The sequence below is a fragment of the Phyllobates terribilis genome, unplaced genomic scaffold (genome assembly GCF_046119375.1).
Source record: "Phyllobates terribilis strain yellow unplaced genomic scaffold, ASM4611937v1 Scaffold_2__4_contigs__length_985480577, whole genome shotgun sequence".
Lineage (NCBI taxonomy): Eukaryota > Metazoa > Chordata > Amphibia > Anura > Dendrobatidae > Phyllobates > Phyllobates terribilis.
The window spans coordinates 663,096,769-663,168,857 of record NW_027362762.1 but is presented as its reverse complement, the minus strand read 5'-3'; the positions used below and the strand labels follow the sequence as shown (position 1 = coordinate 663,168,857).

The 72,089-nt window shown below is 45.2% G+C and overlaps 1 protein-coding gene across 1 annotated transcript; it reads right to left on the bottom strand.

The window, feature by feature from the left end:
- Positions 1-18,178: 18,178 nt before the first annotated feature.
- LOC141223482 (glutathione S-transferase Mu 4-like) lies at positions 18,179-40,624 on the bottom strand. Its single transcript, XM_073666828.1, has 8 exons — positions 40,468-40,624; positions 40,307-40,382; positions 27,265-27,329; positions 25,044-25,125; positions 22,783-22,883; positions 21,806-21,901; positions 21,564-21,674; positions 18,179-18,587 (listed from the first exon to the last, which is right to left on the bottom strand). Exons 1-8 carry the CDS (start codon positions 40,498-40,500, stop codon positions 18,498-18,500), a joined length of 654 nt encoding a protein of 217 aa, XP_073522929.1. The 5' UTR covers positions 40,501-40,624; the 3' UTR covers positions 18,179-18,497.
- Between the last annotated feature and the right edge of the window lie 31,465 nt (positions 40,625-72,089).

Here is a 72,089-nt window from a genome sequence, read left to right as displayed (position 1 = left end):
AGAACGCAGCATTTACGCTACGTGTGAACACGACCTCAGCATTACAGTTTTATTGCATTTTTATGGATTTAATAAAGAAAAATATAAATTACGCCATTTTTTTTACATCCTTTACCGATCCCTGTAAATAATCTGATCGCTGTGTTGTGCGGGTCGTTACGATTACAGGAACACTAAATATGTCCTAGTTTTTTGCTGATATGTGATGTTTATTATTTAAAAATAAACACATTAAAAATAACTTTTTTTTTCATTATAAAGTGTATTTCATTATTATTTTTTTTAGCAATTTTATAAGATGAAAAAATCTCTTAGGGTATGTGCCCATGATCTGGAGCCGCTGCGTGTTTATGCACATTAAGGCTCCCATCTATCTGTAATATGCAGGTTGTGAGTTCAAGACTGAGCAGACACTAAAAAAAAAATTTTTTTTAAATGCTTCTTATTATTTTTTAATACTTTTCGCCTACATTACCACGATCAGGAACAGCAGCACTTTGGACGCAGTGTATTCTCGCTGCGTCCAAAGCGTTGCGTTCTAATCACGCAGGTAAATCCGCATGTGTTCACTGAACCATGTGGAGTTACTGCATCCAATATGATTCTATTGTGGAAATTTTATAGTGGAAACCAGCGTCACTGCAACAGAAACTGACGTGCTGCGGCTTGTAAATCCGCACCGCTGGCGAGTTTACGCAGCGTCAAACAGAAGCACAGTGGGCGTGGGATTTCTATAAATCCATCCACTGTGCTTCTAATGTAGAACGCAGTGTTTTGGATGCAGCGCAGGTGAGCGGCTATAGCCTTATAGGAACAAGATAAATATTTTTCTTCACCTCAGTATACAGGCACCATAAAAATACATTGTTATATATACAATGTATTTATATGGAGCTGTATACTCTGCTACTGGACTCATTGCAATGTAGAGTCAAGATAACCAAATTCTCCTATTTTTACCATTATGGGCTGTAGCTCAGTGGTTAGAGCACACAGCCTGTGAGCACTAGGAAGCATGGTGTAACAATGTGATTTGTGACTTTGAGTCCTGGGTGAGACTGATATTAGGAGTGAGAGGATGTGAATGTATAATTTAATTAATTAATTAATTTATGCACTAAGAGATGATCGTGCCCACCCCGTCCTGAGGAGGAGCGATGGAGAGAGGTGAGGCAAGTATAGATCCCGGGAAAACAGCTGAGCCGTGATTGGAATCGGGACTGTCCCACGGCAACCGGGACGGTTGGGAGCTATGCATAATGGAACTGTATGCAGAACATTCTTTATTGGGAACCGATCATGTCCCCAAAACACTATTAAACTACAGATAGAGTTAATCTGCAGATTAATAGTGTTCCAAAACTGTGTGACCACTGTACTGAAAGCACAGCTGCTGGGTGAAAATGAACTTTATTCCTCTGGCTTTCAGTCAGAGGCGTTTTGTCACGGCTTCAGTCAACGCTCAGTATGCAGTGGCCAGCGGCTATAAGCACACCTTAGTATGTTGGCTAACAGCCGTCTCTGCAGCATATCATTGCAGAGACAACTGTCCATGTACCAGGGTGTGCAAACAGCCACTGCTCACTGTATACTGAGTGCTTCCTGAAGTCGCTCCTGCATGCCTCTGTAAGGGGGAAGACCGGGGTGTAAGTATTTTCAGAGGAACTGCTGGGGCCATGCCTCGGGTTGCAGGGGGAAGACAGACTGCGAGCACAGGAGTCAGGTGACTGGGAAGCTGGGGGCATGTCCAGAGTGAGAGCTGGGAGGTCAGGTGACCGGGGAACTGGTGGCGTGGCTACAGAGAGGAAGAGATGAGGACGTTTGCGCGGAAAAGTGGAGCGGGGTCCTGCTGAGCAGAGCAGAGCAGTGTGAGAGGGTCCAGGCTCCTGGCTACAGTACTTGGAGCAAGATCCGAGTGCAGTGGACCGGAGGAGTCAAGCCGACTCGAGGGAGAAGAGACGCAGGGTCCGTGGAGCCGAGCACGTGAGGTGCCATGTTATGGATTAGGGGCTCAGCTGGTAAAACCGGAGACCACCTACTGCCGCCAGAAGATGGAACATTGTTTGGGCGGGGACGCCTGAAGAAATCAACGCCGGCATCAGCTGGCAACTGCCTTGTGAGGAGCAAGAGTCAGCTAAGTGAAAAAACTATTCGACTCTCCTGTGAACTGTCAGTAATAGACTTTTACCTGCTACTTCCCTTGTTTTCCCCCTGTTACTGCCTGCGTGGAGGTTGACCCTGTTATCATAAACCCCCCCTGTTTATTAACCCCGTATTGGCTGCTCTGTGTTTCTGTGTCACTGCATCTAAAGTACCCGTGTTACACCTCTATGACTGAAATCCAGAGGAATAAAATTAATTTCCTGCACAGATTTGCAACGTTGTTAACCTGCAGATTAACCACATATCTGCAGGTTAATAGCATTTGGGAACATGACAGGTTCCCTTTAGGGCACAGTCAGACAACTGTAATAATCGGATTGAGATTAGAATGCAATGCACTGCCTGGCCGGCGGGTCTCCCGACCCGAATGTGACAGCTTCACAGAAATATATGAAACCATCAGGCTCAGGTCAGGTAACCTGCTAGCCAGTCCATGAATTGCATCTCAATCTGGGTCAGATTTATACAGTCCCAATAGTGAAAAGAATAAGGTTTTGGCGCTCAAAGAATAATGTAGATAGTCAAATAGTTGCAATTTCAAACCAAATTTCTTTTAATGGTTCTCCAGTGAGTAATCGCCCAACGTTTCAACCCTTCCGGGGTTTTCATCAAGGGCTTCAAACAAAGTAATACAAAAACATGTAAGCAAAAAGACAGAAATGTTGGTATTAGTACTGGTTCCATTCACATTCTAGTAACTGGAAAGACATTAGTATATGTGCAATTTGACACTTGAAGGTGTATTTTATCCACCATAGTATTGAAAAAACTGAAAAAGAATCGTGATTGTGTCTAAGATTTCCCAGAAAATTATTGGAACAATATTGAAAAAGTGCTATATCCTTCATTAAGGAACAGTAACAATGACCTCATGGGACGTATGTCTAAGAAATATAAATTTCATATAGCATCTCAAATGAAGACAGTAAAATGATGAGAAAACTAGAGACAGAAAAGAGGGGGAGAAGGGGGGGAGGAGGGGGATTGGAAAAAGGAGAAAGTTGTATCAAAAAGCATAAATACCCTGGACTTGTTGAATATCGACCATAAAAGATAAATAATCCTCGAGATAAGTCTCAGGCAGCTCAAACTGTTACTAAAGATGAACATAAATGAGACCCGTATTAAAAACAAAAATAGATGTAAAGCTAAAGGTGGATTAAATATGAATTTGCATACCAATTGATTGGGGATCATGTAGGTGACCAAGAAAAGGGGGGATTATTTCTGGTATTGTTGCCAGGGATTGTAGAGGGAAATGTGCTGCCAATCTGTAAATAGACCAAATTTGAGAAGACAAATAATTGTCCAATAAACATGTTCCCCACGAGAGCACAACCCTCCAGGTGCGAGAATCCTACCTGTGTCCTGCACGAGGTGACCGTAGTGTGTTGTTTGTCAGGTGGTCTGGCATGAAATAGCCAGCGCTATGCTTCCTGTTTCCTGTGCCTTGGAACGCAAGTTCCGGTTTCGTGGAACGCACCACCGCGCATGCGCGGGATGTGTACTTCCGGATTGAATGTGACTGTGGAACGCAAGCTGTGCGTTCCACTTCATAGTGCGCAGTCAGACGATTTATACGGTCGTCTGACTGCGCCCTTAAATATAATAATTATCAGTTGTGTACCATAACTGTAAAAGAAACAATTCTGAAAATATATTACAGGGAACTAATTTGTATTCAATTCCTTATATAAAATAATGTGTCATTTATTAACACAAAAAAAATTGTATGCTCTGGAATTTCACAATTTCTTCCCCATGTGTCAAGTCAGGAGAACTCCTGAAAGCTCTTTCGAGTAGAGGAAGCAATGTACAAGAGCCTGGAGCTGCTGGGATGCCAGATTATTAGTGATGAGGGAGTATGCATCATTAACCCTTTTGGCGTGCTCGGCGTTTCATTCATTGTCATGGCTGTTAGCCTGGCTAACAGGCTATCTCAGCATGTGTCACAGCTGTCTAACAGCTGTGACACTTGCAGGCGAGGCGACAATGAATTAAACGCCGAGCACGCCAAAATACTAGGCGAGCACCCGAGTGTGCTCGCCGAAAGGGTTAATGAGGCATACTTGCTCATCACTACAGATTATACTCTAGATATCCCCCAAAAAAGGAGCTGGAATATAAGTTGGTATGCATGAAAAATAGGAGCATGTTCACACCGGCCATTAATTTTTTTCGGATAAGTTTCAGGTTTCCGCATTTAGTGCAGGTAAGGGTGTGGCTTTGAGCTGGACATGATGTTTATGTAGCTTCCCATTTGCTGAGTATTCATTTGGGACCCGGTCCTGCCCTGCCATTGCTCACATTGATGTCACTTTTACATATGGTAAGGTTTTAATACTAGAGGTTAGGACCATCCCAGTTGTGGTACCTCTTGACGCCGGTGGGATGGCTTTTACACTTTTTTTGATCAAACATGGTGATTACTAAGTACCCTATGTTATTTATATGCACTATTGCTTTTGCTTATTTACTTACAGCAGGGTATATGTTCATTTTGTTTTTGTCTTGAGTTTTGTCTAGATATCCCAACAGTTTCAGAATGCACCAATGTATTTCCATTGACTATAAAAACCCAATGCAAGATTCCCCTAGAGGTTTTACTGACAAACTGGGGGGTTGTATGAAATAGAAACAAGCTGCTTCCGAAAATCCATGACTTAATTTTCTATCATTGACTCAATGTTCTTTTTCGGAATTAGCACCTGCAAAACACTAATACAGTAATCAAGAGAAGGTGACACTTATAGCATGCTTCTGAATATAAAATGCTCAGCTCAAGTTTGAAAATAAAATACTGGAGGTCTCTCTTCAAATATAAAAAAAAACCGCAAGCAAAAGATATTGAGCAAACACTGGAATCTGTCCCAGACTAAAGCACCTTGATATGATAAACAAAAGTTCAAGGTTTACATTTAATAAACTAGAAGTCAACTACCCCAGAATTCATGCTTGCATACATGTAGCGCAGAATAGTATTATCTGCTTCAGCATTACCCATAGACTTTAAATGTTCGGGCGGTCGAGTTTTGTACTCTGCAGTGACATTCTAAAACATCACTGCATAGTAGAGGAGCTACTCATAAATATCTGACACCCAGAGTCCTCAGAGAAGGCACAGACGGCTTATTACAGTATGTGCCTTCTCCATCACTGTACACACCGTGCTTAACCCCTTTAAAGCCCATGATGTATTAATACGCGTCTGTGCCCTGGGCTTTAAGACCCATATTAATACGTCATGGCGCGCCTGTGTGCGCGTGCAATCGCCGCCGGGTGTCAGCTGATTGTCACAGCTGACACCTGGTACTATGTGCAGGGAGCGGTCCCGCACCGCTCCCGGCACATTAACCCCCGCAATGCAGCGATCAAAGTCGATCGCAGCATTGTGGTGGCTAAAGGGAGGTGATCGCAATACTCACCTCCTCTTCCGGCCTCCAGCGCTGTCTGCCGCGGCCTCCCGGATGTCGCCATGACGACCCGATGTCGTCATGACAACATCCGGGTCACCAGACAGCAGGAAGATTTTTTGGTCATGTGCAGTGCATGACCAAACTATCTTCTCCCTGTCCAGCGCTGACAGCCTGCATAGCACAGGTATGGTTCTCCATTCCTGTGCTATGCAGGCAATCAGAATAAAAAAAGTGAAAGCCCCATAGTGGGACAAAGTATAAAAATAAAAAAACTGTCAAAAAGTGAAAAAAATCTAAAACAAATTGTAAAAATATTTAAAAAAAATAATCCACCAAAAATAAAAATATAATGTACCCATCAATAAATATTATGAAAAAAAAAAAAACAATAAAAGTACACATATTTGGTATCGCCGCGTCCGGAACGACCTGACCTATAAAATTGTCCCACTGTTTAACCCCTTCAGTGAACACGGTAAAAAAAAAAAAAAAATCCGAAGCAAAAAACAATGCTTTATCATCATACTGCCAAACAAAAAATGGAATAACACGCGATCAAAAAGAAGAATATAAATAAAAATGGTACCGCTGAAACGTCATCTTGTCCCGCAAAAAACAAGCCGCCATAAAGCTCCATCATCCGAAAAATCAAAAAGTTATAGCTCTCAGAATAAAGCGATGCAAAAAAATAATTTTTTCTATAAAATAGCTTTTATTGTGTAAAAGCGCCAAAACATAGAAAAACAATATAAATGTGGTACCGCTGTAAACGTACTGACCCGAAGAATAAAGCTACCTTATCAATTCCTGAATTGTTGTTTTTGTTCATTCTGCCTCCCAAAAATCGAAATAGAAAGCGATCAAAAAATCTCACGTGCCTGAAAACGGCACCAATAAAAAAGTCAACTCATCCCGCAAAAAACAAGCCGTCACATGACTCTGTTGGCCAGAATATGGAAAAATGATAGCTCTCAAAATATGGCGATGCAAAAACTAGATTTTACAAAAAAATGCGTCTTTTAGTGTGTGACAGCTGTCAGTCATTAAAACCCGATATGATTCTGGTATCTCTGTAGTCGCACCAACTTATACCGCACTAGAAACGGCGTAAAAAATAAACGCTAGGGCTGGGGTTGGGGATAGGGTTGTGCTAGGGTTAGTGTTGTTTTTTTTTTTTTCAAAAGTAAAAAAAAAAAAAAAAAGACGACGATATGGCAACCAGTGTTGAGCGCAAGTGCTCGTTATTTGAGTTTGCATCGGGTGCTTGGGTATGCACTGAGTATCGTGGGTGCTCGAGTCTCCGCCCCATATGCTTCGCGGCCAAAAAAACCTCACCGGGATTGCCTGCCATGCAGGAGCGATCCCCGCATGTTTTTTTTGGGTGTCTAACAACCGTGGAACATGCGGGCAGGGACTCTAGCATGTCACTCGAGCACCCGTGATACATGGTGCGTACCTGATGCAAACTCAAGTAGCGAGCACTTGTGCTCAAGACTAATGACAACTTATTCAATATGATGACCTAATGTCATCAAATTCTGTGTCGTACCTCTGGGTTCACTATACCCCTTGATAAAATCCTTGAGGGGTGTAGTTTCCAAAATGGGGTCACTTGTGGGGGGGGGGGGTGTTTCCACTATTTAGGCACATCAGGGGCTCTCCAAATGCGACATGGCGTCCGCTCTCGATTCCAGCCGATTTTGCGTTCAAAAAGTCACACAGTGCTCCTTCCCTTCCGAACTCTGCCGTGCACCCAAACACTGTATTTTCCCCACATATGGGGTATTGGCGTACTCAGGAGAAATTGCACAAAAGTTTTTGGGGTCCATTTTCTCCTCTTACCCTTGTGAAATTAAAAAAATTGGGGCTAAAACATTTTTGTGGAAAAAGTTAGATTTTTTTTATTTTCACGGCTCCATGTTATACACTTCTGTAAAGGACTTGGGAGTTCAAGGTGCTCACCACACATCTAGATAAGTTCCCTGAGGGGTCTAGTTTCCAAAATGGTGTCACTTGTGGGGGGTTTCCACTGTTTAGGCACATCAGGGGCACATCCGCTAATTATTCAAGCAAATTTTACAATCAAAAAATCAAATGGCGCTCCTTCCCTTCCGAACCCTGCTGTGCGCCCAAACAGTGCTTTTCCTCCACATATGGGGTATCTGCTTACTCAGGAGAAATTGCACAACAAACTGCATGGTGCAATTTCTCCTGTTTCCCTTAAAAATATGCAAAAGTGGGGGCTGAAAAAAAACTTTTGGGGAAAAATGTGAACATTTTATTTTTACGGCTCAATGTTATAAACTTCTGTGAAGCATCTGGGGATTCAAGGTGCTCACCAGTATACTGTATGTTCTCTCTGTATGCTTGAGGCTTGTTTGTTTTTTCTTTGAGCTCATATACTTTCGGGAAGCTAGCTTCTATACAATATACAGGGAAAATACAGCAACAGGATTGATGAGGACTTGTATAGGTATAGAAGCCAAAACATCAAGTTATTAGCTTTATCATCAGTTTTTTTGTTCCTGGAGTATGATACACAACAAACTAGCTCCCTCCCTCCTCCCCTCTTCATAAACGGAAGCATTTAGTAAGCTGTACCCTAAGAAAAGCCTGAGATTGGAAATTCAAAGTAAAGCTGTCTAATAACATATTTTACAAACTTTATATATGTGTCATCTGTACTATTGATTTATGCAAAGTTTGTTTTATTTCTATCTAAAATTATACAGTGGAGAAAGTATGTATTTGATACACTGTCGATTCCCTCCTACAAAGAATGGAGAGGTCTGAAATGTTTAATCATAGGTACACTTCAACTGAGAGAAACAGAATCTACAGGAAACATCTGACCTCTGTAATTGCAAACAAAGGTTTCTGTACCAAATATTAAGTTCTGTTTTTCTATTGTATCAAATACGTATTTCATGCAATAAAATGCATATTATTTAAATCATACAATGTGATTTTCTGGATTTTTTTTAGTCTGTCTCTCACAGGTGAAGTGTACAATTGCAGACCTCTCCATTCTTTGTAGGTGGGAAAACTTGCAAAGTTGTCAGTGTATCAAATACTTATTTTCCCCACTGTACACAGTTCCCTGTTCTTGCTGGAATTATAATATACATTATTTTATAGGACAAAATTATTTTGAGAGTGAATTTATATAATTACAATATGTCTAAGAAGCTCCCCATGAAGTCAGCTGTATTTGAGCATATCACAGTGACTCAAGATGAAAAATATTTTGGGTGTCAATGTATGACAAGTGACCCAGAGGAAAACAAGTGCTGTGATGCCAAAATCAGTGCATACCCAGGCAGTGATAAAAATGCTCCTACAAGAGCTTCCAATCTAAAAAGACATTTACAATTACAACGCTTCCACCCAAAAGTTTTCAAAGCTGTGACTGAGAAAGATAACAGCAGCACCAAGAAACCCGCGCCCAGCACTTCCCGCCAGGCAAAGGAGGAGGAAAGAGCATCTCAAACATCATTAACAAGATATTTTGTAAGTGACAAAGTTACTTTAACAATGACAGCAGATATGTTTAAAAGACAGCTCATACAGCTTGTGAAGGACGGTGTACCATTATCATTATTTGCACGACCAGCTTTTACAGCTCTTAATGGAGAAATGGCCCGCAAACTTGGTGTTTCTCTGGAAAGAGAAAGTATTAGAAAATTAGTGATTGAAGAAGCCCTTAAACAAAAGGAAGATCTTAAAAAGACTCTCAAAAGACTCTTCATGTTTCTTAAAATGGATGCCTGCACACGTCAGAGTGAACTATTTTGCAATCAATGTTTGATACGTTTGTGACAACAAAGAAATTGTTACCAAGACACTGGCAGTAAAAGATACTAAAGCTCATGACACCAGCCAGCTTCTCCAGGCCTTAGTGGAAAAAGTTCTGCAAGATTACGAACTCAAAAAAAAACAAACAGGTTCTTGCTATTGTAACGGACAATGCTTCAAACATGATAAGTGCAATTAAGCTGATGAATGAGAGTAATGAACAACAGCTAGAAGAAAATTTAGGATTCAGTATGTTTGAGATGGAAGGCCACAGTGCTGTTCATGTAACTGAGGAACAAACAGATTACATAAGAAGAACAGCAAATTTATACTTTAGAAATAGATGATCTTGTTGAAGCTACTTCAAAACACTTTCCTATTCATCACATGCGCTGTGTTGTGCACACGCTGCAGCTGGCAATAAGAGATAGTCTGCAAGAGGGACATGCTGGAAATCTGATTGGAAAAGTGAGGAAATTGGTTATTGCCACCAGAACCCCTAAAATTGATTCCATCTTGAAGAGACGTGCTGGGAAAGGGGCAATTGTCGATCAAGCCACTCAGTGGGGTAGCACTTATTTAATGATTGAGCGATTGCTTGAACTAAAATCGTTTCTTATAGATAAGGCGAACCCTCAGGTAACCCTAAATGAAGGTCAATGGACACAGGTGGCTGAATAGAAGGAATTGCTTAATCACCCATTTACCGTGACTAAAAAATTACAAGCTGAGGATTTAACTCCTGGCATTTTCATAAGGGAGTGGAAGAACTTGCTATTTTGCCTGTTCCAAAGAGGAGGTTTAATCGCAGATGGCATTTCTGCTTCAATGAAACGGAGAGAGACACAGTTATTGGAAAATAACATTTTTCTGGCAGCTGTTTATGTGGACCCAAGTGATCGTATACTGCTTGATGATCAACAGCTTACTAAAGGAAACACCAAGGTTACTTACCGGTAGCCGGTTTTTCCTGAGCCCATGACAGCACACCTTGAGAGAGAGGATCCGCCCCACCAAGGACAGGAAACCGTCTGAAATAAAAGGGCGGTACCTCTCCCTCGCTTCAGTTGTTTACAGAGCATTGAGAGGACCTCCCTAAACAGGTTAGGCACATAACCAACACCACAATATACATATACACACCACCCCAAACAGTGCACACCAGGGTGTGAGAAACATAGAAAAAATAAGGGGGGGAAACTACGGGTGCTGTCATGGGCTCAGGAAAAACCGGCTACCGGTAAGTAACCTTGGTGTTTTCCCCTCCCCCATGACAGCACACCTTGAGAGAATTTTGGAGAATTTATGAGCACCCTAGGGAGGGACCACCGCCTGAAGTACCCTTCTCCCAAAGGTGAGATCAGAAGAGGATAGATCCAACCGATAGTGCTTAAAGAAGGTGGATGGTGTAGACCAAGTAGCAGCCCTACATATCTGCTCGATCGAGACGTCTGCTCTCTCTGCCCAGGAGGTTGCAACGGCTCTGGTGGAATGAGCCCTCAGATTGTCCGGGGCTGGAACCCCTGTGGACGTATAGGCTAAGCAAATGGCCTCCCTGAGCCACCTAGAGATGGTACCCTTGGACACCCCGTGACCTTTCCTACACCCTTGAAAGGCCAGGAACAGAGAACCGTCTTTCCTCCACAGACTAGTCATATGAATGTACTGTAGCAGGGACCTCCTAACATCTAGGTTATGGAACCTGACTTCCCCTGAGTTCTTGGGATTGCTGCAGAACGAGGGTAGCACAATCTCCTGACTACGGTGAAATCTAGATACCACCTTGGGAAGGTATGCTGGATCTGGCCGCAAGGTGACCCTATCCTCAAAGATTTGTGTGTAAGGAGGATTAACCGAAAGGGCCTGCAGATCACCCACCCTACGGGCTGACGTTAAGGCCACTAGGAGGATGGTCTTAAGGGTGAGAATTTTTGGAGAAACCTTGTGTAGAGGTTCAAATGGTTCACTAGTAAGAGCGTTCAAGACTAAGTTCAGGTCCCAAGGAGGAACACCCAAGGATCTAACCGGTCCTGCTCTGGCACAGGACTTGATAAACCTCGAGATCCACCTATTCCCAGCCAGATTACAATTGTAGAGTGCTCCCAAAGCTGAAACTTGAACCTTAAGGGTCCCTGTAGCTAGACCCAGGTCCCGCCCCTTTTGCAGAAATTCCAGGATCCCTCTGATCGGAGGTTTGCTCGATAGCGGGATATCTATAAACTCTAGGAATTTACCCCAAACCCTGCTATAAATCTTAGTTGTAATTGGTTTTCTGCTCCCCAATAAAGTAGAAACTAAGCCTGGTGAAAACCCCTTGCTACTCAATAGCGACCTCTCAAATTCCATGCCGAAAGATGGAACCCCCTGGCCTGGGCATGGAATACTGGTCCCTGCATGAGAAGGTCCGGCCTCTCTAGTAGAATCCAGGGATCTGACACCGACATTAGCCGAAACAGAGAGAACCAAGGCCTCTTGGGCCAAAAAGGGGCTATCAAAATCACCCTGGCGCCTTCCTCCCGGATCTTCCTCACCACTACTGGAATCATCACTAATGGCGGAAAGGCATAGGCCTTCCTGAACCCCCAAGGAATCTGGAGGGCATCTACGGCATGGGGATTTTCTGCCGGATTTAGGGAGCAAAATCTCTGCACCTTTCTGTTTGCCCTTGTGGCGAACAGGTCTATGTCTGGCTGCCCACATAACTGGACAATCTGATGGAAGACCTCCGGGTTCAACCCCCACTCCCCCTGTCTTAGGGTATGGCGGCTTAGAAAATCTGCTTTCACGTTTTCTATCCCCTTTATGTGAAGGGCGCTGAGGGATAGGAGGTTTCGCTCTGCTAGACCAAGGATCCTGTCTGCCACCACCATCAGAGGGCGTGACCTTGTCCCTCCTTGGTGATTCACATAGGCTACTGCTGTCCGGTTGTCAGACCTGACCTGGACATGGTGATTTTGGATGTGAGGGAGGAAGCCCCTGAGGGATCTTTCTACAGCCCAAAGCTCCTTTAAGTTTGAGGATGCTCCCCCCTCGTGGTAAGCCCAGTGACCCTGTATTGCGAGTTCTGCCAGATGACCCCCCCATCCGGAACTGCTTGCGTCGGTCGTAATTACCCGATCTACTGGTCTGGACCATTGAACGCCTGCGGTTAGATTTCCCCTGACTGTCCACCACGAAAGGGAATCTACTACTTGTGGGGAGAGAGAGAGCCTGCCTTCTAAATGCCCGTTGCAGGACGTCTGTGCTGACAGGACCTCCCACTGAAGCCGCCTCATATGCCCCTGGGCCCACATTACTGCTGGGAGACAGGCCGTCATAGAACCCAGGAGGGACATTGCCTCTCTCAGAGACATCTCTGGAGCTTGAATGGCCTTCGAGACTAATGCAATCAACCTGCAGATTTTGTCCTCTGGGAGGAAGCAGGTTTGGCGACGAGAGTCTAGGATTAGACCCAGAAAGGTCTGAGTCCTGGAGGGGGTTAGTCTTGATTTTTGGAAATTTACTAACCACCCCAGCTGATGCAACACTTCCGTGACCACTAGGAGCTGACTGGAGCAGTGGGCTTCTGTTTTCCCTATTATCAAGAAGTCGTCTAAATATGGCATGATCACTACATTCTTGATCCGTAGGAAGGCTGTCACTTCTGCTATTAGTTTCGTAAATATTCTCGGGGCAATGGAGAGGCCAAAGGGTAGGGCAGCAAACTGAAAACGCCTCAGCTTCCCCTGAATAAACAGGGCTACTCTCAGATACTTCTGATACTCCGGATGGATTGGGACGTGATAATATGCGTCCTTCAAGTCTATTACAGCCATAAAGCAGTTGCGATGTAAGAGCTTCACTGCCGAGCTTACTGACTCCATCTTGAAAGTCTGGTTTTCTACTACTTGGTTCAGACTCCTGAGGTTGATGATGGTCCTTAAGGACCCGTTTGGTTTTTTTATCATGAATAGTGGGGAATAGAACCCCCTCCCTCTCTGTGTTGCTGGTACTTCGAGAAGGACCTGCTTTCCTACTAACTCTAACACTTCTGTTTCCAGGGCTAATTGTTCTTCCTGGACCTTTCGTAGGGGGGTAACCACAAAGGTCCGCCAGGGGGTCTGGCTGAACCGGATCTTCAGGCCCCCACTGATAATTTTCAGAATCCAGGGGTTTGCTGTTATCGCATCCCAAGCTGGAAGAAAGTGGGAAAGCCTTCCACCCACTTCCAGCCTGGCGTCATTGGGAGGATCTCTTCGAACTCGAGGATGGTCCTCCAAACATGTAGCCCGATTCTTTTTTGGACTTGGCTTCCCATTTCTTTTTGTCTCCCGGAGGACGACCCCGGTTAAAATTTTCTTCTCCGAAAACTAAATCTTCTTGGTTCCCCCGAAAATCCCGGGAACCCTTTGGTTTTATCGCCTGCTTTTTCCAACAGGTCTTCTAACTTTTGGCCAAACAGGAGTCTACCATCACATGGGAGGGAGCACAGTTTCTGTTTCGAAGGTAGGTCGCCTGGGCAACCTTTGAGCCACAAGGCCCGCCTGGCTGCATTGGATAGTCCCGCTGCCCTAGCTGACAGTCTGACCGAGTCAGCTGAAGAGTCGGCCAGGAAGGCCGATGCTGTTTGTATTAGAGGTAGCTCTGCAAGTATTGCCTGTCTGGAGACCTTTTTATCTTTAAGCTGGTCTTCCAGCTGTTGGAGCCACACCATCAAGGACCTCGCCACACAGGTGCTAGCCACCGCTGGTTTTAGGCCACCTGCCGCCGCCTCCCACGTGTGGCGCCCCTAACCAGTTTGTCTGTATTCTCAATGGGGAAGCAGGGTCTACCGCCCCCCGATGAGGAAGAGGACGATGAATCCCACTGCTCCTCGGACTGGGAGGAATCAGAGACGGGGGAAACCTCTCTACGGGGCCTTTTCTTCCCTCTAAGGAACCCTTTCAGGGATCCCTGAACTTCTGCATGTACTATGGACTTTAAATCTGCAGCAAAATCCCGGGAATTCTCAGCTATGGTTTTGGTCACACAGCCCTGGCAAAGTGGTTTCTGCCACTCTACTGAGAGAGAAGCTTGGCAAAGGGCACACATTCTATGCTTTTGCTTGGCACTACTCTTCTTAGGCTCCTAAAAAAAGGAAGCACATAAGAGACTTCCCGTTATTAACCAGTGACATTCACGAAGCTCACTCACCCTCGGAGGTCACAAACGGGTACCGGATTCGGAGGCTGTCGCGGAACCGATGATTCCATTCTGGATGGTCCCGAGGCACTCGAAGCCTTACTCCTGCGGCTGCCACTACGATTACTCGAGCAGCTGTCTGTATACGATGCATCCCTCTGCTTTTTCTGTTGCTGAGGTGGGGGGGCAAGCTGCTGCTGCTCCTGGCTATCTGGATCAGCCATGTCTCAGAAGCGCACCACGCTTCCAGGATAGCTCCCCCCCCTTAAATATAGGGCCATCCAGCCTCCTCCGGTCTGTGGGCCCTCCCCCTTCCTCAGGCCGGAGCTCCGTTGAAAAAAAAAAAAATAAAAATAAAAAACCGGCCTGGGACGCTCCGATGGGCGCCGCCATCTTGGATCGGTGCCGCCTCCTAACGTCACCCAGCGCGCCGCTCCCAGCGTGCCCTGCGCCGTGACGTCAGGCGCGTCACACCCGGAAGCGTTCCACACTGCAGGGGGAGGACGGCGCCGCGGTCTCCGGGAGGACAAAGCCTGCCTCACCGCGTGCGCCCCGCTCGGCGCAGAGACCCCAGGGGAAGCTGCGGACGGCGCTTCTGGGATACTGAACCCGGTGCACAGGCCAGTGCCCGCTCTTCCACACCGGGACAGCCCCAGGTAAGTCTTCTTTCTTCCAGACAGGTTCCCCATCAAGGACAGGAAACCAACTGAAGCGAGGGAGAGGTATCGCCCTTTTATTTCAGACGGTTTCCTGTCCTTGGTGGGGCGGATCCTCTCTCTCAAGGTGTGCTGTCATGGGGGAGGGGAAAAAGCAGCTTTGACTGAGGTAGCAGTTAGGATGAGCGGCCTACAGGAGGACTGCCAGGCGCAAGAGGACTTGGGTCCTGACAGTGCTACTGCTGCCATATCTTCATCCTCATCAGATGAGGAGTTTGACTTTGACAAGTATTTGGATGACATGGAGCAGGCAAAGCGTTGCCGCAAGGAAAAAGATTTCACTCCGTCTCCTATAGCAAGCAGATTGACCATATTTCAGCAAAATGTTTCACCTGCTCTCGAAAAAATAGAAAAATTCAACCGTTCATCAAAACTGACTGTGCATGAGGCAATTCCTTTATACCCAGAAATTGTTAGAGATGTTGCCCATGTGGTTACGGCTTTGCCTCCAACCCAAGTTAGTGTAGAAAGGTTGTTCTCTAGCCTTAAAATTATTAGGTCAGATTTGAGGTCATCTATGAAGGAGGATCTTATGGAGGCAATTCTATTTCTTACAACAAATTCATAGACTGCACAAATGTTATTTAGTATGTTTTTGTTGAAAACTGTTTTTCTGCCACTTACATAGTGTATGTATGTATATATTATACATACACAGTACAGACCAAAAGTTTGGACACACCTTCTCATTTATAGATTTTTCTGTATTTTCATGACTTTGAAAATTGTACATTCACAATGAAGGCATCAAAACTATGAATTAACATATATACTTAACAAAAAAGTGTGAAACAACTGAAAATATGTCTTATATTCTAAGTTCTTCAAAGTAGCCACCTTTGGGTTTGATGACTGCTTTGCACACTCTTGGCATTCTCTTGATGAGCTTCAAGAGGTAGTCACCGGAAATGGTTTTCACTTCACAGGTGTGCCCTGTCAGGTTTAATAAGTGGGATTTCTTGCCTTATAAATGGGGTTGGGACCATCAGATGTGTTGTGCAGAAGTCAGGTGGATACACAGCTGATAGTCCTACTGAATAGACTGTTAGAATTTGTATTATGGCAAGAAAAAAGCAGCTAAGTAAAGAAAAACAAGTGGCCATCATTACTTTAAGAAATGAAGGTCAGTCAACTTTGGAAGTGTCCCCAAGTGCAGTTGCAAAAACCATCAAGCGCTACAAAGAAACTGGCTCACATGAGGACCGCCCCAGGAAAGGAAGACCAAGAGTCACTTCTGCTTCTGAGGATAAGTTTATCCGAGTCACCAGCCTCAGAAATCGCAGGTTAACAGCAGCTCAGATTAGAGACCAGGTCAATGCCACACAGAGTTCTAGCAGCAGACACATCTCTACAACAACTGTTAAGATGAGACATTGTGCAGCAGGCCTTCATGGTAAAATAGCTGCTAGGAAACCACTGCTAAGGACAGGCAACAAGCAAAAGAGACTTGTTTGGGCTAAAGAACACACGGAATGGACATTAGACCAGTGGAAATCTGTGCTTTGGTCTGAGGAGTCCAAATTTGAGATCTTTGGTTCCAACCACTGTGTCTTTGTGCGACGCAGAAAAGATGAACGGATGGACTCTACATGCCTGGTTCCCACCGTGAAGCATGGAGGAGGAGGTGTGATGGTGTGGGGGTGCTTTGCTGGTGACACTGTTGGGGATTTATTCAAAATTGAAGGCATACTGAACCTGCATGGCTACCACAGCATCTTGCAGCGGCATGCTATTCCATCCGGTTTGCGTTTAGTTGGACCATCATTTATTTTTCAACAGGACAATGACCCCAAACACACCTCCAGTCTGTGTAAGGGCTATTTGACCAAGGAGGAGAGTGATGGGGTGCTACGCCAGATGACCTGGCCTCCACAGTCACCAGACCTGAACCCAATCGAGATGGTTTGGGGTGAGCTGGACCGCAGAGTGAAGGCAAAAGGGCCAACAAGTGCTAAGTATCTCTGGCAACTCCTTCAAGATTGTTGAAGACCATTTACGGTGACTACCTCTTGAAGCTCATCAAGAGAATGCCAAGAGTGTGCAAAGCAGTCATCAAAGCAAAAGGTGGCTACTTTGAAGAACCTAGAATATAAGACATATTTTCAGTTTTTTCACACTTTTTTGTTAAGTATATAATTCCACATGTGTTAATTCATAGTTTTGATGCCTTCAGTGTGAATGTACAATTTTCAAAGTCATGAAAATACAGAAAAATCTTTAAATGAGGCGTGTCCAAACTTTTGGTCTGTACTGTATATATGGAATCGATATTATATATTTACAATTTATTACAGTTTGTGTTCTAAAGTTGTATTCCAATAAATATATAATATGTTCTATCTAAATATCTTGATTATTGTATCATAAAAATGATTAAATGTCTGATGTTCACATTGTACTACAATAAATTTTTCACTTAAATATAAGCAATATATGTGGGAGTCGGAGTAGGGGAAATTGAGGAGTCAGAGTTGCAGGTTTGGCTTACCGACTCCACAGCCCTGCATGACATACCGAGAAAATGGGCTGCATCTAATATGCCTTATGTATGGGCGCAATTCCTAGTTATACAGACATTTTTAATAATTTTGCAAACTGGCATGCTCTAATAAAGTGACTTTTTTCTTTTAACACTTATAACTATACTTTGTATTTGAAATGGGTTAAGCGCACAAATTTGAAGACTGCTACATTACTCTGCCTTTCAGACCAATTTTTGTCAGAGGCAGTGCATGAAAAATAGATGAAATCTGCAAATGAAAGGCCTGGAGGGCCACGATTCCTCTTGGTAATAAACACAGCACTGCTGTGGGCATGTTTGGCGCTACAACTTATGGCCTACATCTGGCATAAGGCCTTCAATGGTAAATCCTAATATGTAAAATTCCTTAAAACACAGTTGCAGTTTATATAAAAACCCAGAAGAGATTACGTCCATCTTTGATTTTTAATTACGCACATTAGATCAAAGTGTTATCATTTTCACAATACAGACACAAGGCTTTTCAATCACCATCCTGATAATTCTCCCTTAAAACAAAATAATTTGACAAATCTTTCTTCAATATACAGATTCTGTGTACACCAGATCCTCATCAGAAAAATTCACACTATTGCCAATAATTAATTTAATGCTCAAGGAGGTTAACACTACAGCTAAAACAATGAAACAAAATATTTTAGACTTTCAATATGCAGGATGAAGCCAACAGTTAGTAAAATAAGTGGCTGAATATGTTGTGCAAGACTATTTGTTGGCCCAAGCTGCCATTCTGTTGTTAATACGGTTTCTTATGAAACGGGGTGTTTTCATGTATGCAGCAATAGCTGGCAGAGCCTGAAAGAAAGGAAAAAAAAATTATTATATATGCAACCATTTAAAAAAAAAATAAAAAAAAAAAAATTAAAAAAAAAAAGCAAAAAACACTACATGTCCTCACATGCTACAGTGCATTGTGAAAGTATTTGGCCCCCTTGAACTTTTCTACGTTTTGCCACATTTCTGGCTTCAAACAAAGATATAAAATTCTAATTTTTTTGGGAAGAATCAACAAGTGGAACGAAATTTATTGGATATTTTAAACTTTAACAAATTAAAAACTGAAAAGTGGGGCGTGCAATATTATTCGGCCCCTTTACTTTCAGTGCAGCAAACTCACCCCAGAAGTTCAGTGAGGATCTCTGAATGATCCAATGTTGTCCTAAATGACTGGTAATGATAAATAGAATCCACCTGTGTGTAATCAAGTCTCTGTATAAATGCCCCTGCTCTGTGATAGTCTCAGGGTTCTGTTTCAAGTGCAGAGAGCAACATGAAGACCAAGGAACACACCAGGCAGGTCCGAGATACTGTTGTGGCGAAGTTTAAAGCTGGACTTGGATACAAAAGGATTTCCCAAGTTTTAAACATCTCAAGGAGCACTGTGCAAGCCATCATATTGAAATGGAAGGAGTATCAGACCACTGCAAATCTACCAAGACCCGACCGTCCCTCTAAACTTTCATCTCGAACAAGGAGAAGACTGATCAGAGATGCAGCCAAAAGGCCCATGATCACTCTGGATAAACTGCAGAGATCTACAGGTGAGGTGGGAGAGTCTGTCCATAGGACAACAATCAGTCGTACACTGCACAAATCTGGTCTTTATGGAAGAGGGGCAAGAAGAAAGCCATTTCTCAAAGATATCCATAAAAAGTCTTGTTTGAAGTTTGCCACAAGCCACCTGGGAGACACACCAAACATGTGGAATAAGGTGCTATGGTCAGATGAAACCAAAATCAAACTTTTTGGCCACAATGAAAAACGATATGTTGAGCGTAAAAGCAACACAGCTCATCACCCTCAAAACACCATCCCCACTGTCAAACATGGTGGTGGTAGCATCATGGTTTGGGCCTGCTTTTCTTCAGCAGGGACAGGGAAGATGGTTAAAATTGATGGGAAGATGGACAGAGCCAAATACAGGACCATTCTGGAAGAAAACCTGTTGGAGTCTGCAAAAGACCTGAGACTGGGACAAAAATTTATCTTCCAACAAAACAATGATCCCAAACAAAACAAACTCTACAATGGAATGGCTCAAAAATAAACGTATCCAGGTGTTAGAATGGCCAAGTCAAAGTCCAGACCTGAATCCAATCGAGAATCTGTGGAAAGAGATGAAAACTGCTCTTCACAAACGCCCTCCATCCAACCTCACTGAGCTCGAGCTGTTTTGCAAGGAAAAATGGGCAAGAATTTCAGCCTCTCAATGTGCAAAACTGATAGAGACATACCCCAAGCGACTTGCAGCTGTGATTGCAGCAAAAGGTGGCGCTACTAAGTATTAACTCAAGGGGGCCGAATAATATTGCACGCCCCACTTTTCAGTTTTTAATTTGTGAAAAAAGTTTAAGATATCCAATAAATATCGTTCCACTTCACGATTGTGTCCTACTTGTTGATTCTTCCCAAAAAATTTAGAATTTTATATCTTTAATGTTTGAAGCCAGAAATGTGGCAAAAGGTAGAAAAGTTCAAGGGGGCCAATACTTTCACAATGCACTGTATCCTTAAAGGGGATGGGATTTAGGAATCATGATGCAGTCTCTAATGGGAAAAAAAAATTGTTATTCTTTGCATTACTATAGTTACAAGCTTTTTACCTTTTCATTTCCTACTAACATTACCCAGTAGAGCCATGGTTTTGGAATATTTAGGCCAAGTTCAGACGGCCGTATTTCAAGGTCTGTAAACAGCCCACAATGCCAAGCCTGTCCACTGGTCTCCTGACCCTAACCAACAGCTTCAGAGGCATTTAAAAGGTTTAGTTAAGGTCAAACCCCCTGCAACCCACCACCCTCTACAACCGTGAGTTGCAATGTGTAAAGTTGGCCTTATGAAGATATCAGACTGACAGAAAACAAGATTTTTAGTGGCCTGCAGGTTAATGAATGATTGAATTAATGTGCAATGTCACCATAAAGATTCAGCATAAAATAACATATGTGAACATTTACATTGTATCACACTCCTAGCAGACACATATACCAGCATCGGTCCTTTTATAAGGGGATAAAACCACAGACTGACATCAAGACTACTGTGAGAAGAGAGAGAAAAAAAAATAATAACAGGGAGTAATCTTATGCCATTTACATTCAAAATGTTGCTGCTGTACTCTCACAAATGGTGTGAACTGAGGATTGAATAAAAAAATTAAACTTAGCCATATTCATTGCGATTTGGTATGCTGTTCCTAAGAAACATCATAGGCTTTCAGAAGCAGGGTGGTGGAGTCGGAGCCCATTTTAGTGGAGTCGGAATAAAATGGACCAACTCCTAAAATTGGGTACAGTAAATCAATGCAGTTTGTGGGGATTATTTTTTCATAAGAATTTGGGAAAGTTATGAAATGTCCAATAAATGTCTGTCCTATTCCTGATCTAAGGGTCTAGACTTTTAGCTGAGATGAATCTGTGCTACAGTAAATTTATCACTTAAACATGAGCCATGTATGAGGGAGTCGTGGAGTCGGTGGCATGGAAATTGAGGAGTCGGAGGTTTGGCTTACCGACTCCACAGCCCTGTTCAGAAGGTCACATACTGAAGCAGAAGGCGAGCATTCTTGTTTTTAATTTTTCCTTCTCAAGGAGTAAAAATATTTAGTAATTGCAAATCTAAAAGCAATTTATCAACTCCATGAAGCAAATAAGTATGTCATGAAAGTTATGCTTGCCAAAAGTGTGATAGCTATCATGGCAGAAGAGAGGAAAGGTCAATGTTTGGCTATCCACCGCTTCTGTAATTTAGAGGTAGAAATATAACATGTACCTCAAATCTTGCATGGAAGTCCTGCAGGTTCTTGAACTTTTGCAAGCAGGTAGGATCCAATATATTGTGCTGATCCAGGACATCATACATCAGAAAGTCAACAAATGTAATCTTTGGGATAGAGGCAAATGCATTGAATGTAAATAGTGATGTGTAAATTTACCAGCAAGATAGACTTATACATTATATGGGCATGCAAGCATCTACACGACCTAAGAAATATCCTAATATAATGGATTTACCTTGTCCCCAAGAAACCAGTGTCTTTCCCCCAAAAACTGAGAAAATCTTGCTAATACAGTCGGGAGCTTTTCAAGGTATGGTCCCTTCAGCTGTTCCTGAAATATAGAAAGTAAAAGGATTGTTTATACATATATTTATCTCCAGCCATGGCCATATTCTAGGCAAATTGGTGTGTGGTAAAAAGAGTGCTACTGGATCATATATCATAAAGCTCATAACCCGAAATTAAAAATACAAAAATAAATTGTTCACCATAATAAATGCAAAAGTCAGTTTTATGGAAAACAGACTGACACAATTGCAACTGCAATTATCTACAATTACCTCCATCTACTATAAATGTTCTTGCCTGGGGTCCAGTTTCACATCCAGTTTGTAGACAAGTGTCCCGTACTGAATGCAATTGCGCTCTTAGTGTCCCATGCAAAATGCACAATCCAGGTTGACTGAATGGCCACTATTTGACCAGCTTCAGGGCTCCACTGCTGGATGAAGGTTTGCTGGTGAATAGATGTGCTCTGGCCAGTAGCGCGGCTGTCACATCACAGGGTCGAGAGGTGAGTTTCTGGCATGTGACATTACAACCTGAATGTGAGCGGTCTTGTCTTTGGTCAACAAGTCCGTTCCTAGTCCTACATATTTCAGAAATGTTCAGCTTCCTTTATCTGGGACTACCTGACCCCGATTGTGAACTTTGCATGGGACACTATGAACACAGTTGCATTAAAAACCGGACACTTATCCAAGAACTGGATGTGAATCTAGTCCCCAGGCATGACCATTTATGGTACATAGAGGTAATTTGCACAATCGCAGCTTTTTTTTCTCCATAAAAAAAGACTTGTGCATATATTATGATGAACAATTTAGTATTTTTTTTTAAATTTCTGGTTATGTGATATATTGATGGTATTCATGGGCACAAATTATAAGTATTAATAGTTCAATGCAGGATTCCTCTTCAGGTTTCACTTACAAAGTCAGGGTTGTATGAAATATAAGCAAGCCGCATCCGAAAATCCATGGCTTCATTTTCCAGCATTGACTCAATGTTCTTTTCATTCTCGGAATCAGCACCTGCAAAACACAGTAATCACAGATGGCTCTTACTCTGCTTAGGTGACAGATTATACCATTCACCCGAGTATAAAATGCTCAGCTCATGTTTTTAAAGGGGTTGTCCAGACTTTTCACAAAAGTCTGCAATCACTACATGACTGGAGACTTACGAATTCCCATACTGTACGTAGCATGCACAGGGATGATGTTCCAGTACCGCCTAAGAGACCAAGGTATGCAATAGGCATACTTCCAGCCACATTTCAACTAGACATGCACGGCCTTGCTTAATACAAATGAATAGTTTACGTAATAAAGTTAAGAGATCTCCCATTAACGACCGCTGTAAAGCATTTCACGGCGGCAGTTAAGGGTACTTATTCCTCAGCGCCACTCTTTCACTGCGCTTAGGAATAACAGTGTAGCGCCCCCAAGCATCGGAAAATCTCCAGGGTCTCATCTACCGGGGGTAGCCGAGACCATGATCAGGGCCGGTTTTTCTGGCCCCAGATCACAGTCATTTAGTAAATAACGGCAATCACAAAAAAAAAAAAAAAAAAAAAAAGTGTACCCGCGGTTACAATGATTTCTCGCTCCTCTGACATGATTTACATGTTGGAGAGAAAAATGATGCCCCACCGAGCCCACCAGGTACCTTTACCGTCCTCAAGAAAAAAAAGAAAAAAAAAAACCAGAACAATAGGGAGTTTTCTCTATTGGTTTCTTTTGATCACTGTGATAAACCCCATCACAGCAGTGATCAAAAGCAAGAAATAAATCAAATCCCCACTTTGTCAGATACAAGTTATAAAATACAAAATATTTTTTTCCATTCTTTGCAGTTGGGTGGAGGTTGTGGTGAGGTTGAGATTTTTTCAAAAGCAAAGAAAAAAAACAAAATGATAATGATATGATGACTAGTGTTGAGCACAAATGCTGGCTCGAGTACTCGAGTGACATGCTCAAGTCTCTGCCCCACATGTTTTGCGGCTGTTCTAAAGCAAAAAAAAAAAAAAGAAAAAAAGCCAAGCGCTGATTGCCTGCCATACACAGGCAATCCCCGCATGTTTTTTCTTTTTTTGGGTGTCTAACAGCTCTGAAACATGAGTGTCGGAGACTCGAGCATATCACTCGAGCGTCCGCAATACTCGGGTGCATACCCGATGCAAACTCAAGTAGCGAGCACTTGCGCTCATCACTAATGACAACATATTCAATATGATGACCTAATGTTAGCAAATTCTATGTTGTATCTCTGGATTCAAAATGCTCACTATACCCGGTTAATAAAATCCTTGAGGGGTGTAGTTTCCAAAATGGGGTCACACGTGGGGGGTTTCCACTATCTAGGCACATCAGGGGCTCGCCAAACGTTACATGACGTCTGCTCTTGATTCCAGCCAATTTTGCGTTCAAAAAGTTAAACGGTGCTCCTTCCTCTCCGAGCCCTGGCATGCGTCCAAACAGTGGTCGTCCCCCCCCACATATCGGGTATCTGCATGCTCAGGAGACATTGCACAACAAATTTTGTGGTCCATTTTCCCTTGCGAAAATTAGAAAATTTGGGTCTGAAGTAAAATTATGAAAAAAGTTAAATGTTCATTTTTTCCTTCCATGTTGCTTCAGTTCCTGTGAAGCACCTGAAGGGTTAATAAACTTCTTGAATGTGGTTTTGAGCACCTTGAGGGGTGCAGTTTTTAGAATGGTGTCACTTTGGGGTATTTTCTGTCATATAGACCCTTCAAAGTCGCTTCAAATGGGATGTTGTCCCTATAAAAAATGGTTTTGCAAATTTTCTTAGGGGTGGGGGAAAAAAAAATAGCTGGTCAATGTTTAACCCTTATTGCAAAATTTTCACCAAGTTTCTGTTTTTTTTCCCCACAAATCAATGCAAGTCATATCGGAGAAATTTTACCACTAACATGATATACAATATTTCACTAAAAAACAATCCAGAATCAGTGGGATTCATTGAAGTGTTCCAGAGTTCTCATAAAGAGACACTGGTCAGAATTGTAAAATTTGGCTTGGTCATTAGGGGTTAAACGGGGAAAAAAAAAAACAAAAAAAAAAAACCACAATGAATAATTTTTTGCAAACACAGGCATCTGTCCAGACTAAAGTGCCTTAAAATGAAAAAGAATTCTACATTTAATAAAACTAGAAGTCCATACTCACACAATCCATGCTTGCAGGCAATGTAGCGCACAATAGTGTTACTCTGCGTCAGCTTAACTTTTCCATCAAAAAGGTAGGGTAACTGTAATAAAAAATTGGTATTATCTCCAGCAAAGACGTCTTATACAGTTAGGTCCAGAAATATTTGGACAATGACTGAATCTTTGTGATTTGGACTTTGCATGACACTACTTTTTATTTAAAATGAAACAACTGAGACACAATTGAAGTGTAGACTTTCAGGTTTAATTAAAGGGGTTGAACAAAAAAAATCCTGTGAAATGCTTAGGAATTGCAACCATTATTCTACAAAGCCTCCTCATTTCAGGAGCTCAAAAGTAATTGGACAAATTAACTATCAGAAATAAAAAGGTTCTCTTTTAATAGTTTGTAGAGAATCCTTTGCAGGCAATGACTGCCTGAAGTCTGGAAGCCATGGATGTCACCAAGCACTGGGTTTCCTCCTTTGTGATGCTTTGCCAGGCCTTTATAACTTTGGTTGTTGCTTGTTTGTGGGTCCTTCTGCCTTAAAGGGAACCTGTCAGCTGATACATGCTGCCTCTTGTTTGGGCAGCATGTATCAGCCACATGCTGTAGTATCTTAGCCATGTATGCCTTTCTAAAACGCTGTGGCGTTTCAGAGAAAAAAACAAACAAAAAAAACTTTTAATAGCGGCCGGGGACAGAGCCGAGCCATTAACTAGTTATACAGGCAGGTCCTCGGTGGCTTCTCCCCGTTCGTTGCCAAGTGACTGGCAAGCCTTTGCCTACATACATGTATAGGCAAAGGTTTGCCAGTCACTGTCAGCGGGCGGGGAGAAGCCGCCGGTAACCTGCCTGTACAACTAGTCAATAGCTCAGCTCAGTCCCTGGCAGCTATTAAGTGGGTTTTCACTGACGGGCCGGAGCATTTTAGAGACAAACCTACATGGCTGGGATATTACAGCCAGTGGCTGATACATGCTGCCTACAGTTTGGGCAGCATGCATCAGCGGACAGGTTCCATTTATGCATGTGAAATGCTGCTCAATGGTGTTGAGATCTGGCGATTGACACGGCCATTGCAAAATATTCCACTTCATTGCCTTAAACTCCTGGGTTGCTTTTGCAGTACATTTTGGATCTTTATCCATCTGTACAGTGAAGAGCCATCCAATCAATCTTGTTGCGTTTGATTGAATCTGAGCAGAAAGTATTGCCCTGTAAACTTCACAATTCATCTGGCAGCTTCTGTCTTCAGTCACATCATCAATAAACACTAGTGACCCAGTGCTATTGGAAGCCATGCATGCCCATGCCATCTCACTGCCTCCACCATGTTTTACACAGAATGTGGTGTGCTTTGGATCATCAGCTGTTCCAAGCCTTCTCAATACTGTCTACTTCCATCATTCTGGGACAGGTTGATCATAATTCCATCAGTCCAAAGAAGGTTTTTCCAGAACTGGGCTGGCTTATTTAGATGTTTTTTGGCAAAGGTGAACCCTCTATATCTGCTCTTATGAAGTCTTCTCTTTATGGTAGATTTAGATACTGAAACATCTACTTCCTGGAGAGTATTCTTCATTTGGGTGGATGTTGTGAAGGGGTTTTTCTTCACCATGGAAAGAATTCTGTGATCATCCACTGCTGTTGTCTTCCATTGATATCCAGGCCTTTTTAAAGTTCCCAACCTCACCAGTGTGGGTGTTTTTTTTGTTTACAGACTGTACCAAACTTATTTGGCCACTACTTGCATTTCTGTTATTGCTACGTTTTTTTTTTCTGCCTATTGATGGTCTGTTACTCTTCCATTAAGAGCTCATTTGACTGCATGTTGTGAGTTCACAGCAACAGCTTCCAATTCCACACACTGAATCGTCTCTAGACCTCATGCGTAATTGATGATGCATTAACGAGGGACTAGCCCATTAGAGTTTGAGATATCTGTCCAATTACTTTTGGTCCCTTTTAAAAGAGGCAGCTACATATTGAAGAGCTGTAATTTCTAAACCCTTACCCCTATTAGGATGTGTATGCCCTAAAATTAAAGCTGAGAGTCTGTATATCTTATACCCATATTGATTGTATAGCCTGTAAACCATTAAAATGCCAAAACTTGCATCATTGTCCAAATATTTCTAGCACTGTTCACTACTCCTGTGAAATAAATCTTTTCATTAACCCCCAATTACCAAGTTGTACTTAGAAGTAAAGCTATCACTTTTATACGTTCACATACATTTGGAAAGTCCAAGCCCAGCTTCTCCTTCTCATCAAGCCATTGACTCTTGTCATAGTCTGGGGCTGTATGGGGAAAGAGAGTATTAGATTCAAGACAAAGACACAAGTAGGTGGTAGATACATTGCATAAACTATAAGGCCAGATTGTGCTTGTAATATGGCTATGATATGGTCATGCTTTGTTGACAGCATGTGGTTTTTGCGTAAAACAATCATGCTTTGACTCTGCAGGGGTTTTTTTTTGTACTGCATTACTCAAATTTAATACGCCAATTTATCCAACATGGAAATCCGGGGTGAGGGGGTACGCAGTTGTCACTGTCTATCATTTGGGCTTAGGTAAAGTTTACCATCTTCACTGTTATTTAACAGATAGATGTTTACTTCACTTTTGGCTTATGAACTATGGTTAGGGTCGTATACTGTATGCGCATTCTCAGATCTACTAAACATTAGCCTGTTACTACTCCTGCATATACTACTAACACTAGTCTGTATATGATGTATGGTATTTCATAGAGGCTAAATAATAATGCAATAAGCAAATAATACTACTTGTCATTTATTTTAAATCTGAATAGTTGTGGTGAAATACCTACATATATATCTCAATTAGCTTATTCTGTCACTCATATGCCTGTGTTATTACCGACTGATAACTGATATCTAAGCCCCATATTTATGCTTATAATCAATAGTGTACCTTGACCTTATTTTGTGTCATTGGTATTATTGATCCTTTATTGTGATATCTAAGCCTTAGTTTGTTTCTTACTGCAGCTCCCTTTTTTGTCATGAGGCTCCTTATTTTACTCATGTTTTATATGTCTATATGTTAATAAAGTATTTATTGTATGTAGTGATTTACCCTTGTTCATTTCTTGACCCTGGATGGTTTCTGGTGTCTGTGGTTTCAATTACCCAAATTTAATGGGCCAATTTATCCAACATGGAACTCTGGTGGTAATGTTCTTGCTAAATAACGTAAAATTTTGTTTGCTCATGCAAAAAAAAAACAACAAACAGTCATTTGCCAGATTCAAATGTGTGAGGTTCACGGTCCATGTACGAACTGTAATTTCCAGACCAACTGAGTCTCCTGACCCAAACTCAACAGCCTGGGGCCTCATTCAGACATCCAGTGTTTCACACACGTGTTCAATACAGGATTTTCACATGGTCGTGATTTTTTTGGCAGAATGTGTGTCCGTGCAATCAGCACAGAGACATGTCCTTTTTTTTGAACAAATGAAAAGTATCAATACAAATCTATGGGTCTCTCAAAATCACGGAGAACACAGACGGCATCAGTGTGAAATCTACGAGTAAAGAAGCACTCCTCCCATCAAAGTTTGTATCCTCTTAATATACTGCAATCATAGTATATAGCACTGTGTAATTACAATTGGTCATTTTGCCTTTATATCCAGTTAATTCAGTTTTTCATTAGGTCTATGACATCACGTGATTAAAAACAGACTAGTGGAATCCTTCTTAGCTCTATGTAGAAACAGGAGGTATTTTTTCCCTGCAAATGTCCCTGGCATGGGGGGGGGGAGCGGAGCAACTGGATCAGAAGTTGAAGAGGCAGGGGATGACTCAAGTAAGGAAAATACACTTCCTGTCTCTACAAAACCAGGGGAGGAGTCCTGAGGAGATAATTTGCATATTCCCACTGCATTTTGGGGTAAGTGAAGAGTCTCCGCGAGCTCAAAGAACACTGGATTTTGGCTGTTGGAGCTGAAAAGAGGACATCGGTAAACCAGGGGAGGAGTCCTGAGGAGATAATTTGCATATTCCCACTGCATTTTGGGGTAAGTGAAGAGTCTCCGCGAGCTCAAAGAACACTGGATTTTGGCTGTTGGAGCTGAAAAGAGGACATCGGTAAACCAGGGGAGGAGTCCTGAGGAGATAATTTGCATATTCCCACTGCATTTTGGGGTAAGTGAAGAGTCTCCGCGAGCTCAAAGAACACTGGATTTTGGCTGTTGGAGCTGAAAAGAGGACATCGGTAAACCAGGGGAGGAGTCCTGAGGAGATAATTTGCATATTCCCACTGCATTTTGGGGTAAGTGAAGAGTCTCCGCGAGCTCAAAGAACACTGGATTTTGGCTGTTGGAGCTGAAAAGAGGACATCGGTAAACCAGGGGAGGAGTCCTGAGGAGATAATTTGCATATTCCCACTGCATTTTGGGGTAAGTGAAGAGTCTCCGCGAGCTCAAAGAACACTGGATTTTGGCTGTTGGAGCTGAAAAGAGGACATCGGTAAACCAGGGGAGGAGTCCTGAGGAGATAATTTGCATATTCCCACTGCATTTTGGGGTAAGTGAAGAGTCTCCGCGAGCTCAAAGAACACTGGATTTTGGCTGTTGGAGCTGAAAAGAGGACATCGGTAAACCAGGGGAGGAGTCCTGAGGAGATAATTTGCATATTCCCACTGCATTTTGGGGTAAGTGAAGAGTCTCCGCGAGCTCAAAGAACACTGGATTTTGGCTGTTGGAGCTGAAAAGAGGACATCGGTAAACCAGGGGAGGAGTCCTGAGGAGATAATTTGCATATTCCCACTGCATTTTGGGGTAAGTGAAGAGTCTCCGCGAGCTCAAAGAACACTGGATTTTGGCTGTTGGAGCTGAAAAGAGGACATCGGTAAACCAGGGGAGGAGTCCTGAGGAGATAATTTGCATATTCCCACTGCATTTTGGGGTAAGTGAAGAGTCTCCGCGAGCTCAAAGAACACTGGATTTTGGCTGTTGGAGCTGAAAAGAGGACATCGGTAAACCAGGGGAGGAGTCCTGAGGAGATAATTTGCATATTCCCACTGCATTTTGGGGTAAGTGAAGAGTCTCCGCGAGCTCAAAGAACACTGGATTTTGGCTGTTGGAGCTGAAAAGAGGACATCGGTAAACCGCGCGCCTACCGGCGCGCGCATTTTGAAGCTTCTTGAAGCTTTTTTTTAAGCTTTTTTCACTGTTTTCAGAACATTAACAATAAGAACATGGAAGAGTCCAGGAGCCATTTGGTGAGCTGCATATCCTGCTACATGTTCACAGACTTGCCAGTGGAAAAGCCAGACTTCACATGCCAGAAATGCAAGCTTGTGTCCCTGTTGGAGGAAAAGTTGCGAAATCTAGAAGAGAGGTTAACTACCTTGAAAATCATTAAGGAAGGTGAAGAGTTCTTAGACAGAGCAGAATTCTCTTCATGATTCAGAAAGAGAAGAAATTCGAACTGCACCTGACGAAACAGAGGAATGGAAGCATGTGACCCACAGAAGCAGGAGGATCGAGAGGCAGTCAGCACCCATACTGCTCAGGAACCAGTACCAGGCTCTCACGCAGGAGAACCATGAAGAAATACAGCAAGATAAGACTTTGCCAGCAATGAATAACCTTGTAAGCCCTCAGAATCCTCCTGGATGGAGAAAGAAGAATGTTGTGAAGAAAAAACGGAGAGTGGTGGTCATGGGGGATTCCCTGTTAAGAGGAACAGAGGCCGCTATCTGCAGACCAGACATAACCTCAAGAGAAATGTGCTGTCTTCCAGGAGCAAAAATTAAAGATGTGTCTGACAGGATATCAAGACTCTTCAGACCTACAGATCACTACCCATTCCTGCTAATACATGTGGGGACAAATGACACCGCAAGAAAGGACCTGGAAACCATCTGCAGTGACTTTGAAGACTTAGGCAAGAAAGTGAAAGAATTGGGAGCGCAGGTGGTCTTCTCATCCATCCTCCCAGTGGATGGCCATGGAACAATGAGGTGGAATAAGATTCTACAGGTGAACAACTGGCTACGTCGATGGTGCCGTCAACAAGGATTTGGATTTCTGGATCACGGAATGAATTACCTATACGATGGACTACTTGCTAGAGATGGGGTGCACCTTACGAAGACTGGAAAACATGTATTTGGAAGTCGCCTTGCTACACTCATCAGAAGAGCTTTAAACTAGAACAATGTGGGAAGGGAAGCAAAAGGCCAGAAAAAGCCATACAGCTGACAAATACTATTGAGATCTCTGCTACTGGAAGTGGAAAAGAAGAACAAAGACAAAAAAATCGAAATAATAAAAATATGGGAGGAAGAGAAACCAATCACAAACTAAAATGTTTTTATACAAATGCACAAAGCATGGGCAACAAACAAGGAGAATTGGAACTACTAATGCAGGAAAAGGAATATGATGTCATTGGAATCACTGAAACTTGGTGGGACGATACACATGATTGGAATAAAAGGCTAAAAGGATACAACTTATTTGCAAGAAACAGACTTGATAAACGAGGAGGAGGTGTTGCATTGTATGTTAGAAAAGCGTATATCTGCACAGAGATTGAAGCTTCAGAGACTGGGAGTTCTGTGGAAACTGTTTGGGTAAGAATACAAGGAGAGAACAACGGAAAGGACACCATTGTAGGCATTTACTACAGGCCACCTGGGCAAGCTGAAGATATGGATGAACTCTTTATGTATCAAATGACCAAGTTCTCCAAAAAATATGACGTAGTGGTCATGGGAGATTTCAACTATCCAGACATTTGTTGGGAATCTCTCTCAAGTAAAACTAACAGGTCAAGCAAATTCTTATCCTCTCTTGCTGACAACTTTATCTTCCAAAAGGTAGGGGAGAAAACAAGGGGATCTGCTACTTTGGATCTAATTCTTATAAACAGGGAGGAAATGGTTGAGGAGGTAAAGGTGGCTGGGACCCTAGGAGGCAGCGATCATGCTATTATAGAATTTTGGATAACTAGAGGAGGAAGACATGTGAAGACTCAAACTTCAAGGTTAGATTTTAGAAAGGCAGATTTTAAGAGACTCAGAAAGAGAATAGGAGGGATCCAATGGCTGGATGTCCTTAAGGACAAAAATGTCCAGGAAGGATGGGAAATTTTTAAAAATGAGATTCTCAAAGCACAATCGTTAACAATCCCGAAAAGTAGGAAAAATGGGAAGCATTTAAGGAAATCAGGATGGATGAACACAGAACTTAAACACATGCTAAAAAGAAAGAAAGAAATGTTTATTAAATGGAAAGAGGGAGGCATATCTAAAGAAGATTATAATGCAGTCTGCAGATCCTGTAGGGCACGTATCAGGTTAGCTAAAGCTGACAATGAATTAAGGCTTGCAAGAGATGTCAAAAGCAATAAAAAAGGATTTTGGGGGTATGTCAAAAGTAAAAGAAAAGTCAAAGATGCTATAGGATTTTTACAGGATGAAAATGGAGAAATGGTAAGAGAGGATGTTGAGAAGGCCGAACTTTTTAATTCCTATTTTGCATCTGTTTTCTCTCAGAAAGAAAATGTAACATCAACTGATCTTCACTGTCCTTTTAAAGGAATAGAGGAATCCAAGTTATCAGTAAACAGAGAGATTGTGAGGGAATATTTAGCTAACATAAATGAGTTCAAGTCTCCAGGTCCAGATGAATTACACCCCAGAGTACTGAAGGAGATTGTAGAAGAAATTTTAGAACCACTCTCCATAATCTTTGAAAATTCTTGGAGAACAGGAGAAGTCCCAGAAGACTGGAGAAGAGCAAATGTTGTTCCTATCTTCAAAAAGGGGAAGAAGGTGGACCCAGGGAACTATAGGCCGGTGAGCCTGACTTCTATACCAGGAAAGATCTTTGAACAAATTATTAAACAACATGTATGTAAGTACATGGATAAGAATGAAGTGATTAACCAGAGTCAGCATGGGTTTGTAACTAACAAGTCATGTCAGACTAACTTAATTTCCTTCTATGACAGAATCACTGACTGGGTGGATCAGGGAAATGCTGTAGATATAGTATATCTTGACTTCAGCAAAGCATTTGACAAAGTATCTCACATCATCCTTATTGAAAAAATGACCAAGTATGCAATGGACCAGGCAACTGTTAGGTGGATTCATAACTGGCTTAGTGATCGGACTCAAAGGGTGGTTGTAAATGGCTTCACATCCAGCTGGATGAATGTCTCAAGTGGGGTACCACAGGGCTCCGTCCTGGGACCTGTATTGTTCAACATCTTTATCAATGATTTAGATGAAGGAATTGAGGGTAAACTGATTAAATTTGCTGATGACACAAAGCTAGGAGGGATAGCTAATACTAGAGAAGAGAGAGAGCGGATTCAAAAGGACCTAAATAAACTGGAGCAGTGGGCAGCAACCAACAGAATGGTTTTTAACAGGGAAAAATGCAAAGTACTACATCTGGGCAATAAAAATGAAAAAAGCATATACAGAATGGGAGGAATAGAGCTAAGCAACAGTACATGTGAAAAAGACTTAGGTACACTAATAGATCATAGACTGAACATGAGTCAACAGTGTGATGCAGCAGCAAAAAAGGCAAATACAATTCTGGGATGTATTAACAGAAGCATACAGTCTAGATCACGTGAAGTCATTATCGGTCTTTACTCCTCTTTGGTCAGACCTCATCTGGAATACTGTGTACAGTTTTGGGCACCACATTTTAAAAAAGACATAGACAAACTGGAGCAAGTTCAGAGAAGAGCGACCAGAATGGTGACTGGTCTGCAAACCATGTCCTATGAGGAACGGTTGCAGGATTTGGGAATGTTTAGCTTGCAAAAAAGAAGACTGAGAGGAGACTTAATAGCTGTCTACAAATATGTCAAGGGCTGTCACATTGTAGAAGGATCATCTTTATTCTCATTTGCACAAGGAAAGACTAGAAGCAATGGGATGAAACTAAATGGGAGGAGACACAGATTAGATATTAGAAAAAACTTTTTGACAGTTAGGGTGATTAATGAGTGGAACAGGCTGCCACGAGAGGTGGTGAGTTCCCCTTCAATGGACGTCTTCAAACAGAGGCTGGACAGACATCTGTCTGAGATGATCTAGTGAATCCTGCTTTGAGCAGGGGGTTGGACCAGATGACCCAGGAGGTCCCTTCCAACTCTACCATTCTATGATTCTATGATTCTATGAAAAAGCAGGAGAAAAGAAGAATTAACTGGGTTGAAAGGCAAAATGAGCAACTGTAAGTACACAGTGCCATATAATATGATAGCATTTTTTATTCTCTTAACCCCTTAATGAAAGGGGCATTTTCCGTTTTTACATTTCCGTTTTTGGCTCCTCTTCTTCCCAGAGCCAGAACTTTTTTATCTTTCATTCAATATGGCCACGTGAGGGCTTTTTTTTTTTTTGCGGGACGAGTTGTACTTTTAAACGTCATCACTGGTTTTACCATATAGTGTACTGGAAAATGGGGGAAAAATTCCAAGTACGGTGAAATTGCAAAAAAAAATAAAAATGAAATTCCACAGTTTTTTTTTTGTTGTTGTTTTTTTTAACATTTTCACTGAATGCTAAAGCTGACCTGCTACTATTATTCTCCAGGTCATTACGAGTTTGAAGACACCAAACATGTATAGCTTCTTTTTTATTTAAGTGGTGAAAAAAAAAAAAAAGGCGTAATTTTCCGAGACCCGTAGCTTCTCCATTTTCGTGATCTGGGGCTAAGTGAGGGTTTATTTTTTGCGCGCCGAGCTGAAATTTTTATTGATACCATTTTGGGGTAGATCTGATGTTTTGATCGCCTGTTATTGCATTTTACTGCAATGTTGCGGCGACCAAAAAAAGCGTAATTCTGGCGTTTGGAATTTTTCTCGCTATGCCATTTACCGATCGGATTAATTTTTTTTTTTATTTATATTGATAGATCTGGCGATTCTGAACGCGGAGGTACCAAATGTGTGTATGTGGGGATTTGTTTTGTTTTTTCATTTTGAATGGAGCAAAAGGGGGGCAATTTACACTTTTATATTTTTTTTTACACTTTCTGCATTCTTTATAGGAGATTAGAAGCAGCAGTTTTCTGATTGCTGCTTCTGCATACAGACGATGAGCAAATCGCCTGTATGAAGTAATAATGCTCATGTGCTATAAGCGCCGACCACTAGGTGGCGCTCATAGCAATCTTTACATGACAACCACAGGGGTCTGCTGCAGACGCCGGGTTGCCTTGTCCATCTATCGGTGACCCGCGATAACGTGACTGGGTAAGTGATGCGCTTCCGATGCGGCGCTGTTAAATGCCGCTGTCAAAAGATTGTGTTTTTTCTGCCAGGGAGATGCAGAAACGCTCAGGAAAAATCCGGAGCATTTTCGCACATAGCCTTATTATGCCTTTATGCTGTGTATTTATTGTTTCTGGACCATGCTATGTAATATATATATATATATATATATATATATATATATATATATATATATATATATATATATATATATATATATATATATATATATATATATATATATATATATATATATATATATATATATATATATATATATATATACATATATATATTTGCTGCAACTGTTGCTATTATTTCTTCTTTGCTGTCCCTGAGTCCATGCTATCTTGGTGCCGCTCTGCGCCTGGGCTATGGCTCCCACGCGTGCGCAGTGGCGGTTTGATGGCCTGGTCGCGATGGTTCAGAATCACCTGATCTATTAATATAAAAAAAGTAGCAATCCGATTAGTAAACGGCGTAACAAGAAAAAAAAAAATCCTAAAACGTCAGAACTACGTTTTTTTGGTCGCCGCAACATTGCAATAAAATGCAATAACGGGCGATCAAACATCGGATCTACCCCAAAATGTTATCAATAAAAAGTCAGCCCGGCGCGCAAAAAATAAGCCCTCACCTGGCCCCAGATCCTTTAAAATGGAGACGCTACGGGTCTTGGAAAATGGCGCTTTTTTTTTTTTTTTAGAAAACTTTGGATTTTTTTTCACCACTTAAATAAAAAAGAACCTATACATGTTTGGTGTCTACGAACTCAATGACCTGGAGAATAATAATGGCAGGTCAGTTGTAGCATCCAGTGAACGTGGAAAGAAAAAAAAAAAAAAAACAACAACTGTGGAATTGCATATTTTTTGCAATTTCACCACACGTGGAAATTGATTTTTCCCCATTTTCCAGTACACGATATGGTAAAATTAGTAATGGGGTTTAAAAGTACAACTCATCCCGCAAAAAATAAGCCTTCCCACGGCCATATTGACCAAAAAATAAAAACGCTATGGCTCTGGGAACAAGGGGAGCAAAAAACGAAAACGCAAAATCCCAAGTTCCTTAAAGGGAACCTGTCATGTCCCATCTACACTGCCCCCATTGCTTTGTTAGTGATGCAATGTGCATCACTAACAAGGTTTTTTCATTAAAATTGGTGGTGTTATAGTGATTTTATTACTTATATCCTACCTGTTCATTTTCAGTCATAGGGGTATGCTCCTCATATTCAGTCAGGGGCAGGCGCAGCATTCAGTCACTGCTGGCGCCACCTACGTATTCAAAATTTGCTCCCGGCGAGCATTGATATTTGCGGGGTGCATGAGCAGTTTTACATGACCGGCTTCCGTTCCCCGCGCGGTGAGGCTGTGTAATTCACAGCTTCACTGCGCATAAATCATTATCACACCACCAATTTTAATGAAAAAAGCCTGTTAGTGAAGCACACTGCATCACTAACAAAGCAATAGGAGCAGTGTAGACAGTAGATACGACATGACAGGTTCCCTTTAAGGGTATGTGCACACGATGAAGAAATGAAGCAGAAAATTTCTGCATCTCCCTGGCAGAAAAAACGCACGCAGATTGTGCATGCGTTTTTCCTGCAGAATACATGCGGATCCACATGAGGATTCACATGCGTTTCCGCATGCAGATTGACAAGCGCTTTCCAGGCGATTTTAGCATCACCTGGAAAGTGCTTGACAACTAGGTCACACTGTATAAATCCATGCAAACAGCATGGATTTATATAGTGTGACCCGAGAGAGTGTATATACTTACCTCCGATGGCCTGCACTGTCCTGCTTTACACTCCGTTCTCCCGGCAACTTTGAATTGAAAGACCTGCCGACGTCAGCGTCACGTGACCCGTCACATGACTGACGTCAGCGCAGGTCCTTCAACTCACTGCAAGTGCCGGGAACCAAGCAGGAGCGCTGCGCGGGCTGACAGATGGTAAGTATATATATATTTTTTATTTTATTCTTGTTTTACAGCTTTTTTAATGGTACCTGGGTGTGGATGAGACTCTCCTCTCCTCCACACTCGGGTACCATCCGCACATTAGAACGCGCCAATAACGCAAGTACAGATGCAGTCTTGCGGAATTGGCGCGTTCTAATGCAAGTCAATGGCAGCGAAAACGCTGCGTTTACGCAAATTAATTGACATGCTGCGGATTTTTGAGCGCAGCGTTTACGCTGCGGAAAAATCCGCATCATGGGCACAGCACATGCGGATTTCAATTGGGGAACATTGCTGCCCTTCTACCATGCGTTTTTCATGCGTTTCCGCAACTGCAAAAACACCGCGGAAACGCATTAAATACGCATCGTGTGAACTCAGCCTAAGTGAGAAAAAGAGAAAATTTTCAGGCCCTCATTGTTTTCAATGGGGTTCAGGTTGTGGCTGAAGTTCGGGTATAGTTCTGTTACCAGAAGCGAACTTTGGAATAAAGCTTGGATAGGGTGCAAGAAAACATCACAAACATCAGATTTGCTGAAATTTTTGCAGATGAAATATCCATCCCAAACATCTGAATGGTGATTATTCTGCAGCAAGTCCATAGATTTCAGGTGAATGGGTCAGCTAGAAATCACATGCTGCTTACTTTGTAGATTTGAAGCAGTTTCACATCTGCAGCATGTCAATTGTTTCAATGTTTTGCAGTGTTTTATCACAAATAAATGGGGGAAAAATGCATCCAACACATGCAAAAAAAAAAAAAAAAAGGAACCCCCATGTATTTTATCCAGCATTTTTCTTGTCAAGATATGCAGTGATCACTGGTTGCTGGTGGGTTAAAAGGCTAATGCCACAAAAAAGGCCCGTAGACTTGCCATATGTATGTGTCTATTAAGCTTTGTTTACATTAAAAGCACAATGTAATACAGGAATAATTCAAAGACGGCATATACTAGTGCTTGGTGGGACTTAGGGGTACTTCAGACGTCATTGATCATCAGTCTGATCTGAAATCACAATACACAGACCGTGCTTCTCCCGACCCCAAGCGTAACAGCTTCATTTATTTTTATGAGGTTGCTACGCTCGTGGTCAGAAGAATCGCGGGTCAGTCCGCGCATTGTGATTCGAGATCGGACTGATGATCACAGACGTCTGAAGGAGCCCTCAGAGAAATTAAAGGGGTTGTTCACTACTTTTACATTGATGCCCTATCCGTAGGCATCAATGTATGATCGTCCGGAGTGCCGCAGGCGGCACCCCAGCCGATCAGCTGTTATCTGTGCCAGCATTCAATTGCATGGGAGGCGGATCTGCAGTACACCGCGGCAGCAACTACCACTTGACGGCGGAGCCCCACAGGTGAGCACTTCTGGCCGGCAGCCGCTGGCCCAGATAACAGCTGATCGGTGGGAGTGCCGCCTACGGGACCCAGGCCGCTCATACACTGATGCCCTATCCTAAGGATAGGGCATCAATGTAAAGGTAGTGGACAACCCCTTTAACGGAGTTAGACTACCAAGGATAGTAGAAGTACAGCACTAAGCTGTCTACACAGTAAAGACATGATCTATTCCTACCTATCAAAACACTAATCACCTAAACTTTGAGTAGGGGATATGATTTAATTTTAAACCCCTTTAAGCCTTAGATATGTACTGTGTACACACAGCAAAAGTTGGAAGTAGTTCTGTGGAGCCAGAACAAGATAAGCTAGCTCAATAAATACACTGGCAGTTTAATCTCTTGGTTGTTGCAGCTCCCTCTGTCACCTCATAGGCAAGTAAAAGGCCAAAAAGAGGTTGTCCACTACTAGGACAACCCCTTCTTGATCTAAATGTTTGGCCCCCCAATAAAAATAAAAAAGCCTATACTCACCTGGCATGCTGATGCCATTTCAGCGGTGTCAGTACTTGTGTTCCTGGGGCTCTCGTGAGGTTAGGACACGTGAGCCTGGCGCCCAATCAGCATTGTTGTGTCACTGTCCCCACCTTTGAACAAATTGAACATGGAAGAGGAATTCAGAGAGCAGACGTAGCCCTGACTTCTAGTTATGGGCAGTCCGGCTCTTTTTAGCCATTCAAAGAACTTAGTGGCTCTCACTGAGGTGCCGACTCCCATCGTTCACTGCAGGGAGCCAGCTCGGTCTCTGTTCATTCTCGACCTACACATCACTACTGACTTCCTCTTCATGTTCAATTTGACATAAGGCGGGGACAGTGACGCCAACGCTGACAGAGTCGGGCTCATGTGTCACAACAACCACACGGGAGCACATAGGCTTTTTTATTTTATCGGGGCCAAACATTTAGATCAAGAAGGGGTTGTACTAGTAGTGGGAAAACCCCTTTGAAAAAAAAATAAAAAAAATAAGGGGATTTGATTATTACCAGTAGGTATGTTTCACTCTGAAACACCACATTGTGTCACATAATGTTAATCACCCTGCAAAACATCAGGAATTATAAAAAAAAAAAAATTAAAAAAAAAAAAAAAACTCCGTCATAACTTGATAATTTGGTGAATTGCTTGCAATTTTTGACCTGACCACATCAAAACTGCATCTGATCTTGTCAGTCGGGTAAATTCCCAGTGAATGTGTGAGTGGATAATCCTCTGCGCATTACAGCAGTAGCAGCATGATCATGTATGTATATTGGGGATAGAACAACGCTTTTTGGAAAGGATGAAACCAGCACCTCGTCCACAAGCCTTGCAGCAGCATTTCTCCGTGTGAACATACCCTGAGTGTTTTATCCACCATCAGCTGAGGCCACTAATCACCTGATCTACCTTCTAGAAGTAAATTGTGCACATGAATCCAGCTCCATCCACACAGCAGAAAAAGTAGCAGTCTATATTCTGCAGAGACAGTCAAGGCAGCGCCTCAGATAACAGTGTAACTAATCCGTGTGCACATCTGCAGCGGAAATCAGCCCCAAGTAATCCTGTGTGAACAGCGCTGACAGTGAACAGGCTGCCTCCCCGGCTGAGCCCTGCACCTGTGCCCAACTCACCATCCCCTGTCACATAAACCTTCTCCTCATAAGGCGTCTCCGTGTATTCCAGCAGCAGGCGGATCGCATGGCAGAGCTGCGGGAACAAGTGGATAAAAGTCAGTAGTGTGAGCGGCGTCCTAGCACAGGACAGCAGCCATTACTAGTAGTGCGCCTCTCACCCCGCGTATGTCCCAGTAGCCGAGAATCATCATCTTCCCAGTAACGTCCGTCACCTGCGCCGCTCACTAAACTCTGACCCTGCGCCTCACAGACTCCGGAGCTGGCTCATCTGTTCACGTGACCGTAGCTGGGATTCCAGCCAATCACATTGCAGCTCTACGCGCTCCCCCCGTGATCCTCTTGGCAGAAAGTTTTGGCGGTAAGCGCTTCTGGTCACGAGCTGTGCGTCCAGTAATGTGCGTTATCTCATACACAGAGCGGCACAGTGCGGGAGGGGAGCTCCGGAGATGTTACATGAGACCAGCACACAGCACCGGGTGGCTCTTCACCACCTCTTACGAAATTCATTCATGTGACAGGATCAGGGCCGGCTCCAGGTTTTTGTGAGCCCTGGGCTAAACAGCCTCAGTGGGCCCCTTTAACACATACACAATTCATGATGCACAGATACCACAGAGAAATATATATATAGTACAATGCAAAGATTTCACTTCTTACATTACATGAGTGATATCTATTGTAAATTCCACAATAGCTCAGAAACCAGCGAATCGCTCCACAGTATACTGGCCCCCATAAAATGCTCCATACAGAATACTGGCCCCCATAAAATGCTCCATACAGAATACTGGCCCCCATAAAATGCTCCATACAGGAGACTGCCCCCCATAAAATGTTCCATACAGAATACTGGCCCCCATAAAATGCTCCATACAGAATACTGGACCCCATATAATGCTCCATACAGAATACTGGCCCCCATATAACACCCCATACAGAATACTGGCCCCCATATAAGACCCCATACGGAAAACTGGCCCCCATATAACGCTCCATACAGAATACTGACCTCCATATAACGCCCCATACAGAATACTGGCCCCCATATAACACTCCATACGGAATACTGGCCCCCATATAACACTCCATACAGAATACTGGCCCCCATATAATGCTACATACAGGATACTGGCCCCCATATAACGCTCCATACAGGAGACTGCCCCCCATAAAATGCTCCATACAGAATACTGGCCCCCATAAAATGCTCCATACAGAATACTGGCCCCCATATAATGCTACATACAGGATACTGGCCCCCATATAACGCTCCATACAGGAGACTGCCCCCCATAAAATGCTCCATACGGAATACTGGCCCCCATAAAATACTCCATACAGGATACTGGACCCCATATAATGCTCCATACAGAATACTGGACCCCATATAACGCTCCATACAGGATACTGGTCCCCATATAACGCTCCATACAGGACACTGGCCCCCATATAACGCTCCATACAAGACACTGGCCCCCATAAAATGCTCCATACAGGAGACTGCCCCCCATATAACGCTCCATACAGGATACTGGCCCCCATATAATGCCCCATACAGGATACTGGCCCCCATATAACGCTCCATACAGGACACTGGCCCCCATATAACGCTCCATACAGAATACTGGCCCCCATATAAGGCTCCATACAGGACACTGGCCCCCATATAACGCTCCATACAGGATACTGGCCCCCATATAACGCTCCATACAGGACACTGGCCCCCATATAATGCTCCATACAGAATACTGGCCCCCATATAAGGCTCCATACATGACACTGGCCCCCATATAACGCTCCATACAGAATACTGGCCCCCATATAAGGCTCCATACAGGACACTGGCCCCCATATAACGCTCCATACAGGACACTGGACCCCATATAACGCTCCATACAGAATACTGGCCCCCATATAACGCTCCATACAGGATTCTGGCCCCCATATAATGCTCCATACAGGATACTGGCCCCCATATAACGCTCCATACAGAATACTGGTCCCCATATAACGCTCCATACAGAATACTGGCCTCCATATAAGGCCCCATACAGAATACTGGCCCCCATACAAGGCCCCATACGGAATACTGGCCCCCATATAACGCTCCATACAGAATACTGACCTCCATATAACGCCCCATACAGAATACTGGCCCCCATATAACACTCCATACGGAATACTGGCCCCCATATAACACTCCATACAGAATACTGGCCCCCATATAATGCTACATACAGGATACTGGCCCCCATATAACGCTCCATACAGGAGACTGCCCCCCATAAAATGCTCCATACGGAATACTGGTCCCCATAAAATACTCCATACAGGATACTGGTCCTATATAACGCTCCATACAGGATACTGGCACCCATATAACACTCTATACGGAATACTGGCCCCCATATAACACTCCATACAGAATACTGGCCCCCATATAATGCTACATACAGGATACTGGCCCCCATATAACGCTCCATACAGGAGACTGCCCCCCATAAAATGCTCCATACGGAATACTGGCCCCCATAAAATACTCCATACAGGATACTGGTCCTATATAACGCTCCATACAGGATACTGGCACCCATATAATGCTCCATACAGAATACTGGACCCCATATAACGCTCCATACAGGATACTGGTCCCCATATAACGCTCCATACAGGACACTGGCCCCCATATAACGCTCCATACAGGACACTGGCCCCCATAAAATGCTCCATACAGGAGACTGCCCCCCATATAACGCTCCATACAGGATACTGGCCCCCATATAATGCTCCATACAGGATACTGGCCCCCATATAACGCTCCATACAGGACACTGGCCCCCATATAACGCTCCATACAGAATACTGGCCCCCATATAAGGCTCCATACAGGACACTGGCCCCCATATAACACTCCATACAGGATACTGGCCCCCATATAACGCTCCATACAGGACACTGGCCCCCATATAACGCTCCATACAGAATACTGGCCCCCATATAAGGCTCCATACAGGACACTGGCCCCCATATAACGCTCCATACAGAATACTGGCCCCCATATAAGGCTCCATACAGAATACTGGCCCCCATATAACACCCCATACAGAATACTGGCCCCCATATAAGGCCCCATACGGAAAACTGGCCCCCATATAACGCTCCATACAGAATACTGACCTCCATATAACGCCCCATACAGAATACTGGCCCCCATATAACACTCCATACGGAATACTGGCCCCCATATAACACTCCATACAGAATACTGGCCCCCATATAATGCTACATACAGGATACTGGCCCCCATATAACGCTCCATACAGGAGACTGCCCCCCATAAAATGCTCCATACGGAATACTGGCCCCCATAAAATACTCCATACAGGATACTGGTCCTATATAACGCTCCATACAGGATACTGGCACCCATATAACACTCTATACGGAATACTGGCCCCCATATAACACTCCATACAGAATACTGGCCCCCATATAATGCTACATACAGGATACTGGCCCCCATATAACGCTCCATACAGGAGACTGCCCCCCATAAAATGCTCCATACGGAATACTGGCCCCCATAAAATACTCCATACAGGATACTGGTCCTATATAACGCTCCATACAGGATACTGGCACCCATATAATGCTCCATACAGAATACTGGACCCCATATAACGCTCCATACAGGATACTGGTCCCCATATAACGCTCCATACAGGACACTGGCCCCCATATAACGCTCCATACAGGACACTGGCCCCCATAAAATGCTCCATACAGGAGACTGCCCCCCATATAACGCTCCATACAGGATACTGGCCCCCATATAATGCTCCATACAGGATACTGGCCCCCATATAACGCTCCATACAGGACACTGGCCCCCATATAACGCTCCATACAGAATACTGGCCCCCATATAAGGCTCCATACAGGACACTGGCCCCCATATAACACTCCATACAGGATACTGGCCCCCATATAACGCTCCATACAGGACACTGGCCCCCATATAACGCTCCATACAGAATACTGGCCCCCATATAAGGCTCCATACAGGACACTGGCCCCCATATAACGCTCCATACAGAATACTGGCCCCCATATAAGGCTCCATACAGAATACTGGCCCCCATATAACACCCCATACAGAATACTGGCCCCCATATAAGGCCCCATACGGAAAACTGGCCCCCATATAACGCTCCATACAGAATACTGACCTCCATATAACGCCCCATACAGAATACTGGCCCCCATATAACACTCCATACGGAATACTGGCCCCCATATAACACTCCATACAGAATACTGGCCCCCATATAATGCTACATACAGGATACTGGCCCCCATATAACGCTCCATACAGGAGACTGCCCCCCATAAAATGCTCCATACGGAATACTGGCCCCCATAAAATACTCCATACAGGATACTGGTCCTATATAACGCTCCATACAGGATACTGGCACCCATATAATGCTCCATACAGAATACTGGACCCCATATAACGCTCCATACAGGATACTGGTCCCCATATAACGCTCCATACAGGACACTGGCCCCCATATAACGCTCCATACAGGACACTGGCCCCCATAAAATGCTCCATACAGGAGACTGCCCCCCATATAACGCTCCATACAGGATACTGGCCCCCATAAAATGCTCCATACAGGAGACTGCCCCCCATAAAATGTTCCATACAGAATACTGGCCCCCATAAAATGCTCCATACAGAATACTGGACCCCATATAATGCTCCATACAGAATACTGGCCCCCATATAACACCCCATACAGAATACTGGCCCCCATATAAGACCCCATACGGAAAACTGGCCCCCATATAACGCTCCATACAGAATACTGACCTCCATATAACGCCCCATACAGAATACTGGCCCCCATATAACACTCCATACGGAATACTGGCCCCCATATAACACTCCATACAGAATACTGGCCCCCATATAATGCTACATACAGGATACTGGCCCCCATATAACGCTCCATACAGGAGACTGCCCCCCATAAAATGCTCCATACAGAATACTGGCCCCCATAAAATGCTCCATACAGAATACTGGCCCCCATATAATGCTACATACAGGATACTGGCCCCCATATAACGCTCCATACAGGAGACTGCCCCCCATAAAATGCTCCATACGGAATACTGGCCCCCATAAAATACTCCATACAGGATACTGGACCCCATATAATGCTCCATACAGAATACTGGACCCCATATAACGCTCCATACAGGATACTGGTCCCCATATAACGCTCCATACAGGACACTGGCCCCCATATAACGCTCCATACAAGACACTGGCCCCCATAAAATGCTCCATACAGGAGACTGCCCCCCATATAACGCTCCATACAGGATACTGGCCCCCATATAATGCCCCATACAGGATACTGGCCCCCATATAACGCTCCATACAGGACACTGGCCCCCATATAACGCTCCATACAGAATACTGGCCCCCATATAAGGCTCCATACAGGACACTGGCCCCCATATAACGCTCCATACAGGATACTGGCCCCCATATAACGCTCCATACAGGACACTGGCCCCCATATAATGCTCCATACAGAATACTGGCCCCCATATAAGGCTCCATACATGACACTGGCCCCCATATAACGCTCCATACAGAATACTGGCCCCCATATAAGGCTCCATACAGGACACTGGCCCCCATATAACGCTCCATACAGGACACTGGACCCCATATAACGCTCCATACAGAATACTGGCCCCCATATAACGCTCCATACAGGATTCTGGCCCCCATATAATGCTCCATACAGGATACTGGCCCCCATATAACGCTCCATACAGAATACTGGTCCCCATATAACGCTCCATACAGAATACTGGCCTCCATATAAGGCCCCATACAGAATACTGGCCCCCATACAAGGCCCCATACGGAATACTGGCCCCCATATAACGCTCCATACAGAATACTGACCTCCATATAACGCCCCATACAGAATACTGGCCCCCATATAACACTCCATACGGAATACTGGCCCCCATATAACACTCCATACAGAATACTGGCCCCCATATAATGCTACATACAGGATACTGGCCCCCATATAACGCTCCATACAGGAGACTGCCCCCCATAAAATGCTCCATACGGAATACTGGTCCCCATAAAATACTCCATACAGGATACTGGTCCTATATAACGCTCCATACAGGATACTGGCACCCATATAACACTCTATACGGAATACTGGCCCCCATATAACACTCCATACAGAATACTGGCCCCCATATAATGCTACATACAGGATACTGGCCCCCATATAACGCTCCATACAGGAGACTGCCCCCCATAAAATGCTCCATACGGAATACTGGCCCCCATAAAATACTCCATACAGGATACTGGTCCTATATAACGCTCCATACAGGATACTGGCACCCATATAATGCTCCATACAGAATACTGGACCCCATATAACGCTCCATACAGGATACTGGTCCCCATATAACGCTCCATACAGGACACTGGCCCCCATATAACGCTCCATACAGGACACTGGCCCCCATAAAATGCTCCATACAGGAGACTGCCCCCCATATAACGCTCCATACAGGATACTGGCCCCCATATAATGCTCCATACAGGATACTGGCCCCCATATAACGCTCCATACAGGACACTGGCCCCCATATAACGCTCCATACAGAATACTGGCCCCCATATAAGGCTCCATACAGGACACTGGCCCCCATATAACACTCCATACAGGATACTGGCCCCCATATAACGCTCCATACAGGACACTGGCCCCCATATAACGCTCCATACAGAATACTGGCCCCCATATAAGGCTCCATACAGGACACTGGCCCCCATATAACGCTCCATACAGAATACTGGCCCCCATATAAGGCTCCATACAGAATACTGGCCCCCATATAACACCCCATACAGAATACTGGCCCCCATATAAGGCCCCATACGGAAAACTGGCCCCCATATAACGCTCCATACAGAATACTGACCTCCATATAACGCCCCATACAGAATACTGGCCCCCATATAACACTCCATACGGAATACTGGCCCCCATATAACACTCCATACAGAATACTGGCCCCCATATAATGCTACATACAGGATACTGGCCCCCATATAACGCTCCATACAGGAGACTGCCCCCCATAAAATGCTCCATACGGAATACTGGCCCCCATAAAATACTCCATACAGGATACTGGTCCTATATAACGCTCCATACAGGATACTGGCACCCATATAACACTCTATACGGAATACTGGCCCCCATATAACACTCCATACAGAATACTGGCCCCCATATAATGCTACATACAGGATACTGGCCCCCATATAACGCTCCATACAGGAGACTGCCCCCCATAAAATGCTCCATACGGAATACTGGCCCCCATAAAATACTCCATACAGGATACTGGTCCTATATAACGCTCCATACAGGATACTGGCACCCATATAATGCTCCATACAGAATACTGGACCCCATATAACGCTCCATACAGGATACTGGTCCCCATATAACGCTCCATACAGGACACTGGCCCCCATATAACGCTCCATACAGGACACTGGCCCCCATAAAATGCTCCATACAGGAGACTGCCCCCCATATAACGCTCCATACAGGATACTGGCCCCCATATAATGCTCCATACAGGATACTGGCCCCCATATAACGCTCCATACAGGACACTGGCCCCCATATAACGCTCCATACAGAATACTGGCCCCCATATAAGGCTCCATACAGGACACTGGCCCCCATATAACACTCCATACAGGATACTGGCCCCCATATAACGCTCCATACAGGACACTGGCCCCCATATAACGCTCCATACAGAATACTGGCCCCCATATAAGGCTCCATACAGGACACTGGCCCCCATATAACGCTCCATACAGAATACTGGCCCCCATATAAGGCTCCATACAGAATACTGGCCCCCATATAACACCCCATACAGAATACTGGCCCCCATATAAGGCCCCATACGGAAAACTGGCCCCCATATAACGCTCCATACAGAATACTGACCTCCATATAACGCCCCATACAGAATACTGGCCCCCATATAACACTCCATACGGAATACTGGCCCCCATATAACACTCCATACAGAATACTGGCCCCCATATAATGCTACATACAGGATACTGGCCCCCATATAACGCTCCATACAGGAGACTGCCCCCCATAAAATGCTCCATACGGAATACTGGCCCCCATAAAATACTCCATACAGGATACTGGTCCTATATAACGCTCCATACAGGATACTGGCACCCATATAATGCTCCATACAGAATACTGGACCCCATATAACGCTCCATACAGGATACTGGTCCCCATATAACGCTCCATACAGGACACTGGCCCCCATATAACGCTCCATACAGGACACTGGCCCCCATAAAATGCTCCATACAGGAGACTGCCCCCCATATAACGCTCCATACAGGATACTGGCCCCCATAAAATGCTCCATACAGGAGACTGCCCCCCATAAAATGTTCCATACAGAATACTGGCCCCCATAAAATGCTCCATACAGAATACTGGACCCCATATAATGCTCCATACAGAATACTGGCCCCCATATAACACCCCATACAGAATACTGGCCCCCATATAAGACCCCATACGGAAAACTGGCCCCCATATAACGCTCCATACAGAATACTGACCTCCATATAACGCCCCATACAGAATACTGGCCCCCATATAACACTCCATACGGAATACTGGCCCCCATATAACACTCCATACAGAATACTGGCCCCCATATAATGCTACATACAGGATACTGGCCCCCATATAACGCTCCATACAGGAGACTGCCCCCCATAAAATGCTCCATACAGAATACTGGCCCCCATAAAATGCTCCATACAGAATACTGGCCCCCATATAATGCTACATACAGGATACTGGCCCCCATATAACGCTCCATACAGGAGACTGCCCCCCATAAAATGCTCCATACGGAATACTGGCCCCCATAAAATACTCCATACAGGATACTGGACCCCATATAATGCTCCATACAGAATACTGGACCCCATATAACGCTCCATACAGGATACTGGTCCCCATATAACGCTCCATACAGGACACTGGCCCCCATATAACGCTCCATACAAGACACTGGCCCCCATAAAATGCTCCATACAGGAGACTGCCCCCCATATAACGCTCCATACAGGATACTGGCCCCCATATAATGCCCCATACAGGATACTGGCCCCCATATAACGCTCCATACAGGACACTGGCCCCCATATAACGCTCCATACAGAATACTGGCCCCCATATAAGGCTCCATACAGGACACTGGCCCCCATATAACGCTCCATACAGGATACTGGCCCCCATATAACGCTCCATACAGGACACTGGCCCCCATATAATGCTCCATACAGAATACTGGCCCCCATATAAGGCTCCATACATGACACTGGCCCCCATATAACGCTCCATACAGAATACTGGCCCCCATATAAGGCTCCATACAGGACACTGGCCCCCATATAACGCTCCATACAGGACACTGGCCCCCATATAACGCTCCATACAGAATACTGGCCCCCATATAACGCTCCATACAGGATTCTGGCCCCCATATAATGCTCCATACAGGATACTGGCCCCCATATAACGCTCCATACAGAATACTGGTCCCCATATAACGCTCCATACAGAATACTGGCCTCCATATAAGGCCCCATACAGAATACTGGCCCCCATACAAGGCCCCATACGGAATACTGGCCCCCATATAACGCTCCATACAGAATACTGACCTCCATATAACGCCCCATACAGAATACTGGCCCCCATATAACACTCCATACGGAATACTGGCCCCCATATAACACTCCATACAGAATACTGGCCCCCATATAATGCTACATACAGGATACTGGCCCCCATATAACGCTCCATACAGGAGACTGCCCCCCATAAAATGCTCCATACGGAATACTGGTCCCCATAAAATACTCCATACAGGATACTGGTCCTATATAACGCTCCATACAGGATACTGGCACCCATATAACACTCTATACGGAATACTGGCCCCCATATAACACTCCATACAGAATACTGGCCCCCATATAATGCTACATACAGGATACTGGCCCCCATATAACGCTCCATACAGGAGACTGCCCCCCATAAAATGCTCCATACGGAATACTGGCCCCCATAAAATACTCCATACAGGATACTGGTCCTATATAACGCTCCATACAGGATACTGGCACCCATATAATGCTCCATACAGAATACTGGACCCCATATAACGCTCCATACAGGATACTGGTCCCCATATAACGCTCCATACAGGACACTGGCCCCCATATAACGCTCCATACAGGACACTGGCCCCCATAAAATGCTCCATACAGGAGACTGCCCCCCATATAACGCTCCATACAGGATACTGGCCCCCATATAATGCTCCATACAGGATACTGGCCCCCATATAACGCTCCATACAGGACACTGGCCCCCATATAACGCTCCATACAGAATACTGGCCCCCATATAAGGCTCCATACAGGACACTGGCCCCCATATAACACTCCATACAGGATACTGGCCCCCATATAACGCTCCATACAGGACACTGGCCCCCATATAACGCTCCATACAGAATACTGGCCCCCATATAAGGCTCCATACAGGACACTGGCCCCCATATAACGCTCCATACAGAATACTGGCCCCCATATAAGGCTCCATACAGAATACTGGCCCCCATATAACACCCCATACAGAATACTGGCCCCCATATAAGGCCCCATACGGAAAACTGGCCCCCATATAACGCTCCATACAGAATACTGACCTCCATATAACGCCCCATACAGAATACTGGCCCCCATATAACACTCCATACGGAATACTGGCCCCCATATAACACTCCATACAGAATACTGGCCCCCATATAATGCTACATACAGGATACTGGCCCCCATATAACGCTCCATACAGGAGACTGCCCCCCATAAAATGCTCCATACGGAATACTGGCCCCCATAAAATACTCCATACAGGATACTGGTCCTATATAACGCTCCATACAGGATACTGGCACCCATATAACACTCTATACGGAATACTGGCCCCCATATAACACTCCATACAGAATACTGGCCCCCATATAATGCTACATACAGGATACTGGCCCCCATATAACGCTCCATACAGGAGACTGCCCCCCATAAAATGCTCCATACGGAATACTGGCCCCCATAAAATACTCCATACAGGATACTGGTCCTATATAACGCTCCATACAGGATACTGGCACCCATATAATGCTCCATACAGAATACTGGACCCCATATAACGCTCCATACAGGATACTGGTCCCCATATAACGCTCCATACAGGACACTGGCCCCCATATAACGCTCCATACAGGACACTGGCCCCCATAAAATGCTCCATACAGGAGACTGCCCCCCATATAACGCTCCATACAGGATACTGGCCCCCATATAATGCTCCATACAGGATACTGGCCCCCATATAACGCTCCATACAGGACACTGGCCCCCATATAACGCTCCATACAGAATACTGGCCCCCATATAAGGCTCCATACAGGACACTGGCCCCCATATAACACTCCATACAGGATACTGGCCCCCATATAACGCTCCATACAGGACACTGGCCCCCATATAACGCTCCATACAGAATACTGGCCCCCATATAAGGCTCCATACAGGACACTGGCCCCCATATAACGCTCCATACAGAATACTGGCCCCCATATAAGGCTCCATACAGAATACTGGCCCCCATATAACACCCCATACAGAATACTGGCCCCCATATAAGGCCCCATACGGAAAACTGGCCCCCATATAACGCTCCATACAGAATACTGACCTCCATATAACGCCCCATACAGAATACTGGCCCCCATATAACACTCCATACGGAATACTGGCCCCCATATAACACTCCATACAGAATACTGGCCCCCATATAATGCTACATACAGGATACTGGCCCCCATATAACGCTCCATACAGGAGACTGCCCCCCATAAAATGCTCCATACGGAATACTGGCCCCCATAAAATACTCCATACAGGATACTGGTCCTATATAACGCTCCATACAGGATACTGGCACCCATATAATGCTCCATACAGAATACTGGACCCCATATAACGCTCCATACAGGATACTGGTCCCCATATAACGCTCCATACAGGACACTGGCCCCCATATAACGCTCCATACAGGACACTGGCCCCCATAAAATGCTCCATACAGGAGACTGCCCCCCATATAACGCTCCATACAGGATACTGGCCCCCATAAAATGCTCCATACAGGAGACTGCCCCCCATAAAATGTTCCATACAGAATACTGGCCCCCATAAAATGCTCCATACAGAATACTGGACCCCATATAATGCTCCATACAGAATACTGGCCCCCATATAACACCCCATACAGAATACTGGCCCCCATATAAGACCCCATACGGAAAACTGGCCCCCATATAACGCTCCATACAGAATACTGACCTCCATATAACGCCCCATACAGAATACTGGCCCCCATATAACACTCCATACGGAATACTGGCCCCCATATAACACTCCATACAGAATACTGGCCCCCATATAATGCTACATACAGGATACTGGCCCCCATATAACGCTCCATACAGGAGACTGCCCCCCATAAAATGCTCCATACAGAATACTGGCCCCCATAAAATGCTCCATACAGAATACTGGCCCCCATATAATGCTACATACAGGATACTGGCCCCCATATAACGCTCCATACAGGAGACTGCCCCCCATAAAATGCTCCATACGGAATACTGGCCCCCATAAAATACTCCATACAGGATACTGGACCCCATATAATGCTCCATACAGAATACTGGACCCCATATAACGCTCCATACAGGATACTGGTCCCCATATAACGCTCCATACAGGACACTGGCCCCCATATAACGCTCCATACAAGACACTGGCCCCCATAAAATGCTCCATACAGGAGACTGCCCCCCATATAACGCTCCATACAGGATACTGGCCCCCATATAATGCCCCATACAGGATACTGGCCCCCATATAACGCTCCATACAGGACACTGGCCCCCATATAACGCTCCATACAGAATACTGGCCCCCATATAAGGCTCCATACAGGACACTGGCCCCCATATAACGCTCCATACAGGATACTGGCCCCCATATAACGCTCCATACAGGACACTGGCCCCCATATAATGCTCCATACAGAATACTGGCCCCCATATAAGGCTCCATACATGACACTGGCCCCCATATAACGCTCCATACAGAATACTGGCCCCCATATAAGGCTCCATACAGGACACTGGCCCCCATATAGCGCTCCATACAGGACACTGGCCCCCATATAACGCTCCATACAGAATACTGGCCCCCATATAACGCTCCATACAGGATTCTGGCCCCCATATAATGCTCCATACAGGATACTGGCCCCCATATAACGCTCCATACAGAATACTGGTCCCCATATAACGCTCCATACAGAATACTGGCCTCCATATAAGGCCCCATACAGAATACTGGCCCCCATACAAGGCCCCATACGGAATACTGGCCCCCATATAACGCTCCATACAGAATACTGACCTCCATATAACGCCCCATACAGAATACTGGCCCCCATATAACACTCCATACGGAATACTGGCCCCCATATAACACTCCATACAGAATACTGGCCCCCATATAATGCTACATACAGGATACTGGCCCCCATATAACGCTCCATACAGGAGACTGCCCCCCATAAAATGCTCCATACGGAATACTGGTCCCCATAAAATACTCCATACAGGATACTGGTCCTATATAACGCTCCATACAGGATACTGGCACCCATATAACACTCTATACGGAATACTGGCCCCCATATAACACTCCATACAGAATACTGGCCCCCATATAATGCTACATACAGGATACTGGCCCCCATATAACGCTCCATACAGGAGACTGCCCCCCATAAAATGCTCCATACGGAATACTGGCCCCCATAAAATACTCCATACAGGATACTGGTCCTATATAACGCTCCATACAGGATACTGGCACCCATATAATGCTCCATACAGAATACTGGACCCCATATAACGCTCCATACAGGATACTGGTCCCCATATAACGCTCCATACAGGACACTGGCCCCCATATAACGCTCCATACAGGACACTGGCCCCCATAAAATGCTCCATACAGGAGACTGCCCCCCATATAACGCTCCATACAGGATACTGGCCCCCATATAATGCTCCATACAGGATACTGGCCCCCATATAACGCTCCATACAGGACACTGGCCCCCATATAACGCTCCATACAGAATACTGGCCCCCATATAAGGCTCCATACAGGACACTGGCCCCCATATAACACTCCATACAGGATACTGGCCCCCATATAACGCTCCATACAGGACACTGGCCCCCATATAACGCTCCATACAGAATACTGGCCCCCATATAAGGCTCCATACAGGACACTGGCCCCCATATAACGCTCCATACAGAATACTGGCCCCCATATAAGGCTCCATACAGAATACTGGCCCCCATATAACACCCCATACAGAATACTGGCCCCCATATAAGGCCCCATACGGAAAACTGGCCCCCATATAACGCTCCATACAGAATACTGACCTCCATATAACGCCCCATACAGAATACTGGCCCCCATATAACACTCCATACGGAATACTGGCCCCCATATAACACTCCATACAGAATACTGGCCCCCATATAATGCTACATACAGGATACTGGCCCCCATATAACGCTCCATACAGGAGACTGCCCCCCATAAAATGCTCCATACGGAATACTGGCCCCCATAAAATACTCCATACAGGATACTGGTCCTATATAACGCTCCATACAGGATACTGGCACCCATATAATGCTCCATACAGAATACTGGACCCCATATAACGCTCCATACAGGATACTGGTCCCCATATAACGCTCCATACAGGACACTGGCCCCCATATAACGCTCCATACAGGACACTGGCCCCCATAAAATGCTCCATACAGGAGACTGCCCCCCATATAACGCTCCATACAGGATACTGGCCCCCATAAAATGCTCCATACAGGAGACTGCCCCCCATAAAATGTTCCATACAGAATACTGGCCCCCATAAAATGCTCCATACAGAATACTGGACCCCATATAATGCTCCATACAGAATACTGGCCCCCATATAACACCCCATACAGAATACTGGCCCCCATATAAGACCCCATACGGAAAACTGGCCCCCATATAACGCTCCATACAGAATACTGACCTCCATATAACGCCCCATACAGAATACTGGCCCCCATATAACACTCCATACGGAATACTGGCCCCCATATAACACTCCATACAGAATACTGGCCCCCATATAATGCTACATACAGGATACTGGCCCCCATATAACGCTCCATACAGGAGACTGCCCCCCATAAAATGCTCCATACAGAATACTGGCCCCCATAAAATGCTCCATACAGAATACTGGCCCCCATATAATGCTACATACAGGATACTGGCCCCCATATAACGCTCCATACAGGAGACTGCCCCCCATAAAATGCTCCATACGGAATACTGGCCCCCATAAAATACTCCATACAGGATACTGGACCCCATATAATGCTCCATACAGAATACTGGACCCCATATAACGCTCCATACAGGATACTGGTCCCCATATAACGCTCCATACAGGACACTGGCCCCCATATAACGCTCCATACAAGACACTGGCCCCCATAAAATGCTCCATACAGGAGACTGCCCCCCATATAACGCTCCATACAGGATACTGGCCCCCATATAATGCCCCATACAGGATACTGGCCCCCATATAACGCTCCATACAGGACACTGGCCCCCATATAACGCTCCATACAGAATACTGGCCCCCATATAAGGCTCCATACAGGACACTGGCCCCCATATAACGCTCCATACAGGATACTGGCCCCCATATAACGCTCCATACAGGACACTGGCCCCCATATAATGCTCCATACAGAATACTGGCCCCCATATAAGGCTCCATACATGACACTGGCCCCCATATAACGCTCCATACAGAATACTGGCCCCCATATAAGGCTCCATACAGGACACTGGCCCCCATATAACGCTCCATACAGGACACTGGCCCCCATATAACGCTCCATACAGAATACTGGCCCCCATATAACGCTCCATACAGGATTCTGGCCCCCATATAATGCTCCATACAGGATACTGGCCCCCATATAACGCTCCATACAGAATACTGGTCCCCATATAACGCTCCATACAGAATACTGGCCTCCATATAAGGCCCCATACAGAATACTGGCCCCCTACAAGGCCCCATACGGAATACTGGCCCCCATATAACGCTCCATACAGAATACTGACCTCCATATAACGCCCCATACAGAATACTGGCCCCCATATAACACTCCATACGGAATACTGGCCCCCATATAACACTCCATACAGAATACTGGCCCCCATATAATGCTACATACAGGATACTGGCCCCCATATAATGCTCCATACAGGAGACTGCCCCCCATAAAATGCTCCATACGGAATACTGGTCCCCATAAAATACTCCATACAGGATACTGGTCCTATATAACGCTCCATACAGGATACTGGCACCCATATAACACTCTATACGGAATACTGGCCCCCATATAACACTCCATACAGAATACTGGCCCCCATATAATGCTACATACAGGATACTGGCCCCCATATAACGCTCCATACAGGAGACTGCCCCCCATAAAATGCTCCATACGGAATACTGGCCCCCATAAAATACTCCATACAGGATACTGGTCCTATATAACGCTCCATACAGGATACTGGCACCCATATAATGCTCCATACAGAATACTGGACCCCATATAACGCTCCATACAGGATACTGGTCCCCATATAACGCTCCATACAGGACACTGGCCCCCATATAACGCTCCATACAGGACACTGGCCCCCATAAAATGCTCCATACAGGAGACTGCCCCCCATATAACGCTCCATACAGGATACTGGCCCCCATATAATGCTCCATACAGGATACTGGCCCCCATATAACGCTCCATACAGGACACTGGCCCCCATATAACGCTCCATACAGAATACTGGCCCCCATATAAGGCTCCATACAGGACACTGGCCCCATATAACACTCCATACAGGATACTGGCCCCCATATAACGCTCCATACAGGACACTGGCCCCCATATAACGCTCCATACAGAATACTGGCCCCCATATAAGGCTCCATACAGGACACTGGCCCCCATATAACGCTCCATACAGAATACTGGCCCCCATATAAGGCTCCATACAGAATACTGGCCCCCATATAACACCCCATACAGAATACTGGCCCCCATATAAGGCCCCATACGGAAAACTGGCCCCCATATAACGCTCCATACAGAATACTGACCTCCATATAACGCCCCATACAGAATACTGGCCCCCATATAACACTCCATACGGAATACTAGCCCCCATATAACACTCCATACAGAATACTGGCCCCCATATAATGCTACATACAGGATACTGGCCCCCATATAACGCTCCATACAGGAGACTGCCCCCCATAAAATGCTCCATACGGAATACTGGCCCCCATAAAATACTCCATACAGGATACTGGTCCTATATAACGCTCCATACAGGATACTGGCACCCATATAATGCTCCATACAGAATACTGGACCCCATATAACGCTCCATACAGGATACTGGTCCCCATATAACGCTCCATACAGGACACTGGCCCCCATATAACGCTCCATACAGGACACTGGCCCCCATAAAATGCTCCATACAGGAGACTGCCCCCCATATAACGCTCCATACAGGATACTGGCCCCCATATAATGCCCCATACAGGATACTGGCCCCCATATAATGCCCCATACAGGATACTGGCCCTCATATAACGCTCCATACAGGACACTGGCCCCCATATAACGCTCCATACAGAATACTGGCCCCCATATAAGGCTCCATACAGGACACTGGCCCCCATATAACGCTCCATACAGGATACTGGCCCCCATATAACGCTCCATACAGGACACTGGCCCCCATATAACGCTCCATACAGAATACTGGCCCCCATATAAGGCTCCATACAGGACACTGGCCCCCATATAACGCTCCATACAGAATACTGGCCCCCATATAAGGCTCCATACAGGACACTGGCCCCCATATAACGCTCCATACAGGACACTGGCCCCCATATAACGCTCCATACAGAATACTGGCCCCCATATAACGCTCCATACAGGATACTGGCCCCCATATAATGCTCCATACAGGATACTGGCCCCCATATAACGCTCCATACAGAATACTGGCCCCCATATAACGCTCCATACAGAATACTGGCCTCCATATAAGGCCCCATACAGAATACTGGCCCCCATATAAGGCCCCATACGGAATACTGGCCCCCATATAACGCTCCATACAGAATACTGACCTCCATATAACGCCCCATACAGAATACTGGCCCCCATATAACACTCCATACGGAATACTGGCCCCCATATAACACTCCATACAGAATACTGGCCCCCATATAATGCTACATACAGGATACTGGCCCCCATATAACGCTCCATACATTAGACTGCCACGCATAAAATGCTCCATACGGAATACTGGCCCCCATAAAATACTCCATACATTATACTGGTCCTATATAACGCTCCATACAGGATACTGGCACCCATATAACACTCCATACGGAATACTGGCCCCCATATAACACTCCATACAGAATACTGACCTCCATATAACGCCCCATACAGAATACTGGCCCCCATATAACACTCCATACGGAATACTGCCCCCCATATAACACTCCATACAGAATACTGGCCCCCATATAATGCTACATACAGGATACTGGCCCCCATATAACGCTCCATACAGGAGACTGCCCCCCATAAAATGCTCCATACGGAATACTGGCCCCCATAAAATACTCCATACAGGATACTGGTCCTATATAACGCTCCATACAGGATACTGGCACCCATATAATGCTCCATACAGAATACTGGACCCCATATAACGCTCCATACAGGATACTGGTCCCCATATAACGCTCCATACAGGACACTGGCCCCCATATAACGCTCCATACAGGACACTGGCCCCCATAAAATGCTCCATACAGGAGACTGCCCCCCATATAATGCTCCATACAGGATACTGGCCCCCATATAATGCTCCATACAGGATACTGGCCCCCATATAACGCTCCATACAGTACACTGGCCCCCATATAACGCTCCATACAGAATACTGGCCCCCATATAAGGCTCCATACAGGACACTGGCCCCCATATAACGCTCCATACAGAATACTGGCCCCCATATAAGGCTCCATACAGAATACTGGCCCCCATATAACACCCCATACAGAATACTGGCCCCCATATAAGGCCCCATACGGAAAACTGGCCCCCATATAACGCTCCATACAGAATACTGACCTCCATATAACGCCCCATACAGAATACTGGCCCCCATATAACACTCCATACGGAATACTGGCCCCCATATAACACTCCATACAGAATACTGGCCCCCATATAATGCTACATACAGGATACTGGCCCCCATATAACGCTCCATACAGGAGACTGCCCCCCATAAAATGCTCCATACGGAATACTGGCCCCCATAAAATACTCCATACAGGATACTGGTCCTATATAACGCTCCATACAGGATACTGGCACCCATATAATGCTCCATACAGAATACTGGACCCCATATAACGCTCCATACAGGATACTGGTCCCCATATAACGCTCCATACAGGACACTGGCCCCCATATAACGCTCCATACAGGACACTGGCCCCCATAAAATGCTCCATACAGGAGACTGCCCCCCATATAACGCTCCATACAGGATACTGGCCCCCATAAAATGCTCCATACAGGAGACTGCCCCCCATAAAATGTTCCATACAGAATACTGGCCCCCATAAAATGCTCCATACAGAATACTGGACCCCATATAATGCTCCATACAGAATACTGGCCCCCATATAACACCCCATACAGAATACTGGCCCCCATATAAGACCCCATACGGAAAACTGGCCCCCATATAACGCTCCATACAGAATACTGACCTCCATATAACGCCCCATACAGAATACTGGCCCCCATATAACACTCCATACGGAATACTGGCCCCCATATAACACTCCATACAGAATACTGGCCCCCATATAATGCTACATACAGGATACTGGCCCCCATATAACGCTCCATACAGGAGACTGCCCCCCATAAAATGCTCCATACAGAATACTGGCCCCCATAAAATGCTCCATACAGAATACTGGCCCCCATATAATGCTACATACAGGATACTGGCCCCCATATAACGCTCCATGCAGGAGACTGCCCCCCATAAAATGCTCCATACGGAATACTGGCCCCCATAAAATACTCCATACAGGATACTGGACCCCATATAATGCTCCATACAGAATACTGGACCCCATATAACGCTCCATACAGGATACTGGTCCCCATATAACGCTCCATACAGGACACTGGCCCCCATATAACGCTCCATACAAGACACTGGCCCCCATAAAATGCTCCATACAGGAGACTGCCCCCCATATAACGCTCCATACAGGATACTGGCCCCCATATAATGCCCCATACAGGATACTGGCCCCCATATAACGCTCCATACAGGACACTGGCCCCCATATAATGCTCCATACAGAATACTGGCCCCCATATAAGGCTCCATACAGGACACTGGCCCCCATATAACGCTCCATACAGGATACTGGCCCCCATATAACGCTCCATACAGGACACTGGCCCCCATATAATGCTCCATACAGAATACTGGCCCCCATATAAGGCTCCATACATGACACTGGCCCCCATATAACGCTCCATACAGAATACTGGCCCCCATATAAGGCTCCATACAGGACACTGGCCCCCATATAACGCTCCATACAGGACACTGGCCCCCATATAACGCTCCATACAGAATACTGGCCCCCATATAACGCTCCATACAGGATTCTGGCCCCCATATAATGCTCCATACAGGATACTGGCCCCCATATAACGCTCCATACAGAATACTGGTCCCCATATAACGCTCCATACAGAATACTGGCCTCCATATAAGGCCCCATACAGAATACTGGCCCCCATACAAGGCCCCATACGGAATACTGGCCCCCATATAACGCTCCATACAGAATACTGACCTCCATATAACGCCCCATACAGAATACTGGCCCCCATATAACACTCCATACGGAATACTGGCCCCCATATAATGCTACATACAGGATACTGGCCCCCATATAATGCTCCATACAGGAGACTGCCCCCCATAAAATGCTCCATACGGAATACTGGTCCCCATAAAATACTCCATACAGGATACTGGTCCTATATAACGCTCCATACAGGATACTGGCACCCATATAACACTCTATACGGAATACTGGCCCCCATATAACACTCCATACAGAATACTGGCCCCCATATAATGCTACATACAGGATACTGGCCCCCATATAACGCTCCATACAGGAGACTGCCCCCCATAAAATGCTCCATACGGAATACTGGCCCCCATAAAATACTCCATACAGGATACTGGTCCTATATAACGCTCCATACAGGATACTGGCACCCATATAATGCTCCATACAGAATACTGGACCCCATATAACGCTCCATACAGGATACTGGTCCCCATATAACGCTCCATACAGGACACTGGCCCCCATATAACGCTCCATACAGGACACTGGCCCCCATAAAATGCTCCATACAGGAGACTGCCCCCCATATAACGCTCCATACAGGATACTGGCCCCCATATAATGCTCCATACAGGATACTGGCCCCCATATAACGCTCCATACAGGACACTGGCCCCCATATAACGCTCCATACAGAATACTGGCCCCCATATAAGGCTCCATACAGGACACTGGCCCCATATAACACTCCATACAGGATACTGGCCCCCATATAACGCTCCATACAGGACACTGGCCCCCATATAACGCTCCATACAGAATACTGGCCCCCATATAAGGCTCCATACAGGACACTGGCCCCCATATAACGCTCCATACAGAATACTGGCCCCCATATAAGGCTCCATACAGAATACTGGCCCCCATATAACACCCCATACAGAATACTGGCCCCCATATAAGGCCCCATACGGAAAACTGGCCCCCATATAACGCTCCATACAGAATACTGACCTCCATATAACGCCCCATACAGAATACTGGCCCCCATATAACACTCCATACGGAATACTAGCCCCCATATAACACTCCATACAGAATACTGGCCCCCATATAATGCTACATACAGGATACTGGCCCCCATATAACGCTCCATACAGGAGACTGCCCCCCATAAAATGCTCCATACGGAATACTGGCCCCCATAAAATACTCCATACAGGATACTGGTCCTATATAACGCTCCATACAGGATACTGGCACCCATATAATGCTCCATACAGAATACTGGACCCCATATAACGCTCCATACAGGATACTGGTCCCCATATAACGCTCCATACAGGACACTGGCCCCCATATAACGCTCCATACAGGACACTGGCCCCCATAAAATGCTCCATACAGGAGACTGCCCCCCATATAACGCTCCATACAGGATACTGGCACCCATATAATGCCCCATACAGGATACTGGCCCCCATATAATGCCCCATACAGGATACTGGCCCTCATATAACGCTCCATACAGGACACTGGCCCCCATATAACGCTCCATACAGAATACTGGCCCCCATATAAGGCTCCATACAGGACACTGGCCCCCATATAACGCTCCATACAGGATACTGGCCCCCATATAACGCTCCATACAGGACACTGGCCCCCATATAACGCTCCATACAGAATACTGGCCCCCATATAAGGCTCCATACAGGACACTGGCCCCCATATAACGCTCCATACAGAATACTGGCCCCCATATAAGGCTCCATACAGGACACTGGCCCCCATATAACGCTCCATACAGGACACTGGCCCCCATATAACGCTCCATACAGAATACTGGCCCCCATATAACGCTCCATACAGGATACTGGCCCCCATATAATGCTCCATACAGGATACTGGCCCCCATATAACGCTCCATACAGAATACTGGCCCCCATATAACGCTCCATACAGAATACTGGCCTCCATATAAGGCCCCATACAGAATACTGGCCCCCATATAAGGCCCCATACGGAATACTGGCCCCCATATAACGCTCCATACAGAATACTGACCTCCATATAACGCCCCATACAGAATACTGGCCCCCATATAACACTCCATACGGAATACTGGCCCCCATATAACACTCCATACAGAATACTGGCCCCCATATAATGCTACATACAGGATACTGGCCCCCATATAACGCTCCATACAGGAGACTGCCACGCATAAAATGCTCCATACGGAATACTGGCCCCCATAAAATACTCCATACAGGATACTGGTCCTATATAACGCTCCATACAGGATACTGGCACCCATATAACACTCCATACGGAATACTGGCCCCCATATAACACTCCATACAGAATACTGACCTCCATATAACGCCCCATACAGAATACTGGCCCCCATATAACACTCCATACGGAATACTGCCCCCCATATAACACTCCATACAGAATACTGGCCCCCATATAATGCTACATACAGGATACTGGCCCCCATATAACGCTCCATACAGGAGACTGCCCCCCATAAAATGCTCCATACGGAATACTGGCCCCCATAAAATACTCCATACAGGATACTGGTCCTATATAACGCTCCATACAGGATACTGGCACCCATATAATGCTCCATACAGAATACTGGACCCCATATAACGCTCCATACAGGATACTGGTCCCCATATAACGCTCCATACAGGACACTGGCCCCCATATAACGCTCCATACAGGACACTGGCCCCCATAAAATGCTCCATACAGGAGACTGCCCCCCATATAATGCTCCATACAGGATACTGGCCCCCATATAATGCTCCATACAGGATACTGGCCCCCATATAACGCTCCATACAGTACACTGGCCCCCATATAACGCTCCATACAGAATACTGGCCCCCATATAAGGCTCCATACAGGACACTGGCCCCCATATAACGCTCCATACAGGATACTGGCCCCCATATAACGCTCCATACAGGACACTGGCCCCCATATAACGCTCCATACAGAATACTGGCCCCCATATAAGGCTCCATACAGGACACTGGCCCCCATATAACGCTCCATACAGAATACTGGCCCCCATATTAGGCTCCATACAGGACACTGGCCCCCATATAACGCTCCATACAGGACACTGGCCCCCATATAACGCTCCATACAGAATACTGGCCCCCATATAACGCTCCATACAGGATACTGGCCCCCATATAATGCTCCATACAGGATACTGGCCCCCATATAACGCTCCATACAGAATACTGGCCCCCATATAACGCTCCATACAGAATACTGGCCTCCATATAACGCCCCATACAGAATACTGGCCCCCATATAAGGCCCCATACGGAATACTGGCCCCCATATAACGCTCCATACAGAATACTGACCTCCATATAACGCCCCATACAGAATACTGGCCCCCATATAACACTCCATACGGAATACTGGCCCCCATATAACACTCCATACGGAATACTGGCCCCCATATAATGCTACATACAGGATACTGGCCCCCATATAACGCTCCATACAGGAGACTGCCCCCCATAAAATGCTCCATACGAAATACTGGCCCCCATAAAATACTCCATACAGGATACTGGTCCTATATAACGCTCCATACAGGATACTGGCACCCATATAATGCTCCATACAGAATACTGGACCCCATATAACGCTCCATACAGGATACTGGTCCCCATATTACACTCCATACAGGACACTGGCCCCCATATAACGCTCCATACAGGACACTGGCCCCCATAAAATGCTCCATACAGGAGACTGCCCCCCATATAATGCTCCATACAGGATACTGGCCCCCATATAATGCTCCATACAGGATACTGGCCCCCATATAACGCTCCATACAGGACACTGGCCCCCATATAACGCTCCATACAGAATACTGGCCCCCATATAAGGCTCCATAGAGGACACTGGCCCCCATATAACGCTCCATACAGGATACTGGCCCCCATATAACGCTCCATGCAGGACACTGGCCCCCATATAACGCTCCATACAGAATACTGGCCCCCATATAAGGCTCCATACAGGACACTGGCCCCCATATAACGCTCCATACAGAATACTGGCCCCCATATAAGGCTCCATACAGGACACTGGCCCCCATATAACGCTCCATACAGGACACTTGGCCCCATATAACGCTCCATACAGAATACTGGCCCCCATATAACGCTCCATACAGGATACTGGCCCCCATATAATGCTCCATACAGGATACTGGCCCCCATATAACGCTCCATACAGAATACTGGCCCCCATATAACGCTCCATACAGAATACTGGCCTCCATATAACGCCCCATACAGAATACTGGCCCCCATATAAGGCCCCATACGGAATACTGGCCCCCATATAACGCTCCATACAGAATACTGACCTCCATATAACGCCACATACAGAATACTGGCCCCCATATAACACTCCATACGCAATACTGGCCCCCATATAACACTCCATACAGAATACTGGCCCCCATATAATGCTACATACAGGATACTGGCCCCCATATAACGCTCCATACAGGAGACTGCCCCCCATAAAATGCTCCATACGGAATACTGGCCCCCATAAAATACTCCATACAGGATACTGGTCCTATATAACGCTTTATACAGGATACTGGCACCCATATAATGCTCCATACAGAATACTGGACCCCATATAACGCTCCATACAGGATACTGGTCCCCATATAACGCTCCATATAGGACACTGGCCCCCATATAATGCTCCATACAGGACACTGGCCCCCATAAAATGCTCCATACAGGAGACTGCCCCCATATAACGCTCCATACAGGATACTGGCCCCCATATAATGCTCCATACAGGATACTGGCCCCCATATAACGCTCCATACAGGACACTGGCCCCCATATAACGCTCCATACAGAATACTGGCCCCCATATAAGGCTCCATACAGGACACTGGCCCCCATATAACGCTCCATACAGGATACTGGCCCCCATATAACGCTCCATACAGGACACTGGCCCCCATATAACGCTCCATACAGAATACTGGCCCCCATATAAGGCTCCATACAGGACACTGGCCCCCATATAACGCTCCATACAGAATACTGGCCCCCATATAAGGCTCCATACAGGACACTGGCCCCCATATAACGCTCCATACAGGACACTGGCCCCCATATAACGCTCCATACAGAATACTGGCCCCCATATAATGCTCCATACAGGATACTGGCCCCCATATAATGCTCCATACGGGATACTGGCCCCCATATAACGCTCCATACAGAATACTGGCCCCCATATAACGCTCCATACAGAATACTGGCCTCCTTATAACGCCCCATACAGAATACTGGCCCCCATATAAGGCCCCATACGGAATACTGGCCCCCATATAACGCTCCATACAGAATACTGACCTCCATACAACGCCCCATACAGAATACTGGCCCCCATATAACACTCCATACGGAATACTGGCCCCCATATAACACTCCATACAGAATACTGGCCCCCATATAACGCTCCGTACAGGATACTGGCCCCCATATAACGCTCCATACAAAATACTGGCCCCCATATAACGTTCCATACAGTATACTGGCCCCCATATAACTCTCCATACAGGACACTGGCCCCCATATAACGCTCCATACAGAATACTGGCCCCCATATAACGCTCCATACAGGATACTGGCCCCCATATAACGCTTCACACAGAATACTGGCCCCCATATAACGCTCCATACAGGATACTGGCCCCCATATAACGCTCCATACAGGATACTGGCCCCCATATAACGCTCCATACAGGATACTGGCCCCCATATAACGCTCCATACAGAATACTGGCCTCCATATAACGCCCCATACAGAATACTGGCCCCCATATAAGGCCCCATACGGAATACTGGCCCCCATATAACGCTCCATACAGAATACTGACCTCCATATAACGCCCCATACAGAATACTGGCCCCCATATAACACTCCATACGGAATACTGGCCCCCATATAACACTCCATACAGAATACTGGCCCCCATATAACGCTCCATACAGGATACTGGCCCCCATATAACGCTCCATACAAAATACTGGCCCCCATATAACGTTCCATACAGTATACTGGCCCCCATATAACGCTCCATACAGGATACTGGCCCCCATATAACGCTCCATACAGAATACTGGCCCCAATATAACGTTCCATACAGTATAGTGGCCCCCATATAACGCTCCATACAGGATACTGGCCCCCATATAACGCTCCATACAGAATACTGGCCCCCATATAACGCTCCATACAAGATACTGGCCCCCATATAACGCTCCATACAGAATACTGGCTCCCATATAACACTGCATACAGGAAACTGGCCCCCATATACCGCTCCATACAGAATACTGGTCCCCATAAAACGCTCCATACAGAATACTGGCCCCCATATAACGCTCCGTGCGGAATACTGGCCCCCATATAACGCTCCATACAGAATACTGGCCCCCATATAACACTCCATACAGAATACTGGCCCCCATAAAACGCTCCATGCAGAATATTGGCCCCCATATAACGCTCCATACAGGATACTGGCCCCCATATAACGCTCCGTACGGAATACTGGCCCCCATATAACACTGCATACAGGATACTGGCCCCCATAAAATGCTCCATACAGAATACTGGACCCCATATAATGCTCCATACAGAATACTGGCCCCCATATAACACCCCATACAGAATACTGGCCCCCATATAAGGCCCCATACGGAATACTGGCCCCCATATAACGCTCCATACAGAATACTGACCTCCATATAACGCCCCATACAGAATACTGGCCCCCATATAACACTGTTATGTTCTGCTACCAAAGCTAAGGAAAGAGAGGAGATCTGTCCCTACTATAAGACTCAGCTGAATCCCTACGATGTAACAGGGAACCTGATCCTGCGATCAGACCTGCTAAAGTCCTAATCTAGTCTGTACGGAGACCTATAGATTTGGGGAGGGAATCCCTACAAGTACTAAGGACTGGGAGGAATATGGGACACCTCCTAACAGAAATAGCAGCAGACAGACGAACAAACAAAATAGATAGAACCTAGAGGTCCGTAGACCAAGCAAACTAACAGAGTTAGATACAGAGCACAGGCTAGCTAGAAAGTAGATATACAATGAAGTCCAGCAAAGCCAGAAGGGCGGAGCAGGATTAAATAGGCCAACAAGGTCATGTGACCAGCAAAGGAAAAAAAACCTAACAGCAAGGTTCTAACAGTACCCCCCCTTCTAAGAGGATCCTCCGGATCCCCTAGGACCAGGCTTATCAGGAAATCTCCTGTGAAACACTCTGATAAGTCTGGACGCGGAAACATCATCTGACCTCACCCAAGAGTTATCCTCGGGTCCGAAACCTTTCCAGGCCACAAGATACTGCAAACTACCTCTATACCGTCTAGAGTCAAGGATGCGAGAAATTTCATATTCCCCGTCCTCCACCACCGGAGGAACAGAGGCAGAGGTGTCACCATCCGACACAACAGCTTTTTTTAACAGAGAGACATGAAAGACCGGATTAATTCTCCAGGAGGTAGGAACCTCCAACCTAACAGCAGATTGGTTGACAACCTGAAGCACCTTAAAGGGCCCTACAAACTTGGGACCCAATTTCTTAGAAGGAATCCTCAACCGCAGATTCCTAGAGGACAACCAAACCATGTCACCAACAGCGAACAAAACCTCCTGTCGTTTCCTATCAAAGTAGTCTTTAGATTTTCTGTTGGCCTCCTGAAGATTACCACGCACATCCGTCCAAACTCTTTCCAAATCACCGGAAAAATTCTCCTCCTCAGGCACGGCAGATCCCAACTTGGAGAACGACCCAAACGACGGATGTCTCCCAGAACAACAAAAAAAAGGCGAACAACCAGCAGAAGAAGATGTATGATTGTTCAGAGCAAATTCGGCAAGTGGCAGAAACTCAGACCACCCCTCTTGATTGTCTGCCACAAAACAACGCAAGAACTGCTCAACATCCTGGTTTTTCCTTTCTGTCTGGCCATTAGATTCAGGATGATATCCGGACGAAAACGACAAATGAATTCCCAACCTGTCACAAAAGGCACGCCAAAAACGAGCCACGAACTGAGGACCCCTATCAGAAACAATGTCAGTAGGAACGCCATGAAGTCTGACAATTTCCTTGACAAAGGCCTTAGCGAGAGTTTTAGCGCAGGGCAGTTTGACGAAGGGAACCAAGTGACACATCTTGCTAAAACGGTCCACGACCACCCAGATGACAGTAAAACCCTCAGAGGGGGGAAGGTCAGTTATAAAGTCCATAGCCAAATGTGTCCAAGGAGCACTGGGGACCTCCAAAGGACAAAGCAACCCCGCAGCAGGAGTATGTGAGGACTTAGATCTAGCACATATAGTACATTGGCGCACCCACTTAATGACTTCCTTCTGCCATCCAGGCCACCAAAAACTGCGACCCACCAGTCTCTTGGTCTCAGAGATTCCGGGATGACCTGCCAACCGAGATTCGTGACACTCAACAAACAAATCTCTCCTAAAGGTCCCAGGCACAAACAACTTCCCATGAGGAGTGTTAGATGGGGCATTCTCCTGAGCTTTAAGAATCTCATCTTCCAAAACGGAGTCTAAAGCAGCTATCACAACACCTTCTTGTAAAATGTTTTCCTCTTTCTCAGCACCGACTATGGGAGAAAAACTGCGAGACAAGGCATCCGCCTTAACATTCTTAGTACCAGGGATGTAAGTAACGGAGAAATTAAACCGCGAGAAAAACAGTGCCCACCTAGCCTGACGGGCATTCAGGCGCTTGGCAGCGTCAAGATATATCAGATTTTTATGATCCGTAAGAACCTGAACGGGAAATTCCGCACCTTCCAAGAAGTGGCGCCAGTGTTCAAATGCGAGTTTAATAGCCAATAATTCCCGATTACCAATATCGTAATTCAATTCAGTCTCCGAAAATTTTTTTGAAAAAAATGCACAGGGATGTAATCCATCCCCGTTATCCTGAGACAATACTGCGCCAACCCCCACAGAGGAAGCATCAACCTCAACCAAAAACGGCCTAGTAACATCAGGCTGCATAAGGATGGGAGCAGAGGTGAACCTCTCCTTGAGATACACAAAAGCTTCAATGGCCTCAGAAGACCACTGAACCGCATCAGCACCTTTCCTGGTGAGATCAGTCAGAGGTTTGACAATACTAGAAAAATTTTTTATGAATTTTCTATAGTAATTGGCGAAACCCAAAAACCTCTGTATTGATTTCAAACCAATAGGCCTAGGCCATTCCTGCACAGCCTGAACCTTAACCGGATCCATCTCAAAACCTTTGCTGGAGATAATGTAGCCCAAAAAACTAATTCTCTGTACAGCGAACTCACATTTCTCCAGCTTAGCAAAAAGCGAATTGTCCATTAATAACTGTAATACCTCACGCACGCTCCGCCAATGAGACTCCAGATCTGGCGAATAAATCAAAATGTCATCCAAATACACAACCACATTTTTACCGATCAAAGGTCTAAGGATGTCATTAATCAGATTCTGAAAAAATGCAGGAGCATTAGTAAGACCAAAAGGCATAACCAGATTCTCAAAATGACCCACAGGAGTGTTAAAAACAGTCTTCCATTCATCACCCTCCTTCATGCGCAACAGATTGTATGCCCCCTTAAGGTCAATTTTAGAGAACCACTTGGCCCCCAATAACTGGTTAAACAGATCAGGAATCAATGGCAGTGGGTAAGGATTGCGTACCGTAATTTTGTTAATCTCACGAAAATCCAGACAAGGACGTAAACCGCCGTCCTTTTTTTTTACAAAAAAAAATCCAACCGCCACAGGAGACTTAGAGGGCCTAATGTGACCGGCGGCCAAACTTGTCTGTATGTATTCCTCCAAAGCCTTCCTCTCAGGAATAGTAAGGTTAAATAAACGACTTTTAGGAAGAGTCGCTCCAGGGACAAATTCAATAGAACAATCATAGTCTCTATGGGGAGGCAAAACCTGCGATTCTTTCTCAGAAAAAACTCTCCAAAAATCCTGAATAGGAACAGGCAATTCTCCCCTATCCAAAGCTGCAATACGCCCGTTACAACACTTGTCATAACATTTATGGCTCCAGGATTTAATTTCACTGGTAGACCAATCCAGTACAGGATTGTGAAATTTTAACCAGGGCAAACCCAATATTACTGGAGAAGGCAAGTTATTCAACACTACCAAATCCAATTTCTCATGGTGAACACCATTAATAGTGAGAGGAA

What these genes read in the sequence shown, in the direction of transcription:
- LOC141223482 (XM_073666828.1), bottom strand. Translation starts at nt 40,500, where the DNA reads ATGATGATTCTCGGCTACTGGGACATACGCGGG. An exon ending in GGTTTATGTGACAGGGGATG is followed by an intron (nt 27,330 to 40,306) that starts GTGAGTTGGGCA and finishes TTCCCCATACAG; the next exon opens with CCCCAGACTATGACAAGAGT. An exon ending in TGCCTGCAAGCATGGATTGT is followed by an intron (nt 22,884 to 25,043) that starts GTGAGTATGGAC and finishes TGTGTTTTGCAG; the next exon opens with GTGCTGATTCCGAGAATGAA.